Source organism: Emys orbicularis, chromosome 4, assembly GCF_028017835.1.
Source record: "Emys orbicularis isolate rEmyOrb1 chromosome 4, rEmyOrb1.hap1, whole genome shotgun sequence".
NCBI classification, from domain to species: Eukaryota; Metazoa; Chordata; order Testudines; family Emydidae; genus Emys; species Emys orbicularis.
The window spans coordinates 44,125,394-44,180,069 of record NC_088686.1 but is presented as its reverse complement, the minus strand read 5'-3'; the positions used below and the strand labels follow the sequence as shown (position 1 = coordinate 44,180,069).

Genomic DNA, 54,676 nt, shown 5'->3' with positions numbered 1-54,676 from the left:
AGTGAAGGGCAATCCAGTATGCAAAAGAAATTACAGGGGGCATATAAAGAGAGTAATTGTGTGGAGCTGGAATCTGACCAGGATGGAGGTCTGGCTATTAGGCAAAAAGTTATTGACTCTTAGTGTCCACAAACTGTCTGAGCCTTGGTTTTATGTCCCATCCAAAAGACAGTACCTCCTCGATCACCATGCTGGTGCCGTGATTCAGTACCTACTCAGAGGGGCCACTCCCCCTACTGAGTCACCCACACCACTTCATGAGCACCCAGGGTTTTACTGGAGGGAGGATCTCCCATGCAAGTACCAACAAGCCCAACACCATTTAACGTATGAGCTCTGACAATCGCGACTGTAGGCCAGAACTGCGCTGATGTGAGTACCTGGTGTCTTCTGACTTCACCCTGCATGAGGCTCTCTTTCTCTCACCCCTCTATCAGGCTTGCCTACATGATGTTCGGTCACTTAATCTCTTCCTGTCCTGGCTGGCCCTTGGCATCCTTCCTGATGTTCTGTACACTGGTGCTGCTGTTCGAGCTGAGTTTATGGCCCAACAACCATTTTTCAGGCCATGTGATAGGTATGTATTGAAGCCAAACTGAATTCATTTTGCCCAGAGAGAAATTGTATCAAATGCTTTTCTACATCCAGAGACACTGATTCAGTCCTGTTGCCTTCCCTTTGTCCACTTGCTTTGGGTGATGGAAAAGCAACCAACTCTGTGGAGACAATCCTTTATAAACCTCACTTGTTTATGGTGCTCATGGTTCCATGGTGCTCATGGTTCCATTGTCCTCTAGATGGTTACGGGAGTGTTCTCTCTTACTAGTGTTTCCATTGTTTTATTAGGGACAACAGTTAGATTTATGGGCTGGTCATTGCCAGGATCACTTTCTTTTTGAAAATTGGCATCACATTCCCTTCTCTGTAGTCTGCCAGTGCTTGTCTAGTTGGCCATTAATTTCAAATGTGCTTTAACTGTCGATGCCCCAGTAGTTGTGTATATTCCTCAGACCCTCTGATTTGTGTATGTTTGATTTTCAAAATATTCACTTCCCTGCCTTTGATCACAAGTTAGTTCTCTTCATTTTTCTGGAAGGTTGGACTTTAAAAATTAGTTCATTTTAGAACCCTCCTTGATTCCACCCACCCCTTCCTCATTTATTAACTGACCTGATTTCTTTTTAGCTCTTCTTCCCTCTAATATATGGGGGGAGAGCACTTCAGGGTCTCCTTAGCTTTTTGGTAGCATTAACTGATTCTGGTTTTTTCCTGACATCATCCTCATCCTGCAGCTTTGACACACTCTCTGGTTCTTGCTGGTTCTTCTTCCATCCTTCTCCATTACATGTTCTTCTTTTCAATTCTCAGATCTTTGAGTCGCTCAGCTCTAAAGCCACATTGTCCAGCTTTCTCTCAGAGGAAATGTCATTTCTCACCCCTCCATTATGGCATCTTTTAGCCTCCTTCAACCTTCTCCTGTGCTGGTGGATTTTAATACTTCCTCCCAGTGCACCGTATGCACTAGATTTCCTAACTCCTCCCCAAAATTACTTTTGTAAAGTAAGAGGTTTGAACATATAGTGCTGTCCCTTCACCTCTCCTTCCCTTTCTACCTATCCCATATCCCTCAACACTGATAGTTCAGGTTGTTAGTCCCACTAGACCCAAGCCTCCATCATTAAGCATCCCTTGTGGTTCTTGCTGGCTCCCTATACTCCTGGTGCTTGTGTATAGGTAAGTATGCTCCTTCTCTTCATCTCCTGTTGTTGAATGGCTCATTCTTCTCATTGACATTGGATGTTGGAAGCACACGTCTGGCAGACACCCTTAGTTGCATTACCTTCCAAACTCATTGCCTGGGCTATCTGTGCAGCTGCTGAGCTGCCAGGAGAGACTGGATTTCAGTCTAGTATAAATTGTGTATGGGAGAAAATTATTTCCTCCTCCATACCCCTCCCCCCGTACCCTGTGTTCCCTGCCCCACCCCATCCTCTCATCTTCACGTGCCTTCAATCTCCTCCTCCCCCTTTTGATATTCCTGGGCATTTCTTGCCTAACTCTGTCTGGGTCTTGGCAGCAGCTCCTCGCTAATGACAACCAGATGCTACTTGTCTCTTGCACTGTAATCCCTCCAAGCAGCCACAATCCAACACTTCCCTTCAGTTCCCTGAGGGCATCAGGCTCTGGCATGTCCCAGCCACGTGGGGGCCCAGGGGCTAAAAGCTCCTGAAATCCCCATTCAAGAGCTCTCCATTCATGAAAATGACGCACAACTTCACATGCTGGCTGTGGGGGGAGCTCCGACAGCAGGGGCTGCAGGGAACAGGGCAAGACCACCAGTGGTCGGTGAGCTCCTGGCTACCTCAGACCCAGCCACTCGCAGCAGGACTCTGAGACAAAAATGGCCTGTAGTAGCTGTGGGATTGAAGCTGGGGAATGTAAACAACCCAGGATCCACAAGGAGGTCATAACCTCAGAGTCCAGTTTTTCTTCCTCCTGCTCCCGCCTTCCTAATCTCTGGGGCTGCACTGTTTACTAGAGCGAAAAGTAAACAAACAAAGGAAAGCACAGAACCCATGATTTTTGGTTGATACCCTACGCCCTGGTCCCAGCTGCATGCACAGACACACATGAGCACACAGACACAAGCATGCACATACACAGGCATGCCCAAACAGGCACAAAGACAAGCAGAGACAGGTGCTCACAGGCACAGGCAGAGACAGGCACTCAGAGAGGTGGATGCTCACACAGGGCCTGACTCTACAAAGCCTTGCCCCTCTTGTTATTTATAGTGCAGTAGGGCCGATGTGTCCCATTGTGCTGGGCACTGTACGAACACAGAACAGAAAGACCGTCCTTGCCACAAAGAGCTTACAATCGCAGTATAGGACCAGGGCCGGCGCTTCCACTAGGCGACCCTAGGCGGTCGCCTAGGGCGGCAGGATTTGGGGGGCATCATTTTGCCCTCCTCGGTGGCAATTCGGCAGTGGGGGTCCTTCCGCTCCGCATCTTCGGGGTGCTTCGGCGGCGGGTCCTTCACTCGCTCCGGGACCCGCCGCCAAAGCGCCCCGAAGATGTGGAGCAGAAGGACCCCCGCCGCCGAATGCTCTGAGGAGGAGCGCTGCCACCTAGGGCGGCAAAAACCCTGGTGCCGCTCCTGTATAGGACAAGAGACAGCAGATGGATGCAGGATACAGGGGAAACCCCAGGAAAGAATGACACGGTGGGTGAGGTAATATCTCGTATTGGCCCACCTTCTGTTGGTGAGAGAGACATGCTTTTGAGCTGCACAGAGTTCTTCCCCAGGTCTGGGAAATGTACTGGGAATGAGACAGAACTGATCAGCACAGCTGGGGGTGGTCTCGGCACAGCAGCTGCCCAACCATTGTTAAGGGTTTTGGTTTTTGTGTGTGCGTTATTTACTGCTGGGGAAGCAGCATTTTATGCTCACTTTGCACAGCTGTAAATGAAGACACCAGGTATGAGGCACCGGGGCGTGCAGCCCACACACAGAGCTAGCCAGACGCTCCTGCACAGCAGGGCTGGAGTCATGCCGGAATGCTCTGAACACCGTTCCAGCATTGTTTTATTTTGTTGGTGCTCTGGTAGTTCCGAATGATCACTTATGAGTAATGGTACCGGGTGTGCGTTGCAGCACTTATTTTTAGGAGTCAGTCACTGCTGCACAGACCCGGACACATGCACAGACACACGTTCATCAACCTGCCAAAGTGACTCTCTGATCTTCTCCAGGCTAAAGGTAGCTCCAGCGTAGACCATGCAGTGTATGGGAAGAACTGGATCCAATAACGCACTGGCCGTAACTCTTGCTACAGATGGGACACGGCACAGAATGCGGGGAGTGGGTGAGGTTAGCCATTCTCCATGGTCATATGAAGGGAGCTGCCTAGCTAGGCTCAGAATGGGCGGGAGGGGGGGGGGGTTGGGGGGAGGTTCTCTGCCGAGAGATTCAAGATGCCTCCAGGAGAAATCCTTTGGAGGCCAGTCCTTTTCCCGTAAGTCTCTCAGACATCACCTGCCCATGCTATGGAACCCCATGTATTGTCCGAGCAAGGCTGGCCATGCAGTCACTGCTCCTGCTGAGTAGATCCCATATACTAAGCTGGGCTCTCCTGGGGTTGCTAACTTCCCCCTTTCCCTGCACAGAACCCCTCCAGACGCATGGGACTCTCTGGGAGAAGGGATCTGCTAGAAAGTGGAGTGGGACTGGGTGCTCTATCTGATTAACCGTCAGGTACCACGTTTCTGACACTCCCACACCCCAACCATGAATTGGTATCATCCTGCCCTGGGCTCGGCCACTCACCAAATGGGAGTGGAGCAAGCCAGAACAGGGCGAGACAGGTGTGGATTGGGCCTAATGAACAGCCCGGGCCATGCAGACAGAGTGCCTGTCGCAAGCACCCCGCACAGGCCAGTTTGCTTTGGTTTTCACAAGCTGACAGAACAGGGTGCAGGGGAGGGTGCCTGGCAGGTAGAGCAGAGTGGGGATGCGAAATATGGTGCTGCTACTGCCTGAGACATGGACTCTGAGCTCCAGCAACTGGAGACAAAGAGCAACATTCCTGCCTTATCCTGGATAGGTATTGGCTTCGCCAGCAGGAGTGCTCAGGCTTCCAGGAACTGCTGCTTTCCCAGCCCATTTGCTTTGGCTCTCAGTTTCTAGAACATTGAATTGTCCAAAATAAATCCTGTATTCCTTCTCAGGACAGACGCCTCCTGTTCTGTGGTGCAAACCCTGTGTTCCCTCCATCCTCCCTTCCTGCTGCTTGGCACAGACCTCCTATTCTGCTCCAGTACAGGCACCTTGTTCTCTGTGGCACAAATCACGTCTTCCCCCAGTCGGGTGACCAGACAGCAAATGTGAAAAACTGGGATGGGGATGGGGGGTAATAGGAGCCTATATAAGAAAAAGACCCAAAAATCGGGACTGTCCCTATAAAATCGGGACATCTGGTCACCCTATCCCCCAGGCAGATGCCTCGTCCTCCTTTATCGAAACCCAGTCTATCCCTTGGGCCCTTTGCCTATTTAGGGCTGAATAACATTGCCCTTCCCCTCCCCAACCCCAGTCACTGCCTGCACCTTGCATTTCAGGTCCCACCTATATTACTGGTCCAGTGGTCCTGCATGTGGGGGACTTGGGAGCTACTGCACAAGGTGAGGCGATCTGGGGCCCAGCACAGGCCACAATGTGTGGGATCCACTCCCATGTCCTTCTTCCATTAGCTGCCCCGGCCTGACTCCTCTCTAGTATTATCCAAGTTCATATACCTGCATCCACCTCCATGATTCCTCTAGGGATGGGGCCCTGTGTGACCCCTGCTGGCCAAGCCAGCCTGCTCCACAGGGAGGGTCTGTTGGAAGCATGGCAGTTTTACTCTTTAACTGGCTGTGATGTTGGCAAACCAGGTGCCAGCTTATGCCAAGGGCCCTATGCCTCACTTGGACACTGACAAATACACAGCTGGAATTAGTCTGGCTCACCTGTGTGTTAGTGTTGTTAAAATAGATATTAGAGTTATAAACATCTGCTTAATGTTTAGACTTTATTGTACGCTTGTAAGTTGCTGCCTGCATTGATATCACTTGTAACATCTGTATCCCATACTGTAAGGTCATATCTGAGTGTTTGCATTGTAATTCTCTGTAACTGTAAATCATCAGACAGGAAAGCATTAATGAGTGTGAAATACTAGTTCCCAACAGGAGGTGTTATCTCCAGCCCAACAAAGAAGGCCCACCAATACCAGATGAACTATTGTGGAACATCAAAGGACAAAACACTTTGTTAATTGCTCTCCCCACCCCGTGAAGAGGAGCTCAGAGAAGAAGGGAAGGGAATAAAAATCCCTGACAAGGAGAAACTGTATCTCTATGCTGCTTGGACTCTGGGAACAGAGGCGGCTCCAGGCACCAGCGCAGCAAGCGCGTGCCTGGGGTGGCAAGCCGCGGGGGGCGGCGTGCCGGTTGCCGTGAGGGCGGCAGTGAGGCAGCCTTCGGCGGCATGCCTGCAGGAGGTCCGCCGGTCCCGCAGCTTCGGGGGCAATTCAGCGGCGGGTACGGTGAAGGCGCGGGACCGGCAGATCACCCGCAGAAACGCCGCTGAATCCGCGTGAGCAGCGGACCTCCCGCAGGCATGCCGCCGAAGGCTGCCTCACTGCCGTGCTTGAGGCAGAAAAAAACATAGAGCCGCCCCTGTCTGGGAAGGCAAGGTTTTCTAGGCATCAGTAAGAGATCCCCAGCATTTAGCCTGGGTTAGCCTTAACGGACATATAAAGCTTGCTTATTATAGAAGCCTCTATTACATTTTGAAACTTAAGACTGTAACCCATTTGTGTGTGTATGTTTAACTGCTTTAACCTTGTTAATAATTCTGATTTCCTCTTCCTCATTAATAAAATCTTTAGATAGTTCATTATAGGATTGGCTACAAGCATTGTCTTTGGTGTGAGATCTAAGGGGCAATTGACCTGGGGTAAGTGACTGGTCCTTTGGGACTGGGAGTAACCTGAATATTGTTGTGATTTTTGGTGTAGAGAACCATCTATCACAAAGGCAAGCTTGCCTAGGTGACAAGATAGATTGCATGGATGCTGACTTTCTGATTTCCCTGGGGGAGGGGGGGGGGAATGGGTGTACTCGACCCCTGCTCAGCCCCAGGCCCTGCCCCCACTCCACCTCTTCCCCCAAGGCCCCTCCCCCGCCCTTGCTCTGCCTCTTCCTGTCCCCCTCCTCACCACTGCACCTCCTGCCCACCGCTGAACAGCTGATCAACGGCAGGTGGGAGGCAGAGTAGCTGATCGGTGGGACCTGCCGGTGGGTGCTCAGCACCCACTATTTTTTTCCGTGGGTGCAGTTGGCGCCTATAGACTGGAGTACCCAAGGGGACTGGCTGTGACTTCATGGTTACACTGTTATATTGACTGAGGAGTTTACACTTGACAGTTGGTGAAATTTAAGTATGGAACTCACAACCAGTTTGGGGTTTGTGTCCTGCTTCTTAACAGTCTGCCCTGAGGTCAGTATTCATGCTCTTGAGCCACTGCAGGACAGCTTGACACCCGCAAATGCTCACCCTTTCTCCCCACCAACGTAGGCTCCACATCTTTCAGGGGGCCTACCTGGGAATCCCTATTCAATCTTCCTTCCTCTGTGACTGAGCGGCCCAGTGCTACAGCACTTCCAGCCACTGGGGTGAGTGCAGTGATAGAAGCAGTGAGACCCCTTCTGCTGTCCCCCCTCCTCTCAGGCTACTGCCTCCCACTAGCATGCTGGACTGTCCCTTCCAGTTCCCATTCTAGCTATTTGGCAATTGGGAAGGGCTTTCTGGAAATGGGCTGGCAAAACTGAGAGGGGTGAAGGCGCTGGCTCAGAGCCAGCACAGCCTTGGCCAAGTCATTTCTCATCTGAAAACCAGGCACAGAGATCCTCACCTGCTACCCAGGGACCTCAGGAGGCCCCCATTATTTAGCGTTAGTAATGTGCTCTGAGCTACAGTAAGAGAAGCTGGGTCCCTATTATCTCTGTGTGGGCCAGGGATTCTGGGACGAGATGCACCTCCTCCCCTATCCCATTTCTCCTCTTCCTTACTCCTCTACTGAGGGACTTTTGGTGCTGAGGCCCCACTTACCCTCCCTGGGAACATTCCAGATGCGTTTTCTCAGGCAGTTTGTACTGTAGCCATTTCTTCCCACTGCCGATCCCGCCCCATCCCAGCTGAAATAACATCTAACAGCCTTAATCCAAAGCCTTGTTATTGCAGCAGAAAGTAGAGATACTGGGACTCAGAATGAATGGAAGGAGCAGCGAACAAGACTGGAAGCGGCTCCAAGTGGCATAGCCTCCACAGACCCAAGGGAACGGGGCACAAGTCAGGCTGTCCCCACACTATATCTGCACAAGCCTCGCCAGAGACAGGCTGCAAGAACCCCTGGGCTGGGAAGGCAGCCTCAAGAGGAGACGGGCAGAGAGGGAAGTGACCTCAGGAATGTCTCACTCCGATGCCGTTATTAGGAATCGTGGGATTGTTACTATTTCCATCAGGGGACACCATGGGGATTGTGGGTAAAGAAAACAGAGCTCCTGAGAACTGGCAGGGCTGGACTGTGGGCAGGACATGTGATCCAAGGCCCTTCCTCCCACCTCCTTTCCAAATTAGCCCTGCAGAAGTCTTTGCCCATGGAGGTTCCCACAGGATGGACACTCCCAATCTCTCTGCCACCCCAATTCAGTTGTGGGGCCGGGGAAGGTCAGAATTCTTCTTGGCCAAAATCTGCTTTTGAAATGACGGTGAATATCATGTGGGCAATGGAAAAGGATAAACTGCTACAAGCAGAATGTCAGCATTGGGCATTAAGGGATTCTAAAAGGGGAGTGAGAGAGAGTACCTAGCTTCCAACATGGCTTCCACCCTCCTCTCCCCAGCCTGTCTCTTTTCTCCTCTGCTGAGCAGACACTACACATCCACTCTGCTGTGCTCACAAGTGCTCTAGGCTGCTCCACCATGTGGAAGTGTCCCTCTCCACACTGGTGAGACCCTGGAACTAACCAACAGGTCCTACTCTGTCTCTTCCAGGGCAACCAATGAATTAAACAGCACCTCGGCACCACTTTGACTCACATTTTGTACATGCTTAGATAGATTAAATGGCAGTTTGCCCATAATCACCCACACCTTCAATAGGATAGTTCGGTCGCAGTGTTTCTCAAATGCGGCCACCGTGGCTGCATGCGGCCACCAGGGCCTTTTCTTGCGACCACAGCCTACTGGGCTGGCGGGGGGAGGGGGGCGAGGGGCGCAAAGCAGTGGCCCCTCTCCCAGGGCTGCCAACAATGGTTGGGCCCTGCCCCGCTCTGGAGACAGAAATGCTGGAGGTGCAGGCAGCTGGTGCAACCAAAAAAGCAAAAGAAACAACAAAAAAGACAAGAACATGCGAAGCACCTTATTTGTGTTTCTATTCTGTTTATGTCCAGTAAAGAATAGAGACAACTGTAAATTACTTTTTATTACTGAGTCTGAAAAAACCCTACATAAATAAATTATAGTGATTTGGACATGTATATGTGCATATTTATTTGTTTTTCCTAAAGTTAATTACATATTTTAGGAAAAATTGTCAGCATCGCCACCAGCCAGAGTTGGTGGCCGCACTCTGAGGCCACCAAAACATTTGTCGTAAGAATCCCTGGTCTAGGGAGATGACAGTGCCCAGTATGTAAGACCCTAACTGTATCTGAGCAGTTACAACTCAGATCAAGAGTGTGTGTTGTACTTTGAGACCTGTAGACTTTGTGGAGCACTGTTCTACAGAAAGTGCGGTGTGGGGGTCACAATGCCTTCTCTTTTATACCAATTAGCTAAGTCTCTCACCCTTCTCTCAGGCTGCAAACATAAGTTAGACAAAAGTGCACCCTGAGTTATGAATGAGAGCCCTCTTATGGAAGACTGGGGTTTACTTCCCCTCCACCTCTTCTGGGCATTTGGGGCTCGCTCCCCTACTCCTTCACCTCAGATCTATGGGCCTTTAGGTCTCATTCCCTTACCGCATCCCTGGGTCTTTGGGGCTTTCTTCCCTTTGTCATGTCCACTATGTTATTTGGGCCTTGTCCCCCACATACCTCAGCCACATGGGGCTCACTTTGTGCACCCCCTATGTCCCACACACGTGCAGAACTCCCAACAGTCCCAGGTTCCACAGGACTGTTCACTTTCACCCACAACCTTGCCCCATCCCAATGGAAAAGGAACATTTCCTACATTCAGGGCAGCTTGGGGAGGAGAGGTGCAGTTAGCTCTGGGCGCTCAAACCAAGTGGTGTTGCAACTTGGGATGCAGGGTCACAGCACCACTCAGGTTTGGTCTGTCCCTCTGCTGTCTCTGTCAGGGTGGTCAGGCTAAATTTCAGCATCATTGCAACCCCATGCGCTGTCACAATATCATATTTGGCACAAGGGGCAGAGGCTGAACCTCAGTGGCGCAGCATCCCACTTTAGCCACTTGACATGTTGGGAGGTATGCACGTGGGGCTCGCTTCATGCTCCCCCCCAGAATGTTCCAGGGACTTGCTCCCCATATCTCAGGCACGTGGGGCTCCCGTCGCCCCTCCCCCAGGCACATGTGTCTCACTTTGCCCCACGTGGACTCCACGAAGCCTCCCTAGCTCCACCACCCCGGCAGACCTCACGCGGCCGGACTCGGAGGAGGGCCCTGGAATGACGCTAATTTGGGAGAGGGTCAGAGGTCACAGCCTCTAGACGGAAAACATGGCACACACCCCCCCGCAAAATCGCCGCACGAGAGACTCCTCGACCGTCTCTGTGATTGGCTTAACGGCCTGGAGTGGACGGGAAGAGAATGGCTCTCGGCCAATAGCAGTAGACAGAGGCGGAAGTGGTCCGTGCCTGGCCTACGTCCGGGTGAAAGTGGTGCCCTCGATCTCACAGTTCCGACCTTGGTTCGTTCCCGCCGCCGTCAAGATGCCGGGCGCGGCCGAGAAGGAGTCGGAGCTGTCGGAGCGGATCGAAGCCTTCGTGGCGCGGCTGAAGCGGGGTGGGGAGCGGCTCAGCTCCGAGGAGGCGGCGCGGCAGACGGTGGGGCTGCTGCGGAAGATCATCGGCCATGGGCGCTGGGGCAGCGCGGGTGAGGCGGGGCGGGCAGCGGCGGTCCCGCGGGAGCCCTTGGCTGGGAACCCCCCTCTGGGGCGCTGGTGTCCCCGTAGCCTGCGCCAGCTCCCTGCCCTCGAGCGGCGCCCGGGCTCGTTTCCCCAGCGATGGGCGCCCCCGGCCCCATCTCGCTGACAAGGGGCTTCCCCGAGCCGCAGCCGGGATTCTCCCTCTCCGTAGGACTCGGCGCCGCCCGGCCCCGATACTTCCTCCCAGCCACAGGCCCGCGCTCGAGGTTCCTGGCACTCGCAGTGATTATCCCTCCGTCCGCCCTGAAATCACGGCTTGCCCCAGGGGTTAGCTCTTTAATGAGCCCCCTCTCTAGCTTTGATAGGAAACATTCTCTGATCAGCAAAATGAGTGTCTGCCGCCCACCACGGCCCTGGATTTGGGATACTTCCCCCTGAATACCGAGTCTCCTCTCACCCCCCCCCCCCCGCCTTTTCCTAAGACCCGCTGGATTTCTCCCTCCCTGCTGGTATTTGCAGATCTTCCCAATTCAGTATGCTCTGTTAAATAAGACCAGAGCTAATGCTGACACGTGCAGTACCCAGCAGCTGGATTTCCCTCTCTCAGTGCTTCACTGTTTATGATCCTTTGAACAGTTCCTGGAATGTGTGACATCCAAACCACTTTGACTTAGTTTTGTGAGTGGGATTTAGTGATATACTGCATGAAATATTTTAGTAAAAATCCCATCTCATCTATCGTCTTCACCTCATCCACTCATGTAGTAATATTATCTAAAAGCCTGTCAAGTTTGGAATGATCTCTCCTTTATAGCCCACCTGAAACTTTTTTTTTTTTTTTTTTTGCTCATGGCTCTGTTGTTTTTCTAGATCATGGTGCTAAGTTTTCTGTCTAAATATTTATTCCAATATGTTAGTAGCAATTGAAACAGGTGCAGGGCTGTTGAAGGGTAGATTGGTTTTAAGATGGCATAGGGCCACTGGCTGTGGAGTTACTTGAGGCTGTGGCCAGGACCAGCTCTTGGAAGGATAGAGACTAAGCCATCCCCTTGTTTCAGGGGAACTGATGGCGCTGATTCGGAAGGAGGGCAAGAGGATGACTGCAGCCCAGCCATCTGAGACCACTGTGGGAAACATGGTGCGGCGAGTGCTGAAGATCATTCGTGAGGAGTATGGCAGGTGAAGCTCTCCCTCCCCTTGCTGTCTGTGTGTATCCCTCTCAGTGATTTGGGAGAAGATCTTCTTGACAGGATCATTTGGATCCTGTATGGTGTCTTCTCTTTGCTGCTCCTGTGAGACCTCTTCAGGAGTCTAAATGAGAGGTCTGTCCTCCCTGTCTCAAAGATTTTCCTTCGAGGTTAAACTCCTTTAATTCCTTTGTAGGAAGGTTTGTAGCCCCAATGAGCCTTGTGGTTTCCCTGCTACTGACAATGTTTCCTCTAGTATGTGTTACTGCTGTGTGAACCCTCCCTCTGCTGCAGATCTCTCTGTGTTCTGATCCTGTACTGCACGTGCTGTTCTCTCCCCACTTTCCTAGGAGAGAGAGTTCTGTTGGAGCAGCAGCCTTGAGCCAGGTTGTTCCATGTGCCTCCTGCAGCTTTCAAAGTTTACTTACATAGCTTTCAGAAGGTACAGTTATTGGCAAAGCTTCAGGTAGCTTTCTGCCACAGACAGCTCTGGAGCACAGTTGCCAACTTTCACATGGTAAATAAGCACCCCGACTTTCACAATAAGCCAAAAATCAAGCTAATCCCATTTCAAAACAAGGCCAAAACAAGCCAATCCCTAAGAACCCCCAATACTCTATGTGACTAGATCCCCCCGGTGTGCAGTCTAGACTGTGGTGGGCCTGTTGTGCACCCCTGACTCTCTCTCTCCCCCCCCCCCCCCCCGTCCCTGCTTGCCAGGAGCTGATAAAAAAGAAGCTACAAGCCAAAAACTAGCCAACAAGCAACTCACAAGCCAATTAAGCCAAAAGCAAGCCCAATTTCTGCCCCTTTTCCACAGGTTTGGCATGTCTGCTCTGGAGGCTGTTTGAGAAAGTAGGTGTGGCCCTCTTATCTGACCCTGAATAAGTAAGGCCCCTTATTTCTCTGCTGTGGAAGTGTAGCTCAAAAGCAGCCTCTTCCATAGGCTTCATCACGTTGTTTACTTGTGCTCCCTTCTTGCTGTGATGGGCTGTGTTCTCTCCATAGGCTCCATGGGCGCAGTGAGGAGAGTGACCAGCAGGAGTCACTGCACAAGCTTCTGACCTCTGGAGGGCTCAGTGAGGACTTCAACACGCCCTATCCCCCACTCAGGGCTAATGTGATTGAAGCTATTAGTGAGCTGCTGATAGAGCTGGGTAGGAGATGAACTAAAACCATTCTATCACTGGGTGGGAGAGAGGGCTGCTCATGGGATTAGGGAGGGGGAAGAACCATTTCCCAGTTTGAATGGAAAGGATGGGGAGCTGTGAGACTCAATCTTGCAGAATGTGTGTCCCGGGAGCAGCACACAGGGATCCCTTCCTATGTGGTCCTGTGAGGAGAGTAGAACAGTGTCAAGTATGCACCTTCTGGAAACAGGCAAAATTCAGCCCTGTGCTGTTTACACTCAAGGCTTTGAAAGAACCTGAGTAGAGCCCTTCCCCCAACTGACTAAGATGGAGCTATGGTGTGCTCAGGACAGGGATGGACCCTGGAGACAGACTTCTGTCCTGCAGGGAACAGAATTAAATATTTTCCCCTGCACTTCTTCTCTGGCGAATGCATTGCAAGTATTGTCTCTGCAGCCAAGGAGGTCTGCATGCAGCACCTGAGACAGCTAGGAGGGTTGCTATGAGCCTCCCAAACTCCACTCTGCACATGGTACAGCATTCTGCTTCAGTTCTCCTTCCCAACAGGTCATTGAGGTGGCTAGAGAGGATGTCTCAGGAGGGGTTTTAATATTTACATATTGTACCCAGCACAATCTGAGTGCTACTATACAGACATGTAGAAAGAGAACCTCTCACCTGAAAACTTGCAATTTAAAAAGACTGGGGATGGGGAGCAGTGTACATGCAGAGACCAGTGTGACTGTCTTCTACATCTGTCCACAGATCAGCAACCATCTGTCTTCTTGAGGATTACATTGCTTGGCAACCCCCCTCCACAGTCAGTACTGGCAGGCTATAACTTCCTCATGCATCTCCCATTCTGGCACCAAGAGCTAGTCTGTGGGCAGGATGGCCACCATGGCTGATGCTGGTCCTTTCCTCTCCCATTATGATGATATTTTCAATATGCCTTATTTTCCTGGGCAGTTTGGGAGCCTATGGAGGTCAGGGTGTGGTGCCCTTTGTGCTGCCACAAGGCACGTACAGCCAGGCTCTAGCTTGATCCCAGCTGGTGCAGGGGCTGGGGAACTGAACTGATGCTCCTCCACCAATGGCCATGTTGCTGCCTGAGCTAACGGTGATGTGACACAGAGCCTGGTTTCGGGGGGTCAGGTAATAACCTATTTACCAAATTGGGGTCTCAGTGTTCAGATAAGGAATGTTGTGCCCTTTCATCAAGTTGGAGCTCAAACCCTCAGATGCTCTCCCTTCAAACCCAAAGCTCTAAAAAGTATGTTTTGGGGTTTTTTTGGCCTATGGGATAGCTCCAGAGAGAGATAATTGCAGTTGTGTGCTGTGGCAGAGGGCTTGTGCCCTTTCCTGTTGGTGCTGTCTGTGGCAGGAATCAGCATGGCAGGTGTTAGGCCTGACTCTCCTCTCACTGCTGGATGGCTTCCCTTGCAGAGGGCACCACTGATAACATTGCGATGCAGGCATTGGAGCACATCCATTCCAATGAGGTGATCATGACCATTGGCTACTCTCGCACCGTCGAGGCCTTCCTGAAGGAGGCAGCACGCAAGCGGAAATTCCATGTCATTGTAGCGGAGTGTGCGCCCTTCTGCCAGGTAGGTCCCTGGTTGGCCGTGTTCTCCAGGCTGTGCCTGTGGTATCTGTGCAGTGTTTTATCTGCCTTAGGAGAAGCAGGTGTAGAAATAACAGGTCCTTCTGCTCATCATGAGGGAGTGACTAGGCTGCACCAAGAAATGTTGTGAGATTGCTGGCTGTGGCCAAGAAGGGGGGGAACTTTTTGCCTGCCCCACCAGTGATTTAGAGGACAGCATATGTGCTATATCACTGGCACATATCTGGCTCAGATAATGTAACTTCTGGTTTGAATTGGGTGTGTCTGGCACTGCATCGAGTCCAGCTCAGGAGCTTCCTTGTCTGGTTCCTCTTAAGGAACTCACCAGTCTCTCTCTCTTCTGTAGGGTCATGAAATGGCCGTCCGTCTTTCCAAAGAGGAGATTGAAACCACTGTCATGAGTGATGCAGCCATCTTTGCTGTCATGTCTCGAGTCAACAAGGTAGGTTTTTTGGGGTGCAGTAGTGGGGTTCTGGTGCTCAGGCCTTATAGGGCCATCCATAGGCAGTGTCAAGTGAGTTTGCTTCCCCTATCAAAGTCCTCAAAGAGCTTGGAGAGAGGTGGCTAGAGAGGTCGTCTTAGGAGGGGTTTTAATATTTACATATTGTACCCAGCACGATCTGAGTGCTACTATACAGACATGTAGAAAGAGAACCCCTCCCCTGAAAAGCTTACAATTTAAAAAGACTGGGGATGGGGAGCAGAATACAGTGTACATGCAGAGACCAGTGTGACTGATCGCACTGGGACACTTCCACTGGGAGTCTCAACTTACTCCCAGCTGCCCCTCACCTGCGTGGCTAAATTTCCAGGATGCATTAGAACAAACAGTGATGCTGAGTGGAGGCAGAGTTGCTGAGACAGACATTTAGAGCCAGGTGAGACAAAGGGTTGACTCCAGCTTTTTTTTTTTTTTTTTTTTCTCAATAAAAAACCCCCCAAAACCTGCCCATCCCCAGAGTGGGAAGCACTGCGCCCCTGCCTGGAGCACGAGTCATATAGTAGGCAGTATGCCAGCCCTTGGCAGGGTGTCAGGAAATGGCTGCTGGACAGCCTCAGAGCTCGGACTGCTTTCCTCACTATCATGTGGAGATGATAATAGGGCCCCACAGCCCTCCAATGAATGCCTGCTAGTCTTCTAACTTCCACTTAGCAGGTCTGACAGTTCTGGGTGCCGTTCTAGGTAGAGGAAAACTTTTGTGCAGAGCCAGTCCCAGATGGAACAGACCCAGGACCCTATTGAGCTAGAATCCCAGCCTTTCACTATCTGTCTAGTCAGTGTAATGCCCTCTTGCTGTGATGTATATAGATGGTGGGAACCTGCAGCCCCTAGCCCCAGCATGGTCTGAGCCAGTAGCCCAGGATTTGGAGCTCCTTTTCTCTGTCTGTCTGAGATCACTGCAAAGTGCTCTAATACTAATTTGTACTTGGAAGGTGATCATTGGTACAAAGACAATCTTGGCCAATGGTGCGTTGATCGCTGTAAGTGGGACTCATACCCTGGCACTGGCAGCTAAACACCACTCCACTCCCCTCATCGTCTGTGCACCCATGTTCAAGCTTTCACCGCAGGTAGGTGCAGCAACTTTGATTACAGCATCTGCTCGATCTCATGACAAATAGAGGGACCTATATTGCTCATGAAAGTGAGGAATGGATAGCATTGACTGGCTAAAATACAGGTTGGCAACCCAGAAGGCTTCTACCAACCCTGCTAATGCACCTTGATCCTAACGCAAGGATGCCCCTCCCCCATTGATACACCTCCCTGCAACAGCTCTACTGATGCAGATAAGGCCTTTGTTCCAGTACAGATTGCCAGATATGCTGAATGGTGGGCTCTTATGATATAGATCAACATCCACTAGAGACTGAGAGTTACTATATTCATTTCACTTAATCCAGTGGCGATTTGAACTCACATCTTCAGAGGCAGAAGGAGATGTTTTAGAACTTTCCTGCTCTGCTTTTTTGATATTGTAATATGGGTCCCGTCTCAAGTCACTAAAGAGCAGCTTGGGGCAGTCATGTCTCTCTCCTCTCTTGACCTACCAGGCTATCCTGCAGAGCAGCCAGAAAGGAACTAGGAATGTATGGCTTGCCTGAGCCCCTTGCTGCAGTTTCACCTGCAGTTGCCATGCATATTCCAGTCTGAGGCTGCAGGCAACTGCTGTACACTCTACAAACCTAAGCTGTGAAGCCCTTACTTTCCTCTGCTCAGTCCCTTCCAGCACTTATGCCCCAGCTCCATATGGTATAATAGGGATGGGTGGCCTCTTCTGACCCTATTGCTCTTTCTTCCAGTTCCCTAATGAAGAGGATTCATTCTACAAGTTTGTCTCTCCACAAGAAGTGCTGCCATTCACAGAAGGTACCAGTCCTCTTTAGTGCAGGTTTTTGGAGGGGAACTAGCTGTGTTGACCCCAGGCAGCAGGAACCGGGACCCTGTCTCACATATTTAAAGACAGAATTAGCTTGTAACCAAGGGCAGGAAACCCTGCCCATTGTCTTAAACTCTGAAATGACTCTGACCACTGTCCTAGTTTACATGGTACTTGGCTGATGGGAGGAATGGAACAGGGTTTCCTCTGAACTCCATCCTTGTAGTTGGGTTCCTGCCCTATTAAACACTTCCTTATACAGGTAGTAATTTAAAAAAAAAAAAAAAAAATCAAGGTTCTGATGGTGACTGCCTGCTGGTGGGCGGAACAGACCTAGCACAGTAGCGGAGAAACCAAACTAGTTTCTGGGTAGCGCTCATAAGTAGCTTGACTTCTTGGAACATAAAACTCCAGAAATACTATATGGATTATTACCACTGGCTGACATAGTTTTCTTTCTGCCCTGGAGCTTCTGAGGCCAGGTTACTGTGTGCAATTCTGGTCTCCCATGTTTAAGAAAGATGAATTCAAACTGGAACAGGTGCAGAGAAGAGCTACTGGGATAATCAGAGGAATGGAGAATCTGCCTTACAAGAAAAGATCATAAAGAGCTTGGCTTGTTTTGCCTAACAAAACAAAGGTTGCGGGGAGATATGATTGCTTTCTATAAAATACATCAGAGGAACAAACACCAGGCCGTAAAAGGACTGAAGTTAAATGCCAATGTTGGCACAAGAACAAATGAATATAAACTGGCCCTCAACAAGTTTAGGCTTGAAATTAGATGAATGTTTGTAACCATCAGAAGAGTGAAATTCTGGAACAGCCTTCCAAGGGGAGTAATGGGGGCAAAAACCCTAACTTGTTTCAAGACTGAGCTTGATACATTTATGGACGGGATGTTATGATGAGGTTGCCTACAATGGCATATGTCCCATCTATGACTACTATTAGCACATATCTACAATGGCTGGAGATGGGACATGGCACAGAGTTATTCCAGCTAGTTCTTTCCCAGGTGTCTGGCTACATGCTCATGGTCTAACTGATCACCATATTGGAGGGCAATGTGCGATTCCTTCCCCCCTCCCCCCCGATCATATTGGCAGAGATGGGGGAGGGTTGAGGGGGGGGTTGCCTTCTCCAGCAGTGTGGGGCACTAGTCACTTGCTGGTTTGAACTAGAATGAATGGTGGATTCTCTGTAACTTGAAGTCTTTAAATGAAGATTTGAGGGCATCAGTAACTCAGCCAGAGGTTATGAGCATATTGCAGGAAGGGGTGGGTGAAGTTCTGTGGCCTGTGACATGTAGGAGGTCAGACTAGATGATCATGATGGTCCCTTCGGGCCTTAAATTCTGAGATTCCATCTTCAAAAAGATAGCAGCTCTGGTGCCCACTTACATAGCAACCAACCTTCCAAATCCATGTTTCTGTGCAGCAGGACCCCACAAGTGCAGGGCTAAGACAGTTTTGATTAAGGCTTTCATTGTGGCATTTTGCAGATTTTCCATCTGGAGGCTCTTCTGGTTAGCACCAGCAACAGCTATCAGCAGGGGCAAACTCTATCATTCTTATCCAAGACTATGCCCTATACCCATAATTCAAATAAACCTACCACGGTTGGGGTTGTCTCGAATCTTGTTCTGCTATTTCAGTGCTGACTTTAGGGGTGGTGGGGCAAGGGTCACAACTTGTACTCCAGGCAGTGTATGGTGAAGCCACACTCCACATCATCTTGTCCATTGCTCATCTCTAATACCATGACTGTTTCCTTTTCAGGGGAGATCCTGTCAAAGATCAATGTTCACTGCCCAGTGTTTGACTATGTTCCCCCAGAGCTCATTACTCTCTTCATCTCCAACATTGGGGGTAATGCACCCTCCTACATCTATCGCCTCATGAGTGAGCTCTACCATCCTGATGACCATGAACTCTAAGCTCTACTGGCTTGAAGTGCCTCAGTGTCCAAGCTCTTCCTACCTTGCTCTTTCGGAAGATCCAGCAGCTAAATAAATCCAGGGCTACAGAGATGGGGGTGACTGTCTTCAAAAGGAAACATTTGCATGGAGTATAATGTTTCCACCCTAGCCAAGAGCAGCAGTGAGCAGAGATCTATACCTGGCTTTGCTTCTGTCACTTGTATTACAAGGCACATGGAACAGTTTTTAATCTATTTGATTTTTGGAACCTGTTGTTGCCATTCTTGTATATCTCCACAGAAGTTCTGGTTCAATGATGGACCGGGTATAAATGGAATTCTCTGTTGCCACTAAGCTGCATTACCTTAGTGTGCTACAATAAAGACTGCTTGTAGTGGTCTCTGCTGTTGGCTTATTTTCTACACAAGAATAAAATGCTCATTCTTCAAACAGTAGCAGCACACTGGCCCCAGTAGTGAGCTGCTGTTGTAGCAAGATGGCTTTAGGTGCTTTGGTGGATGCAAACTGAAAAGCCTTCTATTACAAACCAAAGGCCTTAGATTGCATTCTCTTTAGCTGTCTCTGGCAATATGACAGCTCTTTTAACAGTGCACAGCAACACTACATCACAGTTTAGGGTAAGAAGTGAAATATTTCCCTCCTCTGGTTTTGCTTAGACAGTAAAACCTGCTGGGCCAGGATTCTTGTTTTTAATTTAGGCACTTAAATCCTGTGTGCTATAGTAATGCCTAATAAGTAAATAGAAATTTGTAACATGACCCTCTTACTGGTATAGAAATAAACCCCAATCTATTTAGAGCTAAAGGGTGAATTGAAGAGTGGAGGCAGAATAAAGTTAGAATACGAGCAGGATTTCTTATTGCAAGATGTTCTCTAGGATCCTTAACTACCTCTTTTCCAGCAACCTCATGTTTTACTGAGAAGATAGCATCTGGCTATATTTTTGAGATCTCCCCTCCACCTGGAGGAAAAGGACTGATGTGCTGTGAAAGCCACAGGCAAGAAAAGAAACCGCAAGCTGGGATTGCTCTGCTATTAGATGCTTAGTTGAATAAAGTGACACTTTTGGTGCTTTGATGGTCTGACTCTAAGTTTGCCTGCACAACCTTGCAGATGGCCTGTGCTCACTCCAGTCAGACATGAGCCTGAGGAAAGTAGTGTTGGTTTATTAATAAATACTTAGCCCTCTACACTTTCAAAGCATTGTAAATACATTAAAACAACCCTTCCCCTATGAGGAATCCTGCCATTCTCACAAGAAGGGAATTTAACACTTGCAAGTGTGAGACTCTTTCTACCCTTGAATAGCCAAGTCTGGGCACACAATATAATTTCTGAACATTGAAGCCTCTTCTCTGGACTATAGGAGCCTTCTCCTGCCACATTCCCATGGATTATCTTGACTCCTCAGAAGGTCAGCTGTGAAGGTAGCACTTCTGATACCGTCCTGGCTCAGGAGTTGCATCCAAGCAGCAACACTGGTTTCACGTTGCTGGCTGGAAGTATGAAGGGTTACGTGACATCAGCACTCCTGGAGGGTCTGGTTTTTAGCTCACACTTCCAAGTGCTGTCCTTGTTTCCCAAACAGCTGCCAGGCTTGGGCCATTCTCCGCAGTTTAGCCAAATTAGGTTTAGGCTGGTAGGAGAAAAGAGAATTAATGAATTGATACAAAGTTTCATTAAGAGAAAAGGACTTCACTGACCTCCACAGTCCTTTCCCCACACAGAAAAATGCTCAAGTGTTTTAGCAAATCTAATTTTAAATGTCCTCCGTGACTTCCAGTTTCACAATCTGATGCAGTTCCTTGGCAGCAGGGTGGATAAAAGTCAAGATTTTATTTTATTAAACATCAGATTTTTTTAATATACATCTTGCTAGTTCATTGCTTCTTATTTTAGGCTTAGGTGTTTTGTACTTGTTTCTTCCATTAGTTTCCTCATTGTTAGTAGAATTTCAGATTTTACATGTTTTTTCCCTTAAGTCTCTCACTTAAAAGGCTCATCTTTTCTGAAAATGACAAGCCCAGGGCCTCATTAATACCCTTACTGTAAGAACATAAAACTGATAAGCAAACTGACCTTCCTATATTTGCAACCAGCACCACATTCTGATATAAACTGGCATGAATGAAGAAAGCTGAAATGCTTTGGCAGGGCTATACTCTTCTGGCAGGATTTGAAGTCAATGGGACTTGTGCTCATAAGTCACCTAAGTGCCTATATATAGGCATAGGAGTCTAATTTCAGGCTCCTGCTTTTGAAATACAAAAATGGTTCATAATAACTTGTGCATTAAAAGTCTAAGTAACTTTTCATTGTTAACACTGAAGCAATTTTGTTTTGAAGTGAAAGATTTTATGCCCCTAAGAGAAAAGTTTAATACAAATACAATGTTTTAACCGCTGCTGCTGCTACACTTAAGCACGTTTAATTTTAAGCACAAGTGACCCCATTAAAGTAAACGGAGCTTCTCTTGTGAGTAAAGTTACTCACCAGCTTGTTTGCAGGATCAGGGCCATACTATTCAATTTATTTTTGTAAAATTCAAATACCCTACTGGAAGTGGCATTTAAGAAAAATAGTTCATTGTATATTTTCATCTAAAGTTGCAATATTACAAATTTTCAAATTAGTTTTACAAAACCTCAATCTGATTTTAAAAAAATCACTCCACCTTGACTGGTCTCCTGATCTTCAGCCTAGATTTTCTTTCTTTATTTCATCCCATTCCTCTTGGTTATAACTCCTCATATCATCCTAAATAATTCCACCTTTCAAATAGTAGATTTACCCATCCAGGCACACAGAGCAAATGTACTGTTTCAGGCAGCCATTTCCTAAGAAACTGAGTTATGAAAGAAGAGAAAAAGCAAAAGTACTGATCTGCTGTGGGCTATCCCATGTACTCAACATATTTAGGGAACAGCACACTTAGTAGGGAGCTTTAGAAAGGTGCACATTACTAGTTCTTCCCCCACCATTAGTTGTCCCTTAGCCAAACTAGACAGACTTAACTTGTATTCTCTCCTCATAAGTCTCCTGCAGTTCCCTGGCCATTTTTTTGTTGCTCTTCTTTGAATTCCCTCCAGTTTGTCCTTAGATGAGTTTATAACAGTGTTTCAATGGCAGAGTATTACCAATAGTGTGACTCCCTAAGAAGATACAGGATAGCTGAATAACCATTGCCAGTGGCTGCTTACCAAGTCTGTACAACTTCAGGAAGAAATATGACAGGAAATGGCATGTTAACAGTGGGGTTCTAAAGGCAAATGTGCAATACACCACGTGAGTAGAATCTAAAATAGCATCTGGACATGCCCTTTGTGCCCAGTGAGTCGCAGTGTTCATTTATATACAATACTGTAGGGAATAATACAGGAACGGTTAAGGGAGGGATAGGAGCTAGAGGTTTGTTTACATCACATGTGGTCAGTGGTTATTTCAGTCAGGATACCTCTGTTTGTATTAAGTGGTGGATACAGAGTGAGCTGTTATTGGTTGGTATGAAACTTGGATGAAAAGGCTTAGCAAGATTAAACGCATCTTTTCAGACAACCCACCCTGTGGGTTTGTTGCCTTTCTCTGCCCAGCACTTCACACTGTACCTGCTTTTCCTGCTTCAGGTGGTCTATGTCTGCAAGTGGCATCATGGAAGGTCTCCCATGAGCACACTGGAAAGGCAGCTGGCAAGAGGACAAAGCTTCAATAAGTTGGCAGCTCTCCTCCTTAGTCAAGCTATCATTAAACTTAATAGCTCCTGAAAAGAGAAGCAAATTATAGCATGTGCTGGCAAGAGTTCAGCTCAGCTAACAAGCTCCCCTCTGGGAACTTAGGACAGCATAGCAAGTTAATATGGGGCAGCGCCCACTTTCTCCCCCACCCTGAGACCACAAACCAGCAGCACAGTACACCAGACTTCAGATTTAGCTCCACTTAATCAGACTTCCCCCAAGAAGCCTTCCTGGCACACACAGACTAGCTTCTCCACAGCCTAAGTTGCTTGGTCTGGTCTGAGGCTACTAGATGGCAGGGCAACTATTTCCTTGCTTCCTAGATGCTACAGTTGTTGCAGCTCAAGGCACATGAGCAGCTTCCTCTGGAGATGAAAACCAGGCCACTCCACAAATGAGGGGCTACCAAAGCGGAGAAAGACTGAATACCCATCCCATATGCTACTTAGAGATTGAGTACCACCTCAGTAATCACCCACTCTTTCCCACACCTGGGCATTTAATGCAACCACTGCAAATCCAGGCAGGATAGTAAGGTCTCTCTGGTACTTTAATAAACTTTATCTTTCCTAAACACCAGAGGGCGTGAGAATCTATGGTCTCATTTACTTCTCACCTTAGCAGCTTGTAAACTGCAGTTCAGAGATGGCACTTGTCCTGCTCTTCTAGCTAAAAGAAATCTTGTATGCAGTCTGCCACTTGGAGACTCTAGTGATGTGCCATTGCAACAATGCTACCAATCCACATTTGCCCTTTGGCCATGAGTGGAATGTTAATGCAATATGCAACATGTCTGCTGGCATGAATGGGGTTAGAATTACTGCAGCTTGCATTTGTGAGATCTGCTCACCTTCTGGGCTTCTGAAAGCCCAGAAGGTGAGCCAGATGTCCATCATGGATCTAGAGAACGAGCACTTCCAGGGTCTCCAGGACACCCTACACTGGCATTTCTACAACTTACCATTTGGGGCAGCCAAAAATGTGCTCTTTGAGAACAGGGCACTCCTCCTGCTCCCACAGAACTGTTGAATTAAAAGTTCTAGAGCTCATATAAACAGGGCCGGTGCTTCCATTTAGGCGACTTAGGCGGTCGCCTAGGGCACCAGGATTTGGGGGGCGGCAATTCTGCAGCGGGTCCTTCACTCACTCCAGGACCCGCCGCCGAAGTGCCCCGAAGACCGGGAGCGCGGAAGGACTCCCCGCCTAGGGCGGCAAAAACCCTGGCGCCTCTCCTGCATATAAATGATGCACATTAGGGCTCTCTTTTGTCAGCATCTCGCATCTGAATAGGAATGTGGATAACAGCTACAAACAATGCAAATAGAGGCAGCATGTTCTGTCCTTGGCAGAGCTCTCCAAAAAGAGGGCAACTGCCTCCTGCCACCTAGTAGACACCCTGTCTCTAAAGGGTCAGACTCCTGCAACCATTCAAAGTGCCATATTATGCCAAAGCCCCAGAAAGTACACCGTGTAGAAATGGAAAAGTGGAGAAGTTCAGCTCACTTACCATGGCATGCCTGGGAAGCCAGCACCTTTAGAAAGGTTAGTGGGAGTGTCCCTTGTGCGCCTCCTGTGGTCTGCAATAGCTAAAAGTAGAACAAGAACATGGTCCAACTTTCCAGTGAGTATGAAAAGGAAATAATAGTAACATTAGAGGGAACAGATGAAGACGACCTAGTAGGGCCCATCTGGTCCACGTCTCCCCACTGTCAATCCATAAGAGCTAAAGGATGGTATTCTCCCAGGTTTTGTCCCGTCTCAAGCAACAAGACTTTCAGTAGAGAGCTACCCTAATCCACTTCAAAAGAAGAGCACTACTTACCTCAACTTGTTCTTGAATCAACTCCTGGAAAGCAAGAGGCAGAACAATCAATCACTTACTGTTTTTTCCCTCCTCACCTTTCCTATCTGCTGTCCCAACCTGGCCATATTTACTGTTTCAGTTCCAAGTCACTCACTGTGATAAATAACCAAGAAGGATGGGCCAGTGGTTGGAGCACTAGCCTAGGCAGTGGGAGATCCAGGTTGAAGTCTCCCACTCTGCCATAGACTTCCTGTGTACCTTGGGCAAGTCACCCTATGTAAAGTGGGGATGATAGCACTTCACAGGGGTGTTGGGAGGCATAGGCGTCAACTCCATGCACCCACAGGGAAAAATTAGCAGGTGCTCTGCACCCACCGGCAGCCACGTCCCCGCTCCTCTGCCTACCTCCCAGCGCTTCCCACCGCCTAACAGCTGTTTGGCGGTGCTTTGGACTTTCCGGGAGGGAGGGGGAGGAGCGGAGACACGGCGTGCTTAGGGGAGGAGGTGGAGAAGAAGTGGGGCAGGGGCGGAGACTTGGGGGAAGGGGTTGGGATGAGGACAGGGACTTTGGGGAAGGGGTGGAATGGGGGCAGGGCAAGGGCGATGCAGGGGTGGGAAGAGGCGGGGAAGGGGTGGGCGGGGAGGTCGAGAACCCACCAGGCAAAGGGGAGGTCGACACCTATGTTAGGAGGATAAATACATTAAAGATTGTGAGTCTCAGGTACTACATGATAAGGGCCATATAAGTACCATAGACCAGCCTGAAGTCACCCCAGCAAACTCCCAAACTCACTACAATTTTTCAATACTGCAGTAAAAGGGCTAGCAACACACATTTCCAGAATCTGTTTAAGTCGTAATCTTAAAGCATCTCCCATCAGCTTGTTCAATTACAAAGCTAGTAAGAAAGCATGATAGCTTACCCAACAGTGACAGTGGTTCTAAGAGATGTGTTGTCCACATTGATTCCACCTCTAGTGAGCCATTGCATGCAAGATTGGAATCTTTTGGCCTGCAGTGTTCACTGGTGCCAGACCTTGGATGTGCTCATGCCCCCTCTCCCCTACACATCCAAGAACATAAAGGGCAGAGGCTGGCCCAACCATCCCTCAGTTTCTTCGCCAATACAGACCCTAGGTGCTATAGGACTTTGTAGTAACGGGGAAGGAAGGCAGGTTGTGGATGGGTTGCAGAATCCATAGACAACACATTGTGAAGAACCACAGTTACTGTAAGTAAGCAACCATTGTTTCTTCTGGGAGTGATTATCTGCATGTATTCCACTTCTGGTGGCTAGCAAGCAGTGACCTCATAATCAGGAGGTGGGTGCTAGAAGTCCTATTTAAATAATGATTGCAGGACAGTTCTGCCAAAACAGGAATCAGATCTTCAGGCCTCAACTAAGGAATAATGTGGGATGAAGGAGTGGACTGATCCCGCATATGGCTTCCCTGCAACGTTCTGGAATTGGTATGCTTTTCAGAGAAGCTCCACAAGCTGCTTAAGCCCTGGTGAAGTGGGCTATAATTTCCATGGGTGGATCTAAGGATGATCACAAACCTCACCACCTTCTGCTCCAAGTGCGAAGCATATTTCTTTAACATTTTCCCTCTAACGTAAATACATAACAGGTATATTTAAAAAAAAAACACCCCAAAACCCCAACGCTCTAAAGCCCTACCAACACATGACACTCCACTGCATACACTTCTCTCCCTAAGGAGAGGATAAGAAAACAAAACAACACATGACAGATGTTTAGTCACATTGCTTAGTGCACTACTGGAAGGTGCTCAGATACTACAGTGATAAGTTCAGTCTAAGAACCTATATAGAATAGATCTAATCTAGCTAAGTCATGGCATGATTTAATACAATTACATACGCAGTTAGTCTTTAGCTTGATGGCCTCCTGGCAGAGAGGGGATGACCGAGCACCTCCTTGCTTCTTTATATAGTGTATTGTGGATATATTGTCTGTCAAGATCTGCACCATGGAGTCCTGCTGAACAAGCTGGAATGCCATGCAGGCCAGCTGGAATCCCTGAACTCCAGGATGTTCACATGCAATTTCAAACCAGGTCCCTTGCATATGCAGATGGCACCCCCAACCTGTACCTTAGGTGTCTGTGATGAGTTTTGTCAGGGAGGGGATCGAGAAGGAAACCCTCTTCTATATGTTCCCAGCCACCGACTGAGTTCTCATAGAATCTGGGGTGGGACCAGGACTCTCTTGCTCATGTGATACTTTGACAGGAAGTATACAAACCTCAGCCATAACTGCAAGGACCACAGGTGAAGTCTGGCAAGCAGTGTCACATACATGTATGCTGTCATATGGTCCAATAGTCCTAAGCATGTACACACCAACCTTGTTAAAGTCAATTTTAGCTAATTTATTATGGACTGGAGAGACCATAACCTGTCCTCTTGGAGGTAGGGATTTGCTGATCAAGAGCTGATCATGGTTCCTATGAACTCTATTGTCTGTTATGGGGTGAGAGACGATTTCTTGCAGTTCACAAAGAATCCCAGTTGGGAAAACAAGGAAAGAACTGATACTGTAGTCTCCTACTTGGACCTTCCTCTGCTCATTCAGATATGGGTAGACATGGATACCTTTTCTCCTTAAATGCACTGCCATCCCTGCCAGACATTTTGTGAATACTCATGGTGCCATGGACAGACCTGTATTGGTAATAGTTGGGCCCTGCTGTGATTCTCAGGTACTTCCTGTGGGACGGGTGGATAGCTCTATGGAAGTACACATCCAGTAAGTCAAGAGCTACAAACCAGTCCTGAGCCACAAGAAATGGAATGATGGAGGCAAGTATTACCATCCTGAATCTGAGGTGGCATATATATTTGTTGAATCTCCCTCTGGTCTAGGGGATAGGACAAAGACCCCCTTTTTTCTTCGAAATGAGGAAAAACAGAGTAGAAGCCTCTTCCCCTGAATTCTGAGGGCCCTTCCTCTATGGCTCCTACATGAAGCAATAAGGCCACTTCTGCTTGTAATAGGCTCTCGTGAGAAGGATTCCCAAAGAGAGATGGGGAAGGGAGCATAGGGGGCAAGGAGTAGAAGTGCAGGGTAGCCATGGGTGATGATCTCTAGCACCATCTGTCCAATATTATGACAGACTTGACAGCACCTATCTGCCTTTTTAAAAGTAGGTGCCACAGATGATGGGGTCTACTACAATTTTTTTGCTGGCTCCAACAGCCCCTCATTAATTGGCATGGCACACCTTTCAGGCAAGCAAGAGTACAAAATGTCCAGTAGCTTGAGTGAGTCTTCCTGCTCTATCTCCATGGGGATTTCTAACATGTAATGCAGCAGTTACTGAAATGTTTTCCAATCATCCGGCTGCGTGGAAGTGGAGGGCCCTATTGCCTAATCTGGTGAGGAAGAGTAGACCACTGCTGGGATCAAGTGCTCTACCATCTGCAGGTGTTCTTCCTCATCTTCCTGTGCTATACTGTGAGTCTGCACCAGCAGCGCCCCTTGAGCACTCTATGAAGTTTCATAGGGGAATGAGATCTAAGTCTACAAGGGGTAGTGGAGGTAGTTTTCCTTGTGGTTGCATAGGCGCCAACTCCGTGGATGCTCTGGGGCTGGGGAAAAATTAGTGGGTGCTCTGCACCCACCGGTAGCCAAGCTCCCCTCCCCGCCCCACCTCACCTCCTCCTCCTCCCCTGAGCGTGCCGCGTCCCCGCTCCTCTGCCTACCTTCCAGCGCTTGCCGTCGTCAAACAGCTGTTTGGTGGTGCAGCAAGCTCCGGGAGGGAGGGGGGAGGATCGGGAACGTGGCGTGCTCAGGGGAGGAGGCAGGGCCAGGGCGGGGATTTGGGGAAGGAGTCGGAATAAGGGCAGGGATGGGGCGGAGTTGGCGCAGGGTCTTTGGGGAAGTGGTTGGAATGGGAGCAGGGTGGGGCAAGGGTGGAGTTGGGGCGGGGCTGGGGGAAGTGGGGGGTCGAGCACCCACCGGCGCAAGAAGAAGTTGGCGCCTATGGCTGGTTGCATACCCCAAAGTTGCACGTCGTAGAATAAGGGGCTGAGGGGTTGGATATGATAGAATAGAATATCAGGGTTGGAAGGGACCTCAGGATGCTCAAAGCAGGACCAATCCCCAGACAGATTTTTTGCCCCAGATCCCTAAATGGCCCCCTCAAGGATTGAACTCACAACCCTGGGTTTAGCAGGCCAATGCTCAAACCACTGAGCTATCCCTCCCCCCTGTGGTGAGTGCTCTCCCTGAGATCCCATAAGTCTACATCTACAACTCCTAGATTCCCTATTAGACCAGTAAAGGTCATATGAATGGGAAAGAGATGAGTGGCCGTGGGATATCCTCCCTACTATGCTCAGAAGGGGAGAAAGAAAATGAGTACTCCTCCTCTACCCTAACCAGAGTTTTGGGGTGAACTGGAATCTTCCCCACCACTGCAGCTGAAGAGTTGACTGGTACTGTAGCAATACTGGTTGTGAATACCAAAATACAGAGGGCACTCTTATAGCTGAGAATACTAATGGTGACTCAGGCTTCATGGTCACTGCAAGATCACATGACACCACAAATAACTTCAGTGCCAAGAAAGTCAGTGCTGGGAGCATCTGTACTGTAGGGGTCAGTACCAGATTCAGAAGTGACAGGTCATTGACATCTCATGCTCTGAGAGTCAGTACCAGATGAAATGTGGACCACTGCCTGAGACAGTACCATGTGTGTTCAGCAGTTGGGTTTTATCAAGGTGTCAGAGGAACCTAATTTGGGCCACGAACTACCCTTTGTCTTAATAGTCTGAGGATATCTATGCCTCCTTTTACTAGGTCCCAAGAAGGGTGACTGAGGTCTGTGCTTGCTGTGGGAAAGATATTCCTTCCTACCCTATTCAGAAAACTGAAGCATTGACTGAGGAAGCCTGTTCAGGCCAGAGAGGCCCTTTTCTCTCCGGTTCTGAGGAGGCTCTACCTGAGAGCTTCAGGAAAAAATGTTTAAGGTGGACCTCTCTCACCTTCTATGTCCTCCTGGAGAAGAGGCAACAGATTGAGCATCTAACACTGTGAGTGCCAATCATTAAGCGGACTAACTGAATCATAGGAGGAGCAAGTTTTGAATCCTTGGGACTTCCTTTCAGCCATAGTGACTAAATCCTGGTACTGGGGAAGTCCCTAACATTAATAAGAGGGTTTTGTTTGTTTGTTTGTTTGTTTTTTATATATAGCCACTAAGTGTAAAATAGACACTATGCTAACTATACTAATCTCTCTCTCTCTCTCTTATATATATATATATATATATATATATATATATATATATATATATATATATATATATATATATATATATATATATAATTACATGCATGATCAGTAAAGTCACACAGTGTGCAGAGAAGCAGATGCTGCAGGGGTTCTGCTTACAGCCACAGGCAGTAAGAAGGAGCTGAGGGACAGCTGGGCCTACTCTATCCTTTATCTCTAGCGGTGGAAAAGGGGAGAAGAGAGGCATGAGGACATCCAGGGCACAGGTGTGGCCCTCATGGACATTGCTAGCCAAAAGAATCAGACCTCATATACATGTATTCCACTTCCAGTGCTCGTGTGACCCATGTGGACAATCACTCAGAAAAGAATTTACTTGATGTGTCAGAAAATGCTGTTTTCTAACAGGGTGGATTAATTTAAATCAAAGTAATTTAAATCACTGATTTTAATCGCAATTTAAATCAGCAAGCAGAAAACACTGATTTAAAACATTTAAATAATTTATTTTCCTAAAGAAAAGTTGGTTTCATTGGTTGGTAACCACAAAACCAAGTTGAATTGCAACTAAAGATAGCCTTTACACTAAATTTGGAGCATCTTTTAGTTTTTGCTAACCAGGAAGATACAGTATATCTATACACATTTATTTAAGTAATTATATAGCTTAACTTACATTTATTAAGATTCTTAACTTTTACATCTTTTACTATGTTAGAAAATGGTGAATTATGCATTTCTTATTTACTAGATGGTTATTATGTTTTTACTTGTGATTTGTGCCAATCTCTGCTTGGATGGAAATTAAAATTCATTTAAAAATACAAAAAACAATTTTATTTTTAGAATAAAACTATTTTAAATGCGTAGGATACATACGAAAGAAAAATGTTTAGCATAAAGTTTAGCAAAACATGTTTTAAATTTAAAACTAACTGATTCATTAAACAAAGGAAATATTATCTGTAGTTAGTGATCTGATCGGATTGTTTCTGGTCATCATGTCCTTCAAGATTTTGTAACTAGTAGATATCCTCTCACACCTAGTTATTATTCATAGATTGGAGAAAAAGCTTTCCTGATTTTTCATATTGCTAATATCATTCAGCAGATGACATATAATGGGGAATAAGAGCAAACACCATAAAACCAAATATTTGTTCAAAAAAGGGCTCCCTTCAATGAGTCAAATCCAAGCAGGTCTGTATTGGGGTGGTTATGACACTTGTCTTGTAAGCTTAAGGTCTCCAAGTTTCCCATATTAAGTACAAGGAAATGGGTCAATTTTTTAAGCCAACAGCATTTCACAACCTCTTCTTTTTGCCCCAAGAGATCAGCAGTATCACCTCTTGAAAAGGGCACCTTCCCTGTATATAAACTCTTACACATGAACAAAAGAGAAACATATTGCAAACAGGAGTAGGATTGGAATGGCTCAGCCTGGTGGCTGCATCTTGTTATTATACCTATCTCATAGAACTGGAAAGGACCTTGAAAGGTCATCGAGTCCAGTCCCCTGCCTTCACTAGCAAGACCAAGTACTGTTCCTGACTTTTTTTTTTTGCCCCAGATCCCTAAATGGCCCCCTCAAGGATTGAACTCACAACGCTGGGTTTAGCAGGCCAATGCTCAAACAACTGAACTATCCCTAAGCGTTTTTTTTGTTTTTTTTTTTAAATGTCTCTAATACTTATGGGTGTGACGAAAATCTTCAAAATATGGACTGCAAGCAATCGATGCCTCAGTTTTCAGAAAGCCTGAAACAATAGCTCTGAGAGGGATGAACTGCCCCTATTTGTTTATAGGAGAAGACAACTCTGACACCTAATGATGGCAATTAAATGTCAGTCTTGTTAACTATGTCACTGTTGATCAAAGCACTCAAGAAAGAGGGGCAGTCAAATTATGAATGATCTGCTATAAGAGGTATATGATTTTGGCATCATGAATGGAGTTTGAGTTGTGAGCAGAATCTGAGAGATTACTGCCACTTATATTTTTCAAATCTGATTCCTGATTGCAGGTATTGTTTCATGCCACCAACATTTTCTAAGGAATTTCAAAGTTTAAACTCCTCCCAGGTGCAACTGAAAGCCACACAGATACAACTGGAGCAAGAGAGTCTTTAAAACAATAATGTTTTAATGTGTTCTCATCTTTAAATGCAATCCTCCTTGCAACTCACCCACTATGATTTTTATTTCATTCACTTCCCCAAATCTGCAATCATCCCTAATTATGTCAGTTATAGACTTAGCCTAGTTATGGGACTAAAAGAAAACAAACACCACTGCCTAACACTAATTGTGCTCAATAATAATAAATTATAATCTAGTGCTTTTTTTAGTAGATCTCAAAGCACTTTACAAAGGAACATCATTATTATTACAGGGAAATTGAGGCAGAGAGAGGTGAGGTGACTTGCCCCGGTTCACATGCCAGCAGGCCAGGGCCAAACTGGGAATAGAACTGAGCTCTCCTGAGTCCCAGTCTACTGCTCTATTAACATTGCCTCTCTGTCTAAGGTACATGAGATGGTATGTATTATCAATTCTGCTGCCACACAGATCTAGGGGAGAGTGGCTGGTGGCCCACTCCTCTTCACCAGAAATAGCAGGACCCCTCTTAACCAACCTTGTTGCCCACACTGCTGAACACTAGCCTCTGTACTAGGGAGTTTCATTTTAGTTGTATTAAACTTAAAATAATAGTCTCTCCATCCATCCATGTAGCCTCTTATGCAATTAATAAGTAAATCTTTGCTGTTTTATCCCACAGGGACAGAACAGCATTAGTAAGTCATGCTCCTTTCATTTTCAGGGGGAGCTACTTTCTCACTTAAGATGAAAAGTACACCAGCAAAGACCCAGTCCTGAGGCCAGCGGACATGGATAAATATTCTACTGAAAGCATAGCAAGGGCTCTCTTTAGCTTTTTCACTTAGGAGCCACTCTTCCAACACCCTGCACCATTAATATAGAGCAGAATGACACCATCACAACGTAATTTGCTCAAGTTCCGCATCCAGGACTAACCTCCACAATGCTTTTAGCCACAGGCTGTCTTTTCCGTCGTAATTCATTGGCCTCTCTCTCCATAAAACACAGGGGCACTTTCCCAACTAGAATCTGGGAGCTGTTGTTCTCTGGAAATGATAATTCAAGGCCTATTTCCTCCAGGCTTTTGTGGCAGCACCTGAGAAGAAAACCTCAGAAATGAGAAACTGAAGCACCCTCTTCCACACACCTACAGGATCAGTCCCAGAGATGGACACTTCTGCACTCCCCACACAGAAGCTTCCGATCTCCTCCACCCATATAATGACATCTCAGGATTTCCCAGCAATGCTTCTCTTTCCGTTCACATTTCTCTCCATTAAATTTGTGCAGAATCCTGGCTCCATGGTTCTGAGATCCCAGGAGTTCGCTTTATTACACAATAGGAAGGTGTACACTTTTTCCCATGTCTACAGTTCTCTTTTCTTAAGATACACACAGGAAGTTCAGGTAATAGTGACCACAATATATTATATACATGCAATGCAATATTGTGACGGGGTATTCACCCCCACATTAGCCTGGAAAGGGTTAATGAGCCTGAGAAGAGACATTTAACCTGATGGGCCATGCCTGAGGGAAATTAGATTTGCTAAGGCCTGGGCTACACCAGGAAATTAGATCAATATAATTATGTTGCTCAGGGGTGTGAAAAATCCACACCTCTGAATGATATAATTAAAATGGACCTAACTCCCTGTGTAGACAGTGCTAGGTAGAAAGAAGAATTCTCCCATCGACCTAGGTATCATCTCTTGGGGAGCTGATGTAGATATAGTGATGGGAGAAGCCCTCCTATCGGCATAGGTAACATCTTCACTGGAATGTTACAGCAGCGCTGCTGCAGTGTTTTAAGTGTAGACAAGCCCTAAGCAATGCCTGATTGATGATGGAGCCCTACTAAGAGGGAACAGGGAGCTAGTATAAAGGTAGGAAGTTGGCAGCAGAAAAGGGCTGCAGTGAAGAAGACTGCAGTCGCTCCCGTCCCTAGGCATTAGAGAGGAAAAAGAGGAAACCCAGGGAGACAGTAGAAACCCCAGGAATCCACACCCTGAAGGAAGAGTTTATCCTGAAGGGTGGTGGCGCAAGCCTCAGAGATGCAGAGTAAGACAAGGCTCAAGGAAATAGTAGCACGGTGGGATGTTGTAGATCTTGGCTGTTGATTAGAGGGTCCCTGAGCTGGAACCTGGAATAGAGGGTAGGCCCGGATTCCCCCACCAGCAACTGGGGAAGTGGTACAGTCCAGGCAGCGAATGGGAAGACTGCCTGAGATAATTTGGATGGAGAGACTTTGATCCCCCAAAAGGGGGAAAACACATTGAGCTGGCTGGAGGGCCAAGCCATGGAGAGAGAGAGAGCACCCTGAGACGCAGAGAGCAAGAGGCTGCAGGGCATGCAAACAAGCGATAAATGGGGCATTGGACCCAGAAAGAGCTAATTCCTAGAGCTGCCAGGAGGAAGTGCCCTAGCAGTGAGGTACCCTGTGACAAATATACAATATCATAAAGTTCAACATCCTCTGAGAGGAATCATACTAAAAACCAGAATTGTGACACAAGTTTAGAAAGGAGAATGTTTTTTAAAAGAGAAAGCTAGTCAAAGAGACCCTAATGTCAAGAATGAAGAAATTAAAATCATTAGACTCTGCATGGAGGCCACTTATGTAACCATAACAGAATTACAGAAGGAAAGCATAGCCCTAAACAAGCAAGCAGGAAGGTAAAAAATATTCCACTGTGGTTAACTGATAAGGGACAAGAGGTTATTGAAGCCAAATATGTATCTTTCCAAAACAAGCTATCAAATTCTTGTAAAGCCAATAGAAAGGAGTATAAAAAACAGCAGGTAAGATGGAGATTAGGAAGGATAACAGGGAATTTGAAGTTCTAAATTAATTGCAACCACTAGGGAAAAAGACCTGTCTGTCATTGTAACAGCTCAATGTGTAGTGGCAGCCAAAAAAGCACACAAGATGGTAGGGTGTAAAAAGTATGAGACAGAAAATAATATGGAAATATTGTAATGGCTGTGACACTCTGTACCCCAAAGCAACACCCTGGCACCCCCATATTTACCACGGTGATATGATTATGATATGCTTTGTACAAAGTATGCCTTGTGAGGTATCATTTAAAAGTCTTGATCTGTTGAACATTAATATCCCGTTGGATTGTATGAGCTATCATTGTATGTGAAGTTACGAAGTTTGTTGTGTGTGTGTTACTGAAATATGTTGTAAGGTTGGGAACACCCACAACCAGCCTTTCATTTACAACAAAGGAACAGCCAGATACTGATGATGGCCTATTAAGGAGAATACACACTCACAAGGACTGTCCCAGGAACCATATACAATGGAGACTTCTCAGAGATAGCACATAGACAATGGAGACAACTTGACTCATGTCAAAGCAAAGGATCTTTCCAGCAAGCTGGAATAAGCTGTAAAAGAGGGAAGTGACATCATTGCTTGGCCTCACTCCCTCCACAACTCAACACCTGGAAACATGCCTGGAGAACAAAGACTTTGAAATGGGGAGATGGTTCAAGACTGGAAAGGAGAATCCCAGCTTGTGTATTAAGGAACTATACCATCAGGGTGAGACACTGCTTGATTCCAATCTTGTCTAGTTTATAGAACTCAGATTGCGATTCTACTTTTATTTTTTAGGTGACCAACTTTGATCTGTACACTTACTCCTTATAATCACTTAAAATCTATCTTTCTGTAGTTAATAAATCTGTTTTATATTTTATCTAAACCAATGGGTTTTGCTTGAAGTATTTGGGAAATCTGCTCAGGAACAAGAGCTGGTGCATGTCTTCTCCACAATGAGGGACAGACAGACTGGGGAACAGACTTACACTAGTCAGGCTTCTGACCAGGGCAAGACGGTACAGATCTGGGGTCCTAGGCTGGGGAGCTGTGGGGAATTGGCTGGAGCCTGTCTATTGTTGGTTCATGAGTGACTGGTGAAAGCATTCACGTAACTCAGTTGGGTGTGTCCCTGCCTGTGGATGTCTGTACAAGTGCAGCAGGAGGAGTTTGCAGCTTGCCACAGCATCACAGTGTGAGAGGGAGCCCAGGTTGGTGAGACAGAGGACTCAGTGGTATTTCAGTTCCAGGTTGCACCCCGGGGAACCCGTCACAATGTCATTGTATAAATCAATGGGATATCCTCACCTAGAGTACTATGTTCAGTTCTGGTCACCCTATCTCAAAGAAGATAGAAAAGAAATAGAAGGGATTCAGAGATGGGTGACAAAAATTATTAATGGTCCAGAAAGACTTCCCTATGAAGAAAGATTAAGAATATTAGGACTGTTTAGATAGGAGATGGCAGAGGCATACAAAATAATGAACAGGGATAAAGAAGGTAAATCAGGTGCTCCTATTTACCCTCTTTCTTAATGTTCCTCTATGGACAGGTTATTCCATGGTCATCCATTATGTAATTTCTTGCACCTGCCTCTGAAGCATTTGGCACTGGCCACTGTCAAGGAGAATGCTGAATTAGATGGACTACCAATATGATCTAGTACAGATATTCTTATGTTCCTAATGAGTCCACACAAGAAGGGCAGAAAAGTCCCCATTATCAAACAAGCCTATTCTGAGCACAAAAGGAGAGAACACCTTGTAACTGTAAATACCCAACCCACTTGAGTTCCTGCTCAGAGTGAGAGCAGAGATTTCTGAATAAACCTCTAATTAATGCTAGATAAATGTAACTACTCAAAACCAAATCTGCATCTAATCTAAATTCTTGTATGGGATGGAAGAATTCCTGACAGTAGCCAATCCACTATTCCAAAACATTTGAGAGACAATGTTCACTTCTTATTCCATGTAGTGATTCTGGTTTCTGTCACCCAAGAGCAGAGAGACTCTTCTTTTCTAATGATTCATCGTACGAACTTCCCATACCCCTCTATTCTCTTCTCCTCACATTATAGCTATTGGAACTCATTCAGTGTGCACCTAAAGCAGAATGAAAGCAACTCCAGCAATGGCTGTGGTATCCAAAACAGCACACAGAAATTACATTCTCCTATTCACTGGAGTCCTATCCAAGATATTGGAGCCATCAACCATTACTAACCGTAAGAGTCTTCTCTGCTCCTCTGTTACTTCAATCTCCAGTGGGGGACAGATGGTGGAGGACAGCAATTTCTTCTTGCCAGATTCTTCAGGTTGCTTCTCATAGGAATCTGTGGGTAAAATTACAAATACTGTTCTTAAAATGTACATGCAGGCTTTATCCTCAATGGCCCTATGGCTTGGCATGTAGCCCTCTGTTCTTGAATTCCTCCTGGGACTCATGGGGGACAGGGATAGTCATGGAAGCGACAATCATTGTCTAGGGAGTATGATTAATTCCACACTTGGATCCCCCCTCAGTGTTAAAAAGGAGTTATCCTACATAGCAAAGGTTATTACAACAGTTAGCTCAACTCATGGGATGGCCACTTGTGAATTGAACAATCTACCTATCTTATCTCAGAGAAATGGAAGGGACCTTGAAAGGTCATTGAGTCCAGTCTCCTGCCTTCACAACAGGACCAAGTACTGTCCCTAACAGATTTTTGCCCCAGATCCCTAAATGGTCCCCTCAAGGATTGAACTTGCAACCCTGGGTTTAGCAGGCCAATGCTCAAACCACTGAGTTATCTCTCCTCCCAATCTAAAATAAGTGCATTGTGTCATGACCCTGCAGATCTCAAACCTGGCTGGGTCTGCGGGTTCTCCGGTCAGTTGATGCCTCCCTGCTCTCACCCAGTGGCTTGCTACTAACTAACCCAGCAGAGAAATCATGAAACCTGAAGTTACGTCAGGAAGGCCTCACTTGGGCTCTGACTGGAGGAACACCAGTACTACTGATTGGTCAGGGCTTCTATGTAAATCCAAATAGAGGTACAGGAAGTTGTTTGCACAACTGGGCTCTATGTGGCTGCTGACTGGATCCCTCACCCAGCTTTATAGACTCTGATCTGCCTGATTACGAGTATCCTGACATTGGCCTGAGTCCTGGTGATCCTAATAGTGCCTGACCTTGTCTGGATTAGTTCAATCTAGTGCCTGTCTGATTCCCCATAACCTGGGGCAAGATTCTCCTGAACCAGGCTGCTAACCACTAGATATAGCTACCTATGTCTGGGTCCTGACACACAGTCTCCATTTTAATACCATTCATTAGCCATTTCCCTCAATCCCAGAAGGGTTCTCAGTCTTTAGCTGTTTTCACCAGTAGGCCAAAAGAAGCAATGTTTCTTTCCCGGAATCCTCTTTGCAGGGACTGCATGGCCCTTTTTGATGAAAGAGAAGGCCAGTGATCTTTTAAGTGCTCAATGGATGGGCACTGTGTTTTACAGACCTATAACCAAAATTTAGCTGGGCAAGAGAAAAGACTTTTATCCCTCTGCATACAGTTTCAGATGACTAAATGTGTTGAATTTTAGGTTTCTCTTCTGATCATGGTGTTTAGTTAAACAAAAACAACCCAGGCTCTTTACTCTATCATCCCACCCATTAGTCCACACTGCTAAACCTCATAATCTTATTGACGTTATCCCCATTTTCCTGACTTTATTCATCCTGCCTGTCTTGTTAGCCCCCAGACCTATTTCAGTCTGAAAGCTCCTTGGGGCATGGATCATTCTATCTGTTTTGAAAGGCACCTAGTACTCCTTTGGGTGCCAATACTACTATCAGATGCCTGTATGCCCATACGGGCCAATGACATGGGAAAGGTCGAGGATCATACTGGATCCCTGGACTCCGTGAGGAAATTTATATTTAAAATAATTTTGTTAGCATGCTGACTCATGGAGTCTTTTCCCCCTGGAGACTTCTCTCAGTTGCACTTTGTTGGGGCAGTAAAGAGCTTTCTTTGGACATCTGAATCCTCACCTGCAATAAGTTGCTCCAAGCGGATACGCTCATGGGCTGCATGCTGATCCACCAACACCAGCAGGTTTCCATCTAGAAGTGTAAGGGAGGAGGTTAACAACAGGCACCTTCATTCCAAACAACTGCACATGTTGGGAGGAAGAAGGAGCATTGCCCATGTCTCACCGAGGTCAGATTTAGCAGCTGGGGATCAGCCTATTTAACAGAGCTAAATTCAGGAGGAAGTTGGTTTAACAGAAAATAAAATAATGCAGAAATTAAATGTGAGGATCCAGATGAGTCATTTAAACCTGGGGTGGCCAGAATAAAGTTAAAGGAGTTGTATGTATGATGATGTCATCAGCCAAATTCCTATTCTCTGTATATTAAAGATGAGGTCAACTACAATCTGTTCCATTTTATGCAGATTAGATAAAAAAACAAGAAGCTACTGGTTTGGAGAGCATTTTTGTATTGCTCAAGCTAGTTTCAATACAGAAGATGAAATGCAGCCATTAACTGAGAATGAAGTCCAATACCTTTTGGTAATGTGAAATATAAGGTGTTTATCTATAGCAGCATTAATCACCACAGCATCTGAGGAGCACCATGAACAAAGTCCTTTAGCAATCTCCAAAACAGAGAGAGAGAAAAATCCAGGAAATTCCAAGTGAAGGCCATCACTCTCCTTAATTCATAATAACATGCCTTTTTCTCCTGTCCCCCAACAGCAGAAGATAAGGACACAGTCCTGGCATTTGCTTTTGGTTTCCTGGCTTTTGTCAGATACAAGTTAGAGCCTTAATATTACTGAAACAGAAATTTGGCATTGTTATTTTGCATTTAGCATCGCAGAACTATCAGACCAAAAGAATACACCCCTGAAAAAAATTACATCTTCTGAACACGTTTCAGAATGCCAGGACAGTGTCCTATCTGTACTGAAACTGTACTTGAGGGCTAGCTCAACCTAATCAATACTAATGGGCATTCTTACCTGCATCTGCATTCACTTCACTCCTAGTGTTGATTAAACAAGCAATAAATTTATTGTCCACTTGGTGAAGAACCTGTAACATATTCAAAATGTTCATTATCCATTGGTAAAACCATTTTTAGAAGGGAAACATACAAAACTTTACAGAGAAAAACTCCTCTCCTCACCAATAGTTAATATTGGGACCACTGGTTGAGTTAAAGTGCAGTTCCACCTGAAAAAGTTAATGTAAAAATGAAACCTTCAGGTCTCTAGATCTCTTCCCCGGTGTTTCAGACAAACCTGTTGCCATTAGTGACAAATGGTTTTACTCCCATTAACCTTACAGAGGTAACACAACTAAGAGAAAATGGACTGGATTCTAGTTCACCTTGTGCATTAATACTATCTTTTTACTAAGTCCTAACCACTTATAACTCTACAAAACCACAGGAAGCAATGTGACTGCATGGATGTAAATAAGAATATAGTTTGGCCTGCAGAATCTGCATTAGATTAGATGTGAGAGAAGAAAAGAACCCAGATTGGCTCTCAGAGCCCAAAGGTAAAAGTGCAAGGTTGGCAGCATATTTATATTAATTTTAAAATTTATGAGCAAAACATTTGATACAGAAGCACTAAGATACAACTGGGTTTCATGTTTACTGTGCCATTTTTAGTGTCCCTTTTCAGAGCAGAACCACACTTCAAAATAAATGTAAAAGTCCTTACATGAGATTTGGGATTGCTATTGAAACTGCTCAGCTGAAGGTCAGAATTTCTTCGGCAAATCTCTTTTGAAAATGTATGTCAAAGAATCGGAATTAACCAAATAGGTACACCTACAACTGCCTATCAAAATGTTATTTAGTGAAGTGCCAATGATAGTGCTGTAAGTTACAAGGCAGTGATAGCACGGCTATTTCTTGACTTAACTAGCTTTAAACTCAAGCAAGTTGGGAACCACTCTGTAGGTAACTGTTTACAATCATCCAAGAGATGGTTTTGAGATATAACTTGATATGCATATATCTGTTGGTGTCTCTCTCACAAACCAATAATGCTTTTCTTTGCAAATTAAAAGTATTATCTATTTAATTCACTACGTTTTTTTCATCCAGCAGAAACATTAATAAATACTATTTGGCTAGTAGCAGTTGAAACATTGGTGTTTACACAAAGCTGCTATCTGACTTATTGTACCTGCATTGAATTAATCATTTCCTTGGTGAAACGATAGGGATATAAGATATTATGAATTTTCACAGCCAGACTGCCAGCCTGGCCACTGCTCACATCAACAGCAACCTGTGAAAAAGATCAACACAGATAATTTACAGGATGCAGACTTAACTACTGAGTTTAAAGCCACAAAATCAAACTGCCAGCTTTGAATAAGGTTATTCTGGAAAGGGGTCCCTCTGTACCTAGTGCATTGGTTCCTCTAACAAGAACAGAACTAGCTCAAAATACCATCTGGTAATTTCTTTGCTCCTCTCTCAGCACTTTCCCACACACTAAGAGCTATTTCATTAGACAATCTGACATTAGTTGTCAGCTGACATGTACACACTCAATGAGCTGAACATCCAGGAAGATGTATCATCTCAGAATGACTGTTACTACAGCAGATGTTCTAAAGAATTGTTCCCCTTCAGAAACTCACCAGCAGGTGGTTTGCTCCTGCATCTGTATCGTACACAAGTGGAAATATTTGTATACATATTTCACATCCTGACTGAAATTGTACACTTACTCACACTGATTAAAGATATTTCCCTGTGACTATAAAGGAAATCGCTCTAAAAGCTCCATAGACATAGTGTGCAATGTTGTTTCTCCCTCACACATTATGGTCCTGCCAATGCTACAAACATATTTAAATGACCCATATAACACATACAAGGGGGAGGGGAGTATTGCAAGGGACAGAATTTTATCCTAAGTCAAAGTGATTATTTTTGCATTGTAGACTCAGCCCACAATAACACTTTGGTTTCCAAATAACACTAGGTACAGTATTCTTTAAGATCAGCTGTAATACCAATCACTTCTAATTTGCATAAACCCCAAAATGAACTCACAAATAATCTATAAAAAGGTACCATAGACAAGCCCCTTGGTATATGTACAACAGAATAAATATACACAACAGTTATAGTATTTGCCATTTCAGTTCAAAAATCAACATAATAGAAGACAAGATTGAAATGGCTCCCATTGAAACTCTAGAACGTAATAATACCCACCTCTGGGCAGCGAGCAAACACAGGATTATCCCACTCTGAAAACAAGGACTGGAGAGACTCCCCATCAGCATCTAGGAGAGAATTTGTGTATAACATGGGGATTAAGAAAGCCTACGAGTGCCAACAGAAAATGTACTCAGATTGTTCATTCCCACCAAGTTGGGACCCTTTAGCTCACACTGTCTGGGTTTCTTTTCTTTTCTTTTTTGAATAAAAGGGAGAAAAAGAGACAAGAGAATGCTCCTTCCTATTGTCAGATGGGAGTAGGACTCTGGGCAGCTTCTCTGTCTAGAGTATGCACTACAGAACAACCCAACAAAATCTGGAAAGGAAAAGATGGATAAACTCAGCTGCCCACTCTCTCTGGACAAAGCCACATACTAAAACATTGATTTCATCCTTTCTTGGGAAAGAGTCCCAAGGACTAAACTAATTTCTACACTCAGACTGGAATGTGAGGACAGACGAGGGGATTAGATAATTGCTCTTTAAACTATGAGCATGATTTTACAGAGAACTGGGAACATCATCCTATAAATATAAACACGCCCTAATAGGTTTCAACCCTGCAGGATTTTTTTCCAATTCCACATATGAGATGACTCAAAGAGTCCATTGTTAACAGACCTTGAGTAAGTCTGTGTTCCTGTCGGGACATCTGGCAGAGTTCTTTGTTTTGTTTTTCACTGTACTCACAGTGAAAGTAACTTAAAGGACATACTGTTACGCCGAAGTCCTGAGCAGGGGGCGGGGCCTCGACTGGAAGGGGCGGGGCCTTTAAATATCTGGTCCCTTTAAATCAAGATTTAAAGGCCCAGGGGCTCCGGCTGGGGGCCCTGGGGCTTTTAAATCACCCCCGGAGCTACCAGCTGCAGAGGCGGATGAGAGCCCCGGGGCTCAGGGGCGATTTAAAGGGCCTGGGGCTCTGGCTGCCGCTACCGCAGCGGAGCTCCGAGCCCTTTAAACCACCGACGGAGCCCTACCGCCGCTATCCTGGGGGTCTGGCAGCGGGGCTCGGGCAGCGCTTTAAAGGGCCTGGGGCCCCCCGCAGCGGCCGGAGCCCCTGGCCCTTTAAATCACCGCTGGAGCCCTGCCGCTGCTACCCCAGGGCTACAGCAGCGGGGCTCGGGCAGCGATTTAAAGGACCCGGGGTTCCCCGCAGCGGCCGGAGCCCTGGGCCCTTGAAATCACTGCTGGAGCCCTGCCGCCGCTACCCCAGGGCTCCGGCAGCAGGGCTCAGGGGCAATTTAAAGAGCCTGGGGCTTCGGCCGCTGCAGGGAGCCCAGGGCCCTTTAAATCGCCAGCCTGGGGAAGCCGGTCCGGTCCAACATGGCGTACTGGCTCTTGCTGGTACGCCATACCGGACCGGCTTACTTTCACCTCTGCCAGTACGCGCTGTCCTGGCAAAATGACCCTACCTCTGAAATCCTGGCTTGCCAGAATCCTCTCTTCCCGAGGTCTAGGAAGGAAGGGTAGAACAAGCTCACTTCTAAAAGGATGGCACCTGCACTGAAACCCTAAACACACAACAAAAATTTACTGCTGCAAATTTAACAGACAAAGTTCCAATCATCTCTAGAGCCCTGTTCTTCATATTTTTATTAACTAACTCATTATAGTGTGCTCATTTCTGTACAAACAATGAAGATATTATTCCTGCCCCATAGAATTAGAAGTCTACAATGAAGAAATAATAATACAGTGCTCTGAATGATCAGAAGCTAGTATAGGGAACTTCATTTAAAATAAATTAATATAAGTACCTAATAACCTGACTTCTAATGTGACTCGGAGAATATTGGCTGGCTTGGCAGAAGAGGTGTGTTTTAATGAAGGATATGAGCAAACACTAAAACATTAAACACAGAAAGGAGGATATTTGTAATACAATACATTTCTGTGCAAAATGAAGTGAATACTAAACACACACAGTGCATAGTTATATTGTCCTTTATATGAAATATTAGAAAATGTTTTACAAAGAGAAACTGATAGACACAGAGATGCAGGGCCAGCTTTTTAAGGGTATTTAGGTACTGAAAAATGCAGGTAGGTGCCTAGTGGGATTTTCAAAACCACCAGATGCCTAACTTCCACTGATTTGCATCTTTAAGCAACTAAAAACTAGGGCTGTCAAGCAATTAAAAAAATTAATCACGATTAATTGCATGATTAAAAAAAGTAATCATGATTAATCACACCATTAAACAATAATAGAATACCATTTATTTAAATATTTTTGGATGTTTCTACATTTTCAAATATACTGATTTCAATTACAACAGAGAATACAAAGAGTACAGTGCTCACTTAATATTTATTTTTGATTACAAGTGTTTGCACTGTATACAAACAAAAGAAATGGTATTTTTCAATCTAATACAAGTACTGTAGTGCAATCTCTTTATCATCAAAGCTGAACTTACAAATGTAGAATTATGTACAAAATAAACTCCATTCAAAAATAAAACAATGTAAAATTTTAGTGCCTGCAAGTCCACTCAGTCCTACTTCTTGTTCAGCCAGACAAACAAGTTTGTTTACATTTGCAGGAGATAATGCTGCCCGCTTCTTGTTTACATCACCTGAAAGTGAGAACAGGCGTTCTCATGGCACTGTCATAGCCGGCATCACAAGATATTTACGTGCCAGATGTGCTAAAGATTCATATGTCCCTTCATGCTTCAACCACCCTTCCAGGGCACATGCGTCCATGCTGATGACGGGTTCTACTCAATAACAATCCAAAGCAGTGTGGACCAACGCATGTTCATTTTCATTATCTGAGTCAGATGCCACCAGCAGAAGGTTGATTTTCTTTTTTGGTGGTTCAGGTTCTGTAGTTTCTGCATCGGAATGTTGCTCTTTTAAGACTTCTGAAAGCATGCTCCACAACCCATCCCGATCAGATTTTGGAAGGCATTTCAGATTTTTAAATCTTGGGTCGAGTGCTGTAGCTATCTTTAGAAATCTCACATCGGTACCTTCTTTGCATTTTGTGAAATCTGCAGTGAAAGTGTTCTTAATGTGAACCACATGTGCTGGGTCACTATCAGAGACGGCTATAACGTGAAATAGATGGCAGAATGCAGGTAAAACAGGGGGGGGACATAAAAGCAGGGGACATACAATTCTCCCTCAAGGAGTTCAGTCACAAATTTAATTAACACATTTTTTTTAAACGAGCGTCATCAGCGTGGAAGCATGTCCTCTGGAATGGTGGCTGAAGCACAAAGGGGCAAATGAATGTTTAGCATATCTGGTATGCAAATACCTTGCAATGCTAGCTACAAAAGTAGGAGCTTTGCCAGATCAAGAGAAGTGATTATTCCCCTCTATTCGGCACTGGTGAAGCCACATCTGGATTATTGCATCCAATTTTGGGCCCCCCACTACAGAAAGAATGTGGACAAATTGGAGAGTGTCCAAAGGAGGGCAACGAAAATGATTGGGGGCTGGGGCACATGACTTATGAGGAGAGGCTGAGGGAACTGGGCTTATTTAGTCTGCAGAAGAGAAGAGTGAGGGGGGATTTGATAGCAGCCTTCAACTACCTGAAGGGGGGTTCCAAAGAGGATGGAGCTAGGCTGTTCTCAGTGGTGGCAGATGACAGAACAAGGAGCAATGGTCTCAAGTTGCAGTGGGGAGGTCTAGGTTAGATATTAGGGAAAACTATTTCACTAGGAGGGTGGTGAAGCACTGGAATGGGTCACCTAGGGAGGTGGTGGAATCTCCATCCTTAGAGATTTTTAAGGCCTGGCTTGGCAAAGCCCTGGCTAGGATGATTTAGTTGAGGTTTGTCCTGCTTTGAGCAGAGGATTGGACTAGATGACCTTTTGAGGTCTCTTCCAACCCTAATCTTCTATGATTCTAAGAAGAGGGCAGCATTATCTCCTGTAAATGTAAACAAACTTGTTTGTCTTAGGGGGTCCTGTGGCACCTTTAAGACTACCAGAAGTATTGGGAGCATAAGCTTTCGTGGGTAAGAACCTCACTTCTTCAGATGCAAGTGTCTTGCATCTGAAGAAGTGAGGTTCTTACCCACGAAAGCTTATGCTCCCAATACTTCTGGTAGTCTTAAAGGTGCCACAGGACCCTCTGTTGCTTTTTACAGATTCAGACTAACACGGCTACCCCTCTGATACTTGTTTGTCTTAGCGATTGGCTGAACAAGGAGGACTGAGTGGACTTGTATGCTCTGAAGTTTTACATTATTTTGTTTTTGTACACTTTTTTATTTCAATTACAACACAGAATACAATATATATGAAAACGTAAAAAAAATCCAAAATATTTAATAAATTTCAATTGGTATTCTATTGTTTAACACTGCGATTAACACTGCGATTAATTTTTTTGCGTTAATCGCATGAGTTAACTGTGATTGACAGCCCTACTAAATACGTTCAAAAATCTGATCCATAGTGTATATACTTCTCAAGCTGGGCTCTTATAAGATCTCACAAATTAAATGACAAAATGGGTCATGATCATGAGAATTCTCAGAGCATGATGCAGGGTGACACCAGGTGGTTGTCTGCTATTTTCATACCTTTTTCAAAATGTGAATCTACTGTACTATTTCCATATTGCCATCAACATTTTCCTGTTTTCTACAGAACTAATTCATGTGATGCAATAGTTATTTCTGTGTGGAAATTGCAGGCATTGCCATAAAGAGTATTTTAGACTGCTAGGAGGACCCAAACTATCGCATCACTCTTTCCTTGCAACAAAATTAAACATCATGTACTTACCACTCTGTAAGACAACATTCACAGCCATTGTAGTTATATCTTTAGTACAAGGAGCCTGAAGTTCTTCAGTTGGAGGAGTACTGTAGGTGCTTAGTCCAGTCATTTTATTGACGTATACCATCTTACCCAGTGAAACATCAAAATGTTGCATCCAGACAGAACACGATATTGATTCCTCATTTTTAGACTGAACTGCATTTGTGACATCTCCAGGTACTTCCAAACTACTTGACAAAGTTACACTGGGAAGCTCAGTGGCTTTTGAAGTCTGCTTTGAAGATACATCCACAATATTTCCATCTTTACGGATGCCCTCAGAATAACTCTTTTCACTGTGTAATGCCAAACCACTGCTTGTGGTGGCCATGTACTCCCCATCTGTGTTGATGAGCAGTGACTGGTTCACGGCATTTTCCATGGTCCCTCCTCTTGTACTATACATTTTGCAGGGAGCATCCTGCTCATCAGAGGCAGACGCAAGGATGCAATCGTCTACCCCTGTTTCTTGTGAGGAGCTTTGACACATTTGATAAGAACTCTGCAAAAAATCATCAGTTTGAGACAAAAGATGCAATGTGTTATCTTTTCTGCTTGAATCTGTTTGGAATTGTTCATCAACTTGTCCCACAACTTCTGTAGCTAAAACTTCCTTGTGGTCACCCTTCATTCTGGACAGTTTAGAAGCTAGTGATCCCAGTGATCTATTGCTGCTTAGGTCTTTTCTTCTAATTTGAGAGTAGTCAGTCAATGTCAAAGGACTCGCTCTCAAACAAGGAGCTTTTCTGTTTAACAAAGTTTCTTTGCCACAGAACTGAGACCTCTCCAAGGAAAGGAGGCAACCAGCTTGGCAACTATTATTAGAATCAGCATGTTCCAGAACTTGAGTTTCACAAATGTTAACACATTCAAAATTGTTATTCTGATTCTTCAAGGTGTCAAGATCAGCTAGAGAACCAAGAACACCTGGAGGTTCAAATTCACTCCTCTTCTCTGGAATAGATACTGATGGTGCACTCCTGACCTTCCCATAATGTCTCCTGAATCGCTCTAAAGACCCCAACCGTATGGACAAGCTCAGCTTCTTATAGGCTTGGGTTCTGGGCATAACAGATAGCTCAACCATTTGTCTTCTGTTGCTTGGATTATTTTCATTATGAGCAAAACCCAAGGAAGTGACAGGAAGCAACTCTCTAGTGTGTGATGTTACACACTCCCTTCTATCTCTTGCAGTAATGGAAGCTACCTCCTCATTCTTCTGGCCTGATACAGTCTCATTTTCTAACCACTCATATGCATATGCTCTGCATACTTCTCTATTGGGTACTGTAGTATACTCTTTATTTAAAATACTAGAAATATCCTGAACATTTAGACTCTGAACTGAAAAGCTCATCTTGTTTCCAAATATGTCCTTGGCACTTACAGGACCAGGTTTAGAATGCATGTTTAATGAGCAATTCATTTCAGTTTGTTCATGTGGTGGCTGATTTTGCAACACATGAGTTATAAGGCCTGTGGAACACAACTTCAGTGGTACTGATCTAACAACCCTTCCTCCACCATCATTATTTGGCCCTTTATTTTTTCTACTGTCATCTTTCATCGCATCAGACATTCCCATCAATGCTCTCCCCCAAAGAAGTTCTGGTCCATCAGCTGTATCTTCAACTCTCTCATGCTGCCCTTGAGTGACACCATTTCTGAAGGTAATGTTGATGCTGCTTTTCTGAGCTGTGCTGTCCTCCTGTGTTCTTGCATCTTCCACACAATTCTCAGTACAATGTGGCATTTCAGCATAACTGTCTATTTCTACACTTTCTGACCTGGACTCCCCAGAGAGATTTTCTGAAGACTTGCGGCTCACAAACACCATTTTGGGATTGTTGAACTCTTTTGGCTCTTGTTCTGAGATATCTAATTCTGAGAAATCAGAAGTGGTGTCTTCTTTGTTGAGCAGAGGACTCGCTGTGTCAGCTGGTTCACCAATGATCAGACCTGGAGAGACTTCCTTTTCTGCAGCATTATCATTTGAACCTATGAGATCTGAAGACTTTTCCTGAATAGTCACTTTTCTTTTGACAGTTTTTGATTGCAAATTAAACATTTCATAGGAATCTACAATATCATCACATGTTTTCTTAAAATTGTCTTGTATGCTCTTTTCTTCAGAGAGTGCAGGCTGCAGAGCTCTGGTCCCGTACAAACTAAAGCCATTGTCTTCATTAAATTCTTTTATGTCTTCACCAGACAGTTCAACAAATAAGTGTTCTTGCTTTAAAAATGTTTTCACTCCTTCCTCAATGCAAGCTAAAAGAGCATCCCAATTGCGGAATTCTATCAGAGTTTTTGCAGGTTCCAGACACACATCATATTCACAATATTGACACTTCACATTGATAACGAAGATTCCATAGACCTCTGGGCCACGATGCCGAACAGGACTTGAACTCATTTGTCTGTTGGCAAGGCCACCTTTTGCCTTGCAAATAACACTTTCTTTCCTTAATAAAAAGTCCATGAGTTTATGCAATCTTGTTTTTAAAACCAGTCTATTATTCACATACAAAAACTGCATATTCTTATTGTAATGCCCTTCAGAACTGATATAGCCACTTAACTCAAACCCCCCAGATGTATAATTTATTTTTCGTAATTTCTGTGTTCTTCCCAGTCCATAAATCTGACAAAAACGGGAACACATATCTTTTGTCTTGGGGAGCTGAAGCATCATAGAACAGGAAGCATCATTTCTTAAGGAAAATGAGACAGAAGGATGTATGAGCGAAAGAGCCTCTACCTTCTGCCTCACCCTCTCAAATTCCAACATGGGATCCATGCACTTTTTCCTCACTGGTAACTGGTGGAACAGGTTATACACAGTTACTGTTGTTCCACCACTTGGTCTAGTCAATTCAGCCTCACAAACTTCCAGTGCTTTCCCATTCTGAAACAGTTTCATAAAGGTTTTCACTGTATTGTTGGTCTTGGATGAAATTTCTACTATGCTGGCCATACTTGCTATGCTGGCCACAGCCTCCCCTCGGAAACCATAGAACTTCAGATTCTCTAAATCCTCCACTGAGTTGCACTTACTAGTAAAATATCGATTACCCACTTTATTTAGGTCCTCTCTCCCCATCCCAGAGCCATTGTCCACCACCTGGACCTTGAAGGTTTCCAAATCCACCCGTATGGCCACACATGTTGCTTTAGCATCAATGCTATTGAGGACAAGCTCTTCAACACACTGGGCCAGTGAGTTGATGGCCACTCCAGAGCGTAACCTGGTGCGCACATCTTCCACCAAACATTTGATCATGGCAAAAGCAGAAAGGTGAGGAACCCAAGAAATTTCAGGAACATCATTCCTCTTCCTTTTTTGAAACAGTCCCCTGTAAAAAAACAAAGGGACAAAGAGTAAAAGCTCAGAGTTTAAAAATCTCTTACAGTTACTATATAACAAGTTATCATTTAAAAAAATTAATTTTGCCTCCATTAATGCTGTAATTTTTTCCTGGTATTCAGAGCGTTTTTCTATGCTCACTTTCCCTGCCCTGGCTATGACCAGGCATCAGCCAGTGCCCTAGGCATGAAAGTGCAACAATACAGAATAAAAGTGCCTGCATTTTCATGATCTTATTAACAATATACTCCTTTCCCTAATCCTATACTTCCTAAAAGAAAATCCAAACACACAAACCAAAAACAAGCTATCAATGACCGGCACAGGGAAAGCACCAGTTGCCAGTAACTTCAGCAATATGTACTGAATGCCACCAAAAGCGAGGCTCAGAGCCCTCTTCACATCGTTATCCAAGAAACTTATTTTGCTGTTCTTCTTTCAAGTGGACTCAGGATGTCCATCCTCACCATGGCCAGACAGCATCTATCCTTGGAAACACTCCAACATGCATCCAGCTGGGAAGATGCAGTTGCCATAAAACCCCACTGGCACATGGGCTGGCTCAAAGGTGGTGGTGGGGTGTCTAATAAATTAAGCTTTTCTTTCTATTATGATTATTTTATACCATATGGGTTCATTCATCACCTGTTGGTATTTAGCAGGATGTACACTTTTCCCTTGAACCTCACATCTACAGGTTAGAGTGAAGGGGATTGGGGAAGCACAGCTCCCCCTCCTGTGCTAAAAGCAGAGGAAAGCCCCTCTCCTTTCTCTTCCTTGGGGAGCAGCATACCCGCTTAGCTCCCTTCCTCTTTTGCAGGTACAGCAAGTGCTCCCCTTCCTATTTCAAACCATGGCCCAGATCCCAGGATTTAGCCTAGTCACAGGTGTCAGTGCAATCACCTGTCCACACTACAGGCTGCGATCAACCGGCTTTTCAATTTGGGCAGGCCTAGGTCACTTGCCCCAGCACCTGCAAAAGGTCCACACTGAGACCGAGCTGTCACACAGGTGCCCGTGTGGAGCACGTTACAGCTCTAGCTCTCTGCTGGGAGAGTTTGATGCCCAGTTTCGCTAGGGCACTGCCCCGAATGCCGGGCAGGGAAGGAAGGGAAATAGTTCACCCAGCCAAGGAATGAAGTCTATAGACTTACAAGCAACAGGCCCTTAAAGGAGCCCGTCCAGATCCCCTGGCGCAGCAGGGTGAGGGAGTTGTGCTGGCCCAGCCCTGGTCAATGCCAAACTGGGGCCTCCCAGTCCCTCCACCACCACACCAGCTCAGGGAGGCAGATGCATTTTGGTGACTGAATTAAAATGTCCCCGCACAGTTCCCCTGACTCCCTCAGAACCCGTTGAGGGGGGAGGGGCCCCCTCCACACCAAGGGCCGGGGCGCGAGACAGACCTCCCGATCAACCGCCCGCCGCGGCCTCTTTGACTTGCAAGGTACAAGTCCCAGACTCAGTTCGCTGGAAGGAAGGCGGGGGGAAGAAAACCCTGTGGCACATGCGCAGCGAAGATATGTGGTGCCGAGGGAAGAACCACTGCAGGCCGGAGGTGACTACAATTCCCAGCATATATTGCAACATGATTCAGTGCATGCTGGGAATTGTAGTCTTTCTTGAGGGTGGCGCCTTCTGTCGCATTTTATCAATTGAGCGCCGCCCACTGGCTCCTCTGTCAGTATTGTTCAGTGGGGCATGGGCAGGGTGTGTGCCCAAGGTTTCCCACTTTGATTTCCCTACCATCCCCTGAACAGTCTCATGAAGGCAGCAGCGCCTCTGGGAAAGCTGAGCAGACAGCAGATGGCATGGGAAATTAGGTTGGGGTTAGAATGGCATGGTGATTGATGGCATATAAATATCTAGTAAGCAGACAGGAGGTTCCCTTGAAGGTGCAGATGGGTTGGAGGTCACTAGACATATAGGGCCAGAGAGGCTCATTCCTTCTGCATTCCCCATTCACTTCTTCCTCTCCCTATGTTAACACCGACTGGAGGCCAGCTGCCTCTATGCTGGTGTGCCTCATATGGTAGTGTACCAAAATCTCAGCAAGCAGCAGCATACAGGGTCTACTACACAGCAATCTGGGCTCACACAAAGAAGTAGTGGGCAGGCTAAGTTTACTGAAAATGGGACCAAAAAAAAAAAAAATCTTATGTTTCAGAATAACTGGATGAACTAATAACAATAGTATACCATGATTGCACAGGGATGCATGCCAAAAATAATAATAATAATATGGTAACCCTAAGAAGCTGGTCCTATTTCAAACCCATTATGGCAGCTCCACCTGCAAAATGAGTTGGTAAGTCTACCTGCTAATAGCCAAGTGCTCACATGACAAAACCACCACCACTACTACAATTGGTTTTAATCAACCACTTTATTGGCAGTCTCAGTATAGAGCCTAAAGACTGAATGGGCTACGCAGACTGAATTTTCCTCTCCCTCCTAGAGAATTAGCAGCAAGGCATTGGGCATGCTGTGCTACTACTCTACCAATCTGAGGGGACAGAGAGAGGACTTCAATTTCTAGGGCTTTTGGTCTTGTACCAGCCCTATATTCATTCATAAATTGTGAAAAACATCACAAGTAGCAGCAATATCCCCTGCTGACTGTGTTGCTGCAGTACCACTAAAAGCTTTCCCAGCTTGGCCAACTATCACCCAAAAACATCAATGACGCTGGTGTGAAGTACACACAAGGCACCCAATAGAATAGAAACTGTCAACTACAGTCATTGCTGGATGGAAGATAAAACAGCTGTTTCTGAGAACTGGAAATTTAAAAAATAAAGAGGTAAATGATTCTTTAACAGTATTTAATATTAGAAGAAGCCAAAATTCCATGGTTCTGCCCTCCAGGGTATCAATTCCAAGGCTGGTTATGTGACTTCTATGAAGTAGATGGGATATTATACTGACTGTGTATTATCTTATACACAAAATGAGTTTGAATGGTTGCAAATAAATTCAGATATGAGAGGTTGGGTTTCCAAACAATCCCTTTATTAAAAGGCAGTCTCACCCTCCAGTCTGCCTGTTTTCCTGCCCATGGCATTCAGGAAGGTTCAGGGTTAAATAGTATAACAAACAGACAAATTAGAACAGTAACAAGATAAAACTAAGGGCTCTCTGTTTTTGGACACTATCTGACTGAACAAGTAAAGGTTGGTGGGGAAGTTTCTGAGAGCTCAACTCCCTCCTCAGTGCTTTCTGTCTTTCAGTCTAGTTATTTCACAATGCTGAAGTTCCTGTACTCCAGTGCAACAATCTTCTTCTCATTGCGGAATTCTGCTCGGTTGATGTGGGATTTGGGGCTTCCTGTCTTCCTGAGCCATTCCTGCAGCTCCCATACCTTGACACTGGGACCTTGGATTTGTCCTTGCACAGTGCCATCTTCGGTGTTTTGGACCCAGCCAACCAGCCCCAGCTTCTTACCCTCAGCCTAAAAAGGAAATGTGAGATGAAGATGGGATTAATATGAATTGAAGGCAGACCACAGACTGGCATCTTTATATAGGAATCAGTCCCCAGGGAGGACCATGGGAAAGCCATCTATAAGAGAGATCTCATGGAATAGCCAGACAGAATGCACTTTGGGATTAATCCAGTTATCCACTGTATCACCTTTACATTGAAAACAGCACCTGCAATACATCCCTTGAGTTATCCCTAGGGAATACAATCCAGGTGTCACTGGCAACAGGCAGTGTCAAGAGATTCCAAACAAAACACAGCTGTGGGTATAAAAGCCATGATGCTAGTGACTCAGCAAAGACTCTCCTGACTCAGTCTCAGCTGAATTACTTACAAATGACCCAGCAGCCTCATAAAAGCCTCTGGGACCTTTGATGGAAAGAGTCTGTAATGTAGACCATTAAGAGGTCACAACAGAATGTTGGCTGACCAGGAAGAGGGTAAGGTGACTCCCCAGGATAGGAGGTTCCAAAAGGAAAAGACTTTGACCTTGAATGTTAATGTTTTTCATTAAAGTACAAAATTTAACTTAGATTTTGTTCTCTAGGGGGTTCAGCAATACCTAGGCCACTCCAGTCCCAAGACAATACTCTTGCTCTAGGAGCTGGAATTTAATGGGCTGTACTTATTTAGTGAGACAAGTCCTCAGCAAGTCACAACCCAAACCCAGTCCTCTCCCCCAAAAAGTGATGGATCCAGAAGGCAAGACTGGTGACTCCTGCAGCTACCCCAAAAGGAGAAAACATAGAAGAGCAGTAGGGGGAAACAGCAGCAGCTACAAGGTAGATAGGGCCAATGCCAAGTTGGGAGAGGCAGCTCAGGCCCAGCCTATGCTGAGATTCAAATGCAGATGAGAGTTCAGTACAGCCTGGGCCCCGGTGGTGACTAGATCAAGGTGCCTGAGCAGCCCCATCCTGGCTGAGCCGCCAGCCCTGCCCTCTGCTCCAGCATTTGCAGCAGACACACCTGGGTGTACTTGCGGAAGAACACTCCTTGGACCTTCCCAAAGACTTCATAGTCCACAGAGATGAGGCTGTCGCCCTCAGTCATAGTCACGCGCGCCTGGTACAAAAACAAAGCGGCGACTATTAGCAGAGATCCAGGGGGATGCCACCACCCTCCTCCCCCACGCAGGCAAGA

The 54,676-nt window shown here is 45.9% G+C and overlaps 3 protein-coding genes across 6 annotated transcripts in view; 1 reads left to right on the top strand and 2 right to left on the bottom strand.

The window, feature by feature from the left end:
- Positions 1 to 10,486: 10,486 nt before the first annotated feature.
- EIF2B2 (eukaryotic translation initiation factor 2B subunit beta) lies at positions 10,487 to 19,298 on the top strand. 3 transcript variants are annotated; one of them, XM_065402968.1, is made up of 8 exons: positions 10,487 to 10,666; positions 11,717 to 11,837; positions 12,854 to 13,002; positions 14,422 to 14,585; positions 14,949 to 15,044; positions 16,037 to 16,174; positions 16,907 to 16,973; positions 18,765 to 19,298. In XM_065402968.1, exons 1-8 carry the CDS (start codon positions 10,504 to 10,506, stop codon positions 18,920 to 18,922), a joined length of 1,056 nt encoding a protein of 351 aa, XP_065259040.1. In that variant the 5' UTR covers positions 10,487 to 10,503; the 3' UTR covers positions 18,923 to 19,298. The 3 variants fall into 3 exon arrangements, with proteins under 3 accessions (XP_065259040.1, XP_065259042.1, XP_065259041.1); XM_065402970.1 differs by having other exon boundaries at positions 10,568 to 10,617; XM_065402969.1 differs by lacking the exon at positions 10,487 to 10,666 and adding an exon at positions 10,775 to 10,924.
- Positions 19,299 to 20,110: 812 nt separating this feature from the next.
- Positions 20,111 to 51,485, bottom strand: MLH3 (mutL homolog 3). Its single transcript, XM_065403632.1, has 13 exons — positions 51,460 to 51,485; positions 46,654 to 50,045; positions 43,315 to 43,413; positions 41,897 to 41,967; positions 40,851 to 40,955; positions 39,669 to 39,741; positions 38,693 to 38,764; positions 36,885 to 36,993; positions 32,761 to 32,920; positions 24,479 to 24,502; positions 24,164 to 24,242; positions 22,531 to 22,682; positions 20,111 to 20,561 (listed from the first exon to the last, which is right to left on the bottom strand). The coding sequence occupies exons 2-13, from the start codon at positions 49,970 to 49,972 to the stop codon at positions 20,478 to 20,480; spliced, it is 4,347 nt and encodes a 1,448-aa protein (XP_065259704.1). The 5' UTR covers positions 49,973 to 50,045; positions 51,460 to 51,485; the 3' UTR covers positions 20,111 to 20,477.
- A 1,559-nt stretch (positions 51,486 to 53,044) lies between these two features.
- The window catches only part of ACYP1 (acylphosphatase 1), a 2,078-nt gene continuing 446 nt past the window's right edge, over positions 53,045 to 54,676 (bottom strand). The window contains exons 2-3 of one of the 2 annotated variants that reach the window (XM_065403666.1): positions 54,503 to 54,598; positions 53,045 to 53,504 (exon numbers count right to left, since the gene is read on the bottom strand). In XM_065403666.1, coding sequence (XP_065259738.1) covers positions 53,289 to 53,504; positions 54,503 to 54,586 — 300 coding nt within the window. In that variant the 5' untranslated portion in view covers positions 54,587 to 54,598 and the 3' untranslated portion in view covers positions 53,045 to 53,288. Of the gene's footprint in view, positions 53,505 to 54,502 lie in introns of both variants that reach the window. The other variant, XM_065403665.1, reaches the window with a different exon arrangement.

Coding starts and splice junctions, on each gene's coding strand:
- MLH3 (XM_065403632.1), bottom strand. CDS start 49,972: ATGATCAAATGTTTGGTGGAAGATGTGCGCACCAGGTTACGCTCTGGA. Junction 41,968..43,314: donor GGCAAGCCAGGATTTCAGAG/GTAGGGTCATTT, acceptor ATTCTCTCCTAG/ATGCTGATGGGGAGTCTCTC. Junction 36,994..38,692: donor CTTGGAGCAACTTATTGCAG/GTGAGGATTCAG, acceptor TTTTACCCACAG/ATTCCTATGAGAAGCAACCT.
- EIF2B2 (XM_065402968.1), top strand. CDS start 10,504: ATGCCGGGCGCGGCCGAGAAGGAGTCGGAGCTGTCGGAGCGGATCGAA. Junction 11,838..12,853: donor ATTCGTGAGGAGTATGGCAG/GTGAAGCTCTCC, acceptor TTCTCTCCATAG/GCTCCATGGGCGCAGTGAGG. Junction 16,974..18,764: donor AGTGCTGCCATTCACAGAAG/GTACCAGTCCTC, acceptor TTTCCTTTTCAG/GGGAGATCCTGTCAAAGATC.